Source organism: Salmo salar, chromosome 15 (genome assembly GCF_965601325.2).
Source record: "Salmo salar chromosome 15, fSalSal1, whole genome shotgun sequence".
Classification (NCBI taxonomy): Eukaryota; Metazoa; Chordata; class Actinopteri; order Salmoniformes; family Salmonidae; genus Salmo; species Salmo salar.
In genome coordinates, this window is record NC_138305.1 from 23606979 (window position 1) to 23679067 (window position 72089).

Here is a 72089-nt window from a genome sequence, read left to right on the forward strand (position 1 = left end):
GCACTATAACCCCAAAGGCGGGATAACCCCACAGGCAGGATAACCCCACAGGCAGGATAACCCCACAGGCAGGATAACCTCACAGGCACTATAACCCCACAGACACTATAACCCCACAGGCAGGATAACCCAACAGACACTATAACCCCACAGGCAGTATAACCCCACAGGCACAATAACCCCACTGGCGGGATAACCCCACAGGCACTATAACCCCACAGGCAGGATAACCCCACAGACGGGATAACCCCACAGGCGGGATAACCCCACAGGCACAATAACCCCACTGGCGGGATAACCCCACAGGCACTATAACGCCACAGGCAGGATAACCCCACAGGCGGGATAACCCCACAGGCGGGATAACCCCACAGGCACTATAACCCCACAGGCAGGATAACCCAACAGACACTATAACCCCACAGGCAGGATAACGCAACAGACACTATAACCCCAAAGGCAGTATAACCCCACAGGCAGTATAACCCCACAGACACTATAACACCACAGGCAGGATAACCCCACAGGCAGGATAACCCCACAGGCAGGATAACCCCACAGGCAGGATAACCTCACAGGCAGGATAACCCCACAGGCAGGATAACCCCACAGGCAGGATAACCCCACAGGCAGGATAACCTCACAGGCAGGATAACCCCACAGGCAGGATAACCCCACAGGCAGGATAACCTCACAGGCACGATAACCTTACAGACACTATAACCCCACAGGCAGGATAACCCCACAGACACTATAACCCCACAGACACTATAACCCCACAGGCAGGATAACCCCACAGACACTATAACCCCACAGGCAGGATAACCCCACAGGCAGGATAACCCCACAGACACTATAACCCCACAGGCAGGATAACCCCACAGGCAGGATAACCCCACAGACACTATAACCCCACAGACACTATATCCCCACAGACACTATAACCCCACAGGCAGGGTAACCCCACAGACACTATAACCCCACAGACACTATAACCCCACAGACACTATAACCCCACAGGCAGGATAACCCCACAGACACTATAACCCCACAGGCAGGATAACCCCACAGACACTATAACCCCACAGGCAGGATAACCCCACAGGCAGGATAACCCCACAGACACTATAACCCCAAAGGCAGTATAACCCCACAGGCAGTATAACCCCACAGACACTATAACCCCACAGGCAGGATAACCCCACAGGCACTATAACCCCACAGACACTATAAACCCACAGGCAGGATAACCCCACAGGCAGGATAACCCCACAGGCACTATAACCCCACAGGCACTATAACCCCACAGGCAGGATAACCCCACAGGCACTATAACCCCACAGGCACTATAACCCCACAGGCTTTATAACCCCACAGACAGGATAACCCCACAGGCAGGATAACCCCACAGGCAGGATAACCCAACAGACACTATAACCCCACAGACACTGTAACCCCACAGCCTCTGTAACCCCACAGGCAGAATAACCCCACAGGCAGAATAACCCCACAAGCAAGATAACCCCACAGGCACTATAACCCCACAGACACTATAACCCCACAGGCAGGATAACCCCACAGACACTTTAACCCCACAGGCAGGATAACCCCACAGGCAGGATAACCCCAAAAACAGGATAACCCCAAAAACAGGATAACCCCACAGGCAGGATAACCCCACAGGCAGGATAACCCCACAGGCAGGATAACCCCACAGGCAGGATAACCCCACAGACACTATAACCCCACAGGCAGGATAATCCCACAGGCAGGATAACCCAACAGACAGTATAACCCAACAGACAGTATAACCCCACAGACAGTATAACCCCACAGGCACTATAACCCCACAGGCACTATAACCCCACAGGCACGATAACCCCACAGGCACTATAACCCCACAGGCACTATAACCCCACAGGCACTATAACCCCACAGGCACTATAACCCCACAGGCACTATAACCCCACAGACACTATAACCCCACAGACACTATAACCCCACAGGCAGGATAACCCCACAGGCAGGATAACCCCACAGGCACTATCACCCCACAGGCGGGATAACCCCACGGGCGGGATAACCCCACAGGCGGGATAACCCCACAGGCACTATAACCCCACAGGCGGGATAACCCCACAGGCGGGATAACCCCACAGGCGGGATAACCCCACAGGCACTATAACCCCACAGGCACGATAACCCCACAGGCGGGATAACCCAACAGGCGGGATAACCCCACAGGCAGATAACCCCACGGCATATCCCCACAGGCACTATAACCCCACAGACACGGAACCCCACGGCAGGATAACCCCACAGCAATAACCCCGCAGGCACTATAACCCCACAGGCAGGATAACGCAACAGACACTATACCCCACAGGCAGTAAACCCCACAGGCAGTATAACCCCACAGACACTATAACACCACAGGCAGGATAACCCCACAGGCAGGATAACCCCACAGGCAGGATAACCCCACAGGCAGGATAACCTCACAGGCAGGATAACCCCACAGGCAGGATAACCCCACAGGCAGGATAACCCCACAGGCAGGATAACCTCACAGGCAGGATAACCCCACAGGCAGGATAACCCCACAGGCAGGATAACCTCACAGGCACGATAACCTCACAGACACTATAACCCCACAGGCAGGATAACCCCACAGACACTATAACCCCACAGACACTATAACCCCACAGGCAGGATAACCCCACAGGCAGGATAACCCCACAGACACTATAACCCCACAGGCAGGATAAGCCCACAGGCAGGATAACCCCACAGACACTATAACCCCACAGACACTATATCCCCACAGACACTATAACCCCACAGGCAGGGTAACCCCACAGACACTATAACCCCACAGACACTATAACCCCACAGACACTATAACCCCACAGGCAGGATAACCCCACAGACACTATAACCCCACAGGCAGGATAACCCCACAGACACTATAACCCCACAGGCAGGATAACCCCACAGGCAGGATAACCCCACAGACACTATAACCCCAAAGGCAGTATAACCCCACAGGCAGTATAACCCCACAGACACTATAACCCCACAGGCAGGATAACCCCACAGGCACTATAACCCCACAGACACTATAACCCCACAGGCAGGATAACCCCACAGGCAGGATAACCCCACAGGCACTATAACCCCACAGGCACTATAACCCCACAGGCAGGATAACCCCACAGGCACTATAACCCCACAGGCACTATAACCCCACAGGCATTATAACCCCACAGGCAGGATAACCCCACAGGCACTATAACCCCACAGGCACTATAACCCCACAGGCAGGATAACCCCACAGGCACTATAACCCCACAGGCACTATAACCCCACAGGCACTATAACCCCACAGGCAGGATAACCCCACAGACGGGATAACCCCACAGGCGGGATAACCCCACAGGCACAATAACCCCACTGGCGGGATAACCCCACAGGCACTATAACGCCACAGGCAGGATAACCCCACAGGCGGGATAACCCCACAGGCGGGATAACCCCACAGGCACTATAACCCCACAGGCAGGATAACCCAACAGACACTATAACCCCACAGGCAGGATAACGCAACAGACACTATAACCCCAAAGGCAGTATAACCCCACAGGCAGTATAACCCCACAGACACTATAACACCACAGGCAGGATAACCCCACAGGCAGGATAACCCCACAGGCAGGATAACCCCACAGGCAGGATAACCTCACAGGCAGGATAACCCCACAGGCAGGATAACCCCACAGGTAGGATAACCCCACAGGCAGGATAACCTCAAAGGCAGGATAACCCCACAGGCAGGATAACCCCACAGGCAGGATAACCTCACAGGCACGATAACCTTACAGACACTATAACCCCACAGGCAGGATAACCCCACAGACACTATAACCCCACAGACACTATAACCCCACAGGCAGGATAACCCCACAGACACTATAACCCCACAGGCAGGATAACCCCACAGGCAGGATAACCCCACAGACACTATAACCCCACAGGCAGGATAAGCCCACAGGCAGGATAACCCCACAGACACTATAACCCCACAGACACTATAACCCCACAGACACTATAACCCCACAGGCAGGGTAACCCCACAGACACTATAACCCCACAGACACTATAACCCCACAGACACTATAACCCCACAGGCAGGATAACCCCACAGACACTATAACCCCACAGGCAGGATAACCCCACAGACACTATAACCCCACAGGCAGGATAACCCCACAGGCAGGATAACCCCACAGACACTATAACCCCAAAGGCAGTATAACCCCACAGGCAGTATAACCCCACAGACACTATAACCCCACAGGCAGGATAACCCCACAGGCACTATAACCCCACAGACACTATAACCCCACAGGCAGGATAACCCCACAGGCAGAATAACCCCACAGGCACTATAACCCCACAGACACTATAACCCCACAGGCAGGATAACCCCACAGACACTTTAACCCCACAGGCAGAATAACCCCACAAGCAAGATAACCCCACAGGCACTATAACCCCACAGACACTATAACCCCACAGGCAGGATAACCCCACAGACACTTTAACCCCACAGGCAGGATAACCCCACAGGCAGGATAACCCCAAAAACAGGATAACCCCAAAAACAGGATAACCCCACAGGCAGGATAACCCCACAGGCAGGATAACCCCACAGACACTATAACCCCACAGGCAGGATAACCCCACAGACACTATAACCCCACAGGCAGGATAATCCCACAGGCAGGATAACCCAACAGACAGTATAACCCAACAGACAGTATAACCCCACAGACAGTATAACCCCACAGGCACTATAACCCCACAGGCACTATAACCCCACAGGCACGATAACCCCACAGGCACTATAACCCCACAGGCACGATAACCCCACAGGCACTATAACCCCACAGGCAGGATAACCCAACAGACACTATAACCCCACAGGCAGGATAACCCAACAGACACTATAACCCCACAGGCAGTATAACCCCACAGGCACAATAACCCCACTGGCAGGATAACCCCACAGGCACTATAACCCCACAGGCAGGATAACCCCACAGGCGGGATAACCCCATAGGCGGGATAACCCCACAGGCACTATAACCCCACAGGCGGGATAACCCCACAGGCAGGATAACCCCACAGGCACTATAACCCCACAGGCAGGATAACCCCACAGGCGGGATAACCCAACAGGCGGGATAACCCCACAGGCGGGATATCCCACAGGCACTATAACCAGCCACAGGCAGGATAACCCCACAGGCAGGATAACCCCACAGGCAGCTGGATAACCCCACAGGCAGGATAACGCAACAGACACTATAACCCCACAGGCAGTATAACCCCACAGGCAGTATAACCCCACAGACACTTTAACACCACAGGCAGGATAACCCCACAGGCAGGATAACCCCACAGGCAGGATAACCTCACAGGCAGGATAACCCCACAGGCAGGATAACCCCACAGGCAGGATAACCTCACAGGCAGGATAACCTCACAGACACTATAACCCCACAGGCAGGATAACCCCACAGACACTATAACCCCACAGACACTATAACCCCACAGGCAGGATAACCCCACAGACACTATAACCCCACAGGCAGGATAACCCCACAGGCAGGATAACCCCACAGACACTATAACCCCACAGGCAGGATAACCCCACAGGCAGGATAACCCCACAGACACTATAACCCCACAGACACTATAACCCCACAGACACTATAACCCCACAGGCAGGGTAACCCCACAGACACTATAACCCCACAGACACTATAACCCCACAGACACTATAACCCCACAGGCAGGATAACCCCACAGACACTATAACCCCACAGGCAGGATAACCCCACAGACACTATAACCCCACAGGCAGGATAACCCCACAGGCAGGATAACCCCACAGACACTATAACCCCAAAGGCAGTATAACCCCACAGGCAGTATAACCCCACAGACACTATAACCCCACAGGCAGGATAACCCCACAGGCACTATAACCCCACAGACACTATAACCCCACAGGCAGGATAACCCCACAGGCACTTTAACCCCACAGGCAGGATAACCCCACAGGCAGGATAACCCCACAGGCACTATAACCCCACAGGCACTATAACCCCACAGGCAGGATAACCCCACAGGCACTATAACCCCACAGGCACTATAACCCCACAGGCAGGATAACCCCACAGGCACTATAACCCCACAGGCACTATAACCCCACAGGCAGGATAACCCCACAGGCACTATAACCCCACAGGCACTATAACCCCACAGGCAGGATAACCCCACAGGCAGGATAACCCCACTTGCAGTATAACCCAACAGACACTATAACCCCACAGCCTCTGTAACCCCACAGGCAGAATAACCCCACAGGCAGAATAACCCCACAGGCAGAATAACCCCACAGGCAGTATAACCCACAGACACTATAACCCCACAGCCCGTAACCCCACAGGCAGATAACCCCACAGGCAGAATAACCCCACAGGCACTATAACCCCAAGACACTATAACCCCACAGGCAGGATAACCCCACAGACACTTTAACCCCACAGGCAGGATAACCCCACAGGCAGGATAACCCCACAGGCAGTATAACCCCACAGACACTATAACCCCACAGGCAGGATAACCCCACAGACACTTAACCCCACAGGCAGAATAACCCCACAGGCAGAATAACCCCACAGGCAGAATAACCCCACAGGCACTATAACCCCACAGACACTATAACCCCACAGACACTTTAACCCCACAGGCAGGATAACCCCACAGGCAGGATAACCCCAAAAACAGGATAACCCCAAAAACAGGATAACCCCACAGGCAGGATAACCCCAAAAACAGGATAACCCCACAGGCAGGATAACCCCCAAAACAGGATAACCCCAAAAACAGGATAACCCCACAGGCAGGATAACCCCACAGGCAGGATAATCCCACAGACACTATAACCCCACAGGCACTATAACCCCACAGGCACTATAACCCCACAGACACTATAACCCCACAGGCAGGATAACCCAACAGACACTATAACCCCACAGGCACTATAACCCCACAGGCAGGATAACGCAACAGACACTATAACCCCACAGGCAGTATAACCCCACAGGCAGTATAACCCCACAGACACTATAACACCACAGGCAGGATAACCCCACAGGCAGGATAACCCCACAGGCAGGATAACCTCACAGGCAGGATAACCCCACAGGCAGGATAAGCCCACAGGCAGGATAACCCCACAGGCACGATAACCCCACAGGCAGGATAACCCCACAGGCACTATAACCCCACAGGCACTATAACCCCACAGACACTATAACCCCACAGGCAGGATAACCCAACAGACACTATAACCCCACAGGCACTATAACCCCACAGGCAGGATAATGCAACAGACACTGTAACCCCACAGGCAGTATAACCCCACAGGCAGTATAACCACACAGACACTATAACACCACAGGCAGGATAACCCCACAGGCAGGATAACCCCACAGGCAGGATAACCCCAAAAACAGGATAACCCCAAAAACAGGATAACCCCACAGGCAGGATAACCCCAAAAACAGGATAACCCCACAGGCAGGATAACCCCCAAAACAGGATAACCCCAAAAACAGGATAACCCCACAGGCAGGATAACCCCACAGGCAGGATAACCCCACAGACACTATAACCCCACAGGCAGGATAACCCCACAGGCAGTATAACCCCACAGACACTATAACCCCACAGGCACGATAACCCCACAGGCAGGATAACCCCACAGTCACGATAACCCCACAGGCAGGATAACCCCACAGGCACTATAACCCCACAGGCACTATAACCCCACAGACACTATAACCCCACAGGCAGGATAACCCAACAGACACTATAACCCCACAGGCACTATAACCCCACAGGCAGGATAACGCAACAGACACTATAACCCCACAGGCAGTATAACCCCACAGGCAGTATAACCCCACAGACACTATAACACCACAGGCAGGATAACCCCACAGGCAGGATAACCCCACAGGCAGGATAACCCCACAGGCAGGATAACCCCACAGGCAGGATAACCCCACAGGCACGATAACCCCACAGGCAGGATAACCCCACAGGCACTATAACCCCACAGGCACTATAACCCCACAGACACTATAACCCCACAGGCAGGATAACCCAACAGACACTATAACCCCACAGGCACTATAACCCCACAGGCAGGATAATGCAACAGACACTGTAACCCCACAGGCAGTATAACCCCACAGGCAGTATAACCACACAGACACTATAACACCACAGGCAGGATAAGCCCACAGGCAGGATAACCCCACAGGCAGGATAACCCCACAGGCAGGATAACCTCACAGGCAGGATAACCCCACAGGCAGGATAACCTCACAGGCAGGATAACCCCACAGGCAGGATAACCCCACAGGCACGATAACCCCACAGGCAGGATAACCCCACAGGCACTATAACCCCACAGGCACTATAACCCCACAGACACTATAACCCCACAGGCAGGATAACCCAACAGACACTATAACCCCACAGGCACTATAACCCCACAGGCAGGATAACGCAACAGACACTATAACCCCACAGGCAGTATAACCCCACAGGCAGTATAACCCCACAGACACTTTAACACCACAGGCAGGATAACCCCACAGGCAGGATAACCCCACAGGCAGGATAACCCCACAGGCAGGATAACCTCCACAGGCAGGATAACCTCACAGGCAGGATAACCCCACAGGCAGGATAACCCCACAGGCAGGATAACCTCACAGGCAGGATAACCTCACAGACACTATAACCCCACAGGCAGGATAACCCCACAGACACTATAACCCCACAGACACTATAACCCCACAGGCAGGATATTCCCACAGACACTATAACCCCACAGACACGATAACCCCACAGGCAGGATAACCCCACAGGCACTATAACCCCACAGGCACTATAACCCCACAGACACTATAACCCCACAGGCACTATAACCACACAGGCAGGATAACCCCACAGGCAGGATAACCCCACAGACAGTATAACCCCACAGACAGTATAACCCCACAGGCACTATAACCCCACAGGCGGGATAACCCCACAGGCGGGATAACCCCACAGGGACTATAACCCCACATGCAGGATAACCCCACAGGCGGGATAACCCCACAGGCAGGATAACCCCACAGACACTGTAACCCCACAGCCTCTGTAACCCCACAGGCAGAATAACCCCACAGGCAGAATAACCCCACAAGCAAGATAACCCCACAGACACTATAACCCCACAGACACTATAACCCCACAGGCAGGATAACCCCACAGACACTATAACCCCACAGGCAGGATAACCCCACAGGCAGGATAACCCCACAGACACTATAACCCCACAGGCAGGATAACCCCACAGGCAGGATAACCCCACAGACACTATAACCCCACAGGCAGGATAACCCCACAGACACTATAACCCCACAGGCAGGATAACCCCACAGGCAGGATAACCCAACAGACAGTATAACCCAACAGACAGTATAACCCCACAGGCAGTATAACCCCACAGGCACTATAACCCCACAGGCACTATAACCCCACAGGCACTATAACCCCACAGGCACTATAACCCCACAGGCAGGATAACCCCACAGGCAGGATAACCCCACAGACACTATAACCCCACAGCCTCTGTAACCCCACAGGCAGAATAACCCCACAGGCAGAATAACCCCACAGGCAGAATAACCCCACAGGCACTATAACCCCACAGACACTATAACCCCACAGGCAGGATAACCCCACAGACACTTTAACCCCACAGGCAGGATAACCCCACAGGCAGGATAACCCCAAAAACAGGATAACCCCACAGGCAGGATAACCCCACAGGCAGGATAACCCCACAGACACTATAACCCCACAGGCAGGATAACCCCACAGGCAGTATAACCCCACAGGCAGTATAACCCCACAGGCACGATAACCCCACAGGCACTATAACCCCACAGGCACGATAACCCCACAGGCAGGATAACCCCACAGGCACTATAACCCCACAGGCACTATAACCCCACAGACACTATAACCCCACAGGCAGGATAACCCAACAGACACTATAACCCCACAGGCACTATAACCCCACAGGCAGGATAACGCAACAGACACTATAACCCCACAGGCAGTATAACCCCACAGGCAGTATAACCCCACAGACACTATAACACCACAGGCAGGATAACCCCACAGGCAGGATAACCCCACAGGCAGGATAACCCCACAGGCAGGATAACCCCACAGGCAGGATAACCCCACAGACACTATAACCCCACAGGCAGGATAACCCCACAGACACTATAACCCCACAGACACTATAACCCCACAGGCAGGATAACCCCACAGGCAGGATAACCCCACAGACACTATAACCCCACAGGCACGATAACCCCACAGGCAGGATAACCCCACAGGCACTATAACCCCACAGGCACTATAACCCCACAGACACTATAACCCCACAGGCAGGATAACCCACACAGACACTATAACCCCACAGGCACTATAACCCCACAGGCAGGATAACGCAACAGACACTATAACCCCACAGGCAGTATAACCCCACAGGCAGGATAACCCCACAGACACTTTAACCCACAGGCAGGATAACCCCACAGGCAGGATAACCCCACAGGCAGGATAACCCCACAGGCAGGATAACCCCACAGGCAGGATAACCCCACAGGCAGGATAACCTCACAGGCAGGATAACCCCACAGGCAGGATAACCCCACAGGCAGGATAACCTCACAGGCAGGATAACCTCACAGACACTATAACCCCACAGGCAGGATAACCCCACAGACACTATAACCCCACAGACACTATAACCCCACAGGCAGGATAACCCCACAGACACTATAACCCCACAGACACTATAACCCCACAGGCCCCACAGGCAGGATAACCCCACAGGACACTATAACCCCACAGACACTGGATAACCCCACAGACACTATAACCCCACAGGCAGGATAACCCCACAGACACTATAACCCCAGCAGAGCACTATAACCCCACAGGCAGGATAACCCGCAACAGACACTATAACCCCACAGGCAGTATAACCCCACAGGACACGTATAACCCCACAGGACACGGTATAACCCCACAGACACTATAACCCCACAGGCAGGATAACCCCACAGGCACTATAACCCCACAGGCAGGATAACCCCACAGGCAGGATAACCCCACAGGCACTATAACCCCACAGGCGTACAACGGATAACCCCACAGGGACTATAACCCCACATGCAGGATAACCCCACAGGCGGGATAACCCCACAGGCAGGATAACCCCACAGACACTGTAACCCCACAGCCTCTGTAACCCCACAGGCAGAATAACCCCACAGGCAGAATAACCCCACAAGCAAGATAACCCCACAGGCACTATAACCCCACAGACACTATAACCCCACAGGCAGGATAACCCCACAGACACTTTAACCCCACAGGCAGGATAACCCCACAGGCAGGATAACCCCAAAAACAGGATAACCCCACAGGCAGGATAACCCCACAGGCAGGATAACCCCACAGACACTATAACCCCACAGGCAGGATAACCCCACAGACACTATAACCCCACAGGCAGGATAATCCCACAGGCAGGATAACCCAACAGACAGTATAACCCAACAGACAGTATAACCCCACAGACAGTATAACCCCACAGGCACTATAACCCCACAGGCACTATAACCCCACAGGCACGATAACCCCACAGGCAGGATAACCCCACAGGCACTATAACCCCACAGGCACTATAACCCCACAGGCACTATAACCCCACAGGCACTATAACCCCACAGACACTATAACCCCACAGACACTATAACCCCACAGGCAGGATAACCCAACAGACAGTATAACCCCACAGGCACTATCACCCCACAGGCGGGATAACGCCACAGGCGGGATAACCACACAGGCGGGATAAGCCCACAGGCACTATAACCCCACAGGCGGGATAACCCCACAGGCGGGATAACCCCACAGGCGGGATAACCCCACAGGCAGGATAACCCCACAAGCACTATAACCCCACAGGCAGGATAACCCCACAGGCAGGATAACCCAACAGGCGGGATAACCCCACAGGCGGGATATCCCACAGGCACTATAACCCCACAGGCAGGATAACCCCACAGGCGGGATAACCCCAAAGGCAGGATAACCCCACAGGCAGGATAACCCCACAGGCAGGATAACCTCACAGGCACTATAACCCCACAGACACTATAACCCCACAGGCAGGATAACCCAACAGACACTATAACCCCACAGGCAGTATAACCCCACAGGCACAATAACCCCACTGGCGGGATAACCCCACAGGCACTATAACCCCACAGGCAGGATAACCCCACAGACGGGATAACCCCACAGGCAGGATAACCCCACAGGCACTATAACCCCACAGGCAGGATAACCCCACAGGCAGGATAACCCCACTTGCAGTATAACCCAACAGACAATATAACCCCACAGACTCTGTAACCCCACAGGCAGAATAACCCCACAGGCAGAATAACCCCACAGGCACTATAACCCCACAGACACTATAACCCCACAGGCAGGATAACCCCACAGACACTTTAACCCCACAGGCAGGATAACCCCACAGGCAGGATAACCCCAAAAACAGGATAACCCCACAGGCAGGATAACCCCAAAAACAGGATAACCCCACAGGCAGGATAACCCCACAGGCAGGATAACCCCAAAAACAGGATAACCCCACAGGCAGGATAACCCCACAGGCAGGATAACCCCACAGACACTATAACCCCACAGGCAGGATAACCCCACAGGCACTATAACCCCACAGGCACTATAACCCCACAGGCACGATAACCCCACACGCAGGATAACCCCACAGGCACGATAACCCCACAGGCAGGATAACCCCATAGGCACTATAACCCCACAGGCACTATAACCCCACAGACACTATAACCCCACAGGCAGGATAACCCAACAGACACTATAACCCCACAGGCACTATAACCCCACAGGCAGGATAACGCAACAGACACTATAACCCCACAGGCAGTATAACCCCACAGACACTATAACCCCACAGCCTCTGTAACCCCACAGGCAGAATAACCCCACAGGCAGAATAACCCCACAGGCAGAATAACCCCACAGGCACTATAACCCCACAGACACTATAACCCCACAGGCAGGATAACCCCACAGACACTTTAACCCCACAGGCAGGATAACCCCACAGGCAGGATAACCCCAAAAACAGGATAAACCCAAAAACAGGATAACCCCACAGGCAGGATAACCCCAAAAACAGGATAACCCCACAGGCAGGATAACCCCCAAAACAGGATAACCCCAAAAACAGGATAACCCCACAGGCAGGATAACCCCACAGGCAGGATAACCCCACAGACACTATAACCCCACAGGCAGGATAACCCCACAGGCAGTATAACCCCACAGGCACTATAACCCCACAGGCACGATAACCCCACAGGCAGGATAACCCCACAGGCACGATAACCCCACAGGCAGGATAACCCCACAGGCACTATAACCCCACAGGCACTATAACCCCACAGACACTATAACCCCACAGGCAGGATAACCCAACAGACACTATAACCCCACAGGCACTATAACCCCACAGGCAGGATAACGCAACAGACACTATAACCCCACAGGCAGTATAACCCCACAGGCAGTATAACCCCAAAGACACTATAACACCACAGGCAGGATAACCCCACAGGCAGGGTAACCCCACATGCAGGATAACCCCACAGGCAGGATAACCCCACAGGCACTATAACCCCACAGGCACGATAACCCCACAGGCAGGATAACCCAACAGACAGTATAACCCCACAGGCACTATCACCCCACAGGCGAGATAACCCCACAGGCGGGATAACCCCACAGGCGGGATAACCCCACAGGGACTATAACCCCACATGCAGGATAACCCCACAGGCGGGATAACCCCACAGGCAGGATAACCCCACAGGCAGGATAACACAACAGGCGGGATAACCCCACAGGCGGGATATCCCACAGGCACTATAACCCCAAAGGCGGGATAACCCCACAGGCAGGATAACCCCACAGGCAGGATAACCTCACAGGCACTATAACCCCACAGACACTATAGCCCCACAGGCAGGATAACCCAACAGACACTATAACCCCACAGGCAGTATAACCCCACAGGCACAATAACCCCACAGGCACTATAACCCCACAGGCAGGATAACCCCAGAGGCAGGATAACCCCACAGGCGGGATAACCCAACAGGCGGGATAACCCCACAGGCAGGATAACGCCACAGGCAGGATAACCCCACAGGCAGGATAACCTCACAGGCAGGATAACCCCACAGGCAGGATAACCCCACAGGCAGGATAACCTCACAGGCAGGATAACCTCACAGACACTATAACCCCACAGGCAGGATAACCCCACAGACACTCCCCCGGCAGGATAACCCCACAGACACTATAACCCCACAGACACTATAACCCCACAGACACTATAACCCCACAGGCAGGATAACCCCACAGACAGGATAACCCCACAGGCGCCCCACAGGCCTATAACCCCACAGACACTATAATCCCACAGGCAGGATAACCCCACAGGCACTTAACCCCACAGGCAGGATAACCCCACAGGCAGGATAACCCCACAGGCACTATAACCCCACAGGCACTATAACCCCACAGGCAGGATAACCCCACAGGCACTATAACCCCACAGGCACTATAACCCCACAGGCACTATAACCCCACAGGCAGGGATAACCCCACAGGCACTATAACCCCACAGACACTATAACCCCACAGACACTATAACCCCACAGGCAGGATAACCCCACAGGACACTATAACCCCACAGGCAGGATAACCCCACAGGCAGCTGATAACCCCACAGGCAGGATAACCCCACAGGCAGGATAACCCCACAGACACTATAACCCCACAGGCAGTATAACCCCACAGGCAGGATAACCCCACAGACACGATAACCCCACAGGCAGGATAACCCCACAGGCACTATAACCCCACAGACACTATAACCCCACAGGCAGGATAACCCCACAGGCACTTTAACCCCACAGGCAGGATAACCCCACAGGCAGGATAACCCCACAGGCACTATAACCCCACAGGCAGGATACCCCACAAGCACTATAACCCCACAGGCACTATAACCCCACAGGCAGGATAACCCCACAGGCAGGATAACCCCACAGGCAGTATAACCCAACAGACACTATAACCCCACAGCCTCTGTAACCCCACAGGCAGAATAACCCCACAGGCAGAATAACCCCACAGGCAAGATAACCCCACAGGCACTATAACCCCACAGACACTATAACCCCACAGGCAGGATAACCCCACAGACACTTTAACCCCACAGGCAGGATAACCCCACAGACACTTTAACCCCACAGGCAGGATAACCCCCAAAACAGGATAACCCCACAGGCAGGATAACCCCACAGGCAGGATAACCCCCAAAACAGGATAACCCCACAGGCAGGATAACCCCACAGGCAGGATAACCCCACAGACACTATAACCCCACAGGCAGGATAACCCCACAGGCGGGATAACCCCACAGGCAGGATAACCCCACAGGCACTATAACCCCACAGACACTATAACCCCACAGGCAGGATAACCCAACAGACACTATAACCCCACAGGCACTATAACCCCACAGGCAGGATAACGCAACAGACACTATAACCCCACAGGCAGTATAACCCCACAGGCAGTATAACCCCACAGACACTATAACACCACAGGCAGGATAACCCCACAGGCAGGATAACCCCACAGGCAGGATAACCCCACATGCAGGATAACCTCACAGGCAGGATAACCCCACAGGCAGGATAACCCCACAGGCAGGATAACCTCACAGGCAGGATAACCCCACAGGCAGGATAACCCCACAGGCAGGATAACCTCACAGGCAGGATAACCTCACAGACACTATAACCCCACAGGCAGGATAACCCCACAGACACTATAACCCCACAGACACTATAACCCCACAGGCAGGATAACCCCACAGACACTATAACCCCACAGACACTATAACCCCACAGGCAGGATAACCCCACAGGCAGGATAACCCCACAGACACTATAACCCCACAGGCAGGATAACCCCACAGGCAGGATAACCCCACAGACACTATAACCCCACAGACACTATAACCCCACAGACACTATAACCCCACAGGCAGGGTAACCCCACAGACACTATAACCCCACAGACACTATAACCCACAGGCAGGATAACCCCACAGACACTATAACCCCACAGGCAGGATAACCCCACAGACACTATAACCCCACAGGCAGGATAACCCCACAGACACTATAACCCCACAGACACTATAACCCCACAGGCACTATAACCCCACAGGCAGGATAACCCCACAGACAGGATAACCCCACAGGCAGGATAACCCCACAGGCACTATAACCCCACAGACACTATAACCCCACAGGCAGGATAACCCCACAGGCACTTTAACCCCACAGGCAGGATAACCCCACAGGCAGGATAACCCCACAGGCACTATAACCCCACAGGCACTATAACCCCACAGGCAGGATAACCCCACAGGCACTATAACCCCACAGGCACTATAACCCCACAGGCAGGATACCCCACAAGCACTATAACCCCACAGGCACTATAACCCCACAGGCAGGATAACCCCACAGGCAGGATAACCCCACAGGCAGTATAACCCAACAGACACTATAACCCCACAGCCTCTGTAACCCCACAGGCAGAATAACCCCACAGGCAGAATAACCCCACAGGCAAGATAACCCCACAGGCACTATAACCCCACAGACACTATAACCCCACAGGCAGGATAACCCCACAGACACTTTAACCCCACAGGCAGGATAACCCCACAGACACTTTAACCCCACAGGCAGGATAACCCCACAGGCAGGATAACCCCCAAAACAGGATAACCCCACAGGCAGGATAACCCCACAGGCAAGATAACCCCCAAAACAGGATAACCCCACAGGCAGGATAACCCCACAGGCAGGATAACCCCAAAGACACTATAACCCCACAGTCAGGATAACCCCACAGGCGGGATAACCCAACAGGCGGGATAACCCCACAGGCACTATAACCCCACAGGCAGGATAACCCCACAGACACTATAACCCCACAGACACTATAACCCCACAGACACTATAACCCCACAGGCAGGATAACCCCACAGACAGGATAACCCCACAGGCAGGATAACCCCACAGGCACTATAACCCCACAGACACTATAACCCCACAGGCAGGATAACCCCACAGGCACTTTAACCCCACAGGCAGGATAACCCCACAGGCAGGATAACCCCACAGGCACTATAACCCCACAGGCACTATAACCCCAAAGGCAGGATAACCCCACAGGCACTATAACCCCACAGGCACTATAACCCCACAGGCAGGATACCCCACAAGCACTATAACCCCACAGGCACTATAACCCCACAGGCAGGATAACCCCACAGGCAGGATAACCCCACAGGCAGTATAACCCAACAGACACTATAACCCCACAGCCTCTGTAACCCCACAGGCAGAATAACCCCACAGGCAGAATAACCCCACAGGCAAGATAACCCCACAGGCACTATAACCCCACAGACACTATAACCCCACAGGCAGGATAACCCCACAGACGCTTTAACCCCACAGGCAGGATAACCCCACAGACACTTTAACCCCACAGGCAGGATAACCCCACAGGCAGGATAACCCCCAAAACAGGATAACCCCACAGGCAGGATAACCCCACAGGCAAGATAACCCCCAAAACAGGATAACCCCACAGGCAGGATAACCCCACAGGCAGGATAACCCCAAAGACACTATAACCCCACAGGCAGGATAACCCCACAGGCGGGATAACCCAACAAGCGGGATAACCCCACAGGCACTATAACCCCACAGGCAGGATAACCCAACAGACACTATAACCCCACAGGCACTATAACCCCACAGACACTATAACCCCACAGGCAGGATAACCCAACAGATACTATAACCCCACAGGCAGTATAACCCCACAGGCACAATAACCTCACAGGCAGGATAACCCCACAGGCAGGAAAACCCTACAGGCAGGATAACCTCACAGGCAGTATAACCTCACAGACACTATAACCCCACAGGCAGGATAACCCCACAGACACTATAACCCCACAGGCAGGATAACCCCACAGACACTATAACCCCACAGACACTATAACCCCACAGACACTATAACCCCACAGGCAGGATAACCCCACAGACAGGATAACCCCACAGGCAGGATAACCCCACAGGCACTATAACCCCACAGACACTATAATCCCACAGGCAGGATAACCCCACAGGCACTTTAACCCCACAGGCAGGATAACCCCACAGGCAGGATAACCCCACAGGCACTATAACCCCACAGGCACTATAACCCCAAAGGCAGGATAACCCCACAGGCACTATAACCCCACAGGCACTATAACCCCACAGGCAGGATACCCCACAAGCACTATAACCCCACAGGCACTATAACCCCACAGGCAGGATAACCCCACAGGCAGGATAACCCCACAGGCAGTATAACCCAACAGACACTATAACCCCACAGCCTCTGTAACCCCACAGGCAGAATAACCCCACAGGCAGAATAACCCCACAGGCAAGATAACCCCACAGGCACTATAACCCCACAGACACTATAACCCCACAGGCAGGATAACCCCACAGACACTTTAACCCCACAGGCAGGATAACCCCACAGACACTTTAACCCCACAGGCAGGATAACCCCACAGGCAGGATAACCCCAAAAACAGGATAACCCCACAGGCAGGATAACCCCACAGGCAGGATAACCCCCAAAACAGGATAACCCCACAGGCAGGATAACCCCACAGGCAGGATAACCCCAAAGACACTATAACCCCACAGGCAGGATAACCCCACAGGCAGGATAACCCCACAGACAGTATAACCCCACAGACAGTATAACCCCACAGGCACTATAACCCCACAGGCACTATAACCCCACAGGCACGATAACCCCACAGGCAGGATAACCCCACAGGCACTATAACCCCACAGGCACTATAACCCCACAGACACTATAACCCCACAGGCACTATAACCCCACAGACACTATAACCCCACAGGCAGGATAACCCAACAGACAGTATAACCCCACAGGCACTATCACCCCACAGGCGAGATAACCCCACAGGCGGGATAACCCCACAGGCGGGATAACCCCACAGGCGGGATAACCCCACAGGCAGGATAACCCCACAGGTGGGATATCCCACAGGCACTATAACCCCAAAGGCGGGATAACCCCACAGGCAGGATAACCCCACAGGCAGGATAACCTCACAGGCACTATAACCCCACAGACACTATAACCCCACAGGCAGGATAACCCAACAGACACTATAACCCCACAGGCAGTATAACCCCACAGGCACAATAACCCCACAGGCACTATAACCCTACTGGCGGGATTACACCACAGGCACTATAACCCCACAGGCAGGATAACCCCACAGGCAGGATAACCCCACAGGCGGGATAACCCCACAGGCACTATAACCCCACAGGCAGGATAACCCAACAGACACTATAACCCCACAGGCAGGATAACCCAACAGACACTATAACCCCACAGACACTATAACCCCACAGGCAGGATAACCCAACAGACACTATAACCCAACAGGCAGTATAACCCCACAGGCACAATAACCCGACAGGCACTATAACCCCACTGGCTGGATAACCCCACAGGCACTATAACCCCACAGGCAGGATAACCCCACAGGCAGGATAACCCCACAGGCGGGATAACCCCACAGGCGGGATAACCCCACAGGCACTATAACGCCACAGGCAGGATAACCCAACAGACACTATAACCCCACAGGCACTATAACCCCACAGGCAGGAAAACGCAACAGACACTATAACCCCACAGGCAGTATAACCCCACAGACACTATAACACCACAGGCAGGATAACCACACAGGCAGGATAACCCCACAGGCAGGATAACCCCACAGGCAGGATAACCTCACAGGCAGGATAACCCCACAGGCAGGATAACCCCACAGGCAGGATAACCTCACAGGCAGGATAACCTCACAGACACTATAACCCCACAGGCAGGATAACCCCACAGACACTATAACCCCACAGGCAGGATAACCCCACAGGCAGGATAACCCCACAGACACTATAACCCCACAGGCAGGATAACCCCACAGGCAGGATAACCCCAGAGACACTATAACCCCACAGACACTATAACCCCACAGGCAGGGTAACCCCACAGACACTATAACCCCACAGACACTATAACCCCACAGACACTATAACCCCACAGGCAGGATAACCCCACAGACACTATAACCCCACAGGCAGGATAACCCCACAGGCAGGATAACCCCACAGACACTATAACCCCAAAGGCAGTATAACCCCACAGACACTATAACCCCACAGGCAGGATAACCCCACAGGCACTATAACCCCACAGGCACTATAACCCCACAGGCAGGATAACCCCACAGGCAGGATAACCCCACAGGCACTTTAACCCCACAGGCAGGATACCCCACAGGCACTATAACCCCACAGGCACTATAACCCCACAGGCAGGATAACCCCACAGGCAGGATAACCCCACAGGCAGTATAACCCAACAGACACTATAACCCCACAGCCTCTGTAACCCCACAGGCAGAATAACCCCACAGGCAGAATAACGCCACAGGCAAGATAACCCCACAGGCACTATAACCCCACAGACACTATAACCCCACAGGCAGGATAACCCCACAGACACTTTAACCCCACAGGCAGGATAACCCCACAGGCAGGATAACCCCAAAAACAGGATAACCCCAAAAACAGGATAACCCCACAGGCAGGATAACCCCCAAAACAGGATAACCCCACAGGCAGGATAACCCCACAGGCAGGATAACCCCACAGACACTATAACCCCACAGGCAGGATAACCCCACAGGCAGGATAACCCCACAGGCAGGATAACCCCACAGACAGTATAACCCCACAGGCACTATAACCCCACAGGCACGATAACCCCACAGGCAGGATAACCCCACAGGCAGGATAACCCCACAGGCACTATAACCCCACAGGCACTATAACCCCACAGACACTATAACCCCACAGGCACTATAACCCCACAGACACTATAACCCCACAGGCAGGATAACCCAACAGACAGTATAACCCCACAGGCACTATCACCCCACAGGCGAGATAACCCCACAGGCGGGATAACCCCACAGGGACTATAACCCCACAGGCACTATAACCCCACAGGCACTATAACCCCACAGGCGGGATAACCCCACAGGCGTGATAACCCCACAGGCGGGATAACCCCACAGGCGGGATAACCCCACAGACACTATAACCCCACAGGCAGGATAACCCCACAGGCACTATAACCCCACTGACACTATAACCCCACAGGCAGGATAACCCAACAGACAGTATAACCCCACAGGCACTATAACCCCACAGGCGGGATAACCCCACAGGCACTATAACCCCACAGGCGGGATAACCCCACAGGCAGGATAACCCCACAGGCACTATAACCCCACAGGCAGGATAACCCCACAGACACTATAACCCCACAGGCACTATAACCCCACAGGCAGGATAACCCAACAGACACTATAACCCCACAGACACTATAACCCCACAGGCAGGATAACCCCACAGACAGGATAACCCCACAGACAGGACAACCCCACAGGCAGGATGACCCCACAGGCACAATAACCCCACAGGCAGGATAACCCAACAGACACTATAACCCCACAGACACTATAACCCCACAGGCAGGATAACCCCACAGACTGGATAAACCCACAGACAGGATAACCCCACAGGCAGGATAACCCCACAGGCACTATAACCCCACAGGCACTATAACCCCACAGGCAGGATAACCCCACAGGCAGGATAACCCAACAGACACTATAACCCCACAGGCAGGATAACCCCACAGGCACTATAACCCCACAGACACTATAACCCCACAGGCAGTATAACCCCACAGGCAGTATAACCCCACAGGCAGGATAACCCCACAGGCAGGATAACCCCACAGGCAGGATAACCCCACAGACACTATAACCCCACAGGCAGGATAACCCCACAGACACTATAACCCCACAGACACTATAACCCCACAGGCAGGATAACCCCACAGACACTATATAACCCCACTGGCAGGATAACCCCACAGACACTATATAACCCCACAGGCAGGATAACCCCACAGACACTATAACCCCACAGGCAGGATAACCCCACAGGCACTATAACCCCACAGGCACTATAACCCCACAGGCAGGATAACCCCACAGGCAGGATAACCCCACAGGCACTTTAACCCCACAGGCAGGATAACCCCACAGGCACTATAACCCCACAGGCAGGATAACCCCACAGGCAGGATAACCCCACAGGCACTTTAACCCCACAGGCAGGATAACCCCACAGGCACTATAACCCCACAGGCACTATAACCCCACAGGCAGGATAACCCCACAGGCAGGATAACCCCACAGGCAGTATAACCCAACAGACACTATAACCCCACAGCCTCTGTAACCCCACAGGCAGAATAACCCCACAGGCAGAATAACGCCACAGGCAAGATAACCCCACAGGCACTATAACCCCACAGACACTATAACCCCACAGGCAGGATAACCCCACAGACACTTTAACCCCACAGGCAGGATAACCCCACAGGCAGGATAACCCCAAAAACAGGATAACCCCAAAAACAGGATAACCCCACAGGCAGGATAACCCCCAAAACAGGATAACCCCACAGGCAGGATAACCCCACAGGCAGGATAACCCCACAGGCAGGATAACCCCACAGACACTATAACCCCACAGGCAGGATAACCCCACAGGCAGGATAACCCCCAGACAGTATAACCCCACAGACAGTATAACCCCACAGACAGTATAACCCCACAGGCACTATAACCCCATAGGCACGATAACCCCACAGGCAGGATAACCCCACAGGCACTATAACCCCACAGGCACTATAACCCCACAGACACTATAACCCCACAGGCAGGATAACCCAACAGACAGTATAACCCCACAGGCACTATCACCCCACAGGCGAGATAACCCCACAGGCGGGATAACCCCACAGGGACTATAACCCCACAGGCACTATAACCCCACAGGCACTATAACCCCACAGGCGGGATAACCCCACAGGCGGGATAACCCCACAGACACTATAACCCCACAGGCAGGATAACCCCACAGGCACTATAACCCCACTGACACTATAACCCCACAGGCAGGATAACCCAACAGACAGTATAACCCCACAGGCACTATAACCCCACAGGCGGGATAACCCCACAGGCACTATAACCCCACAGGCGGGATAACCCCACAGGCAGGATAACCCCACAGGCACTATAACCCCACAGGCAGGATAACCCCACAGACACTATAACCCCACAGGCACTATAACCCCACAGGCAGGATAACCCAACAGACACTATAACCCAACAGACACTATAACCCCACAGGCAGGATAACCCCACAGGCACTATAACCCCACAGACACTATAACCCCACAGGCAGTATAACCCCACAGGCAGTATAACCCCACAGGCAGGATAACCCCACAGGCAGGATAACCCCACAGGCAGGATAACCCCACAGACACTATAACCCCACAGGCAGGATAACCCCACAGACACTATAACCCCACAGACACTATAACCCCACAGGCAGGATAACCCCACAGACACTATATAACCCCACAGGCAGGATAACCCCACAGACACTATATAACCCCACAGGCAGGATAACCCCACAGACACTATAACCCCACAGGCAGGATAACCCCACAGACACTATAACCCCACAGACACTATAACCCCACAGACACTATAACCCCACAGGCAGGATAACCCCACAGGCAGGATAACCCCACAGACACTATAACCCCACAGGCAGTATAACCCCACAGGCACTATAACCCCACAGGCAGGATGACCCAACAGGCAGGATAACCCCACAGACAGGATAACCCCACAGACAGGATAACCCCACAGGCAGTATAGCCCCACAGACACTATAACCCCACAGGCAGGATAACCCCACAGACACTATAACCCCACAGACACTATAACCCCACAGACAGGCACATCTGTATTTGGGGAGTTTCTCCCATTCTTTTCTGCAGATCCTCTCAAGCTCTGTCAGGTTGGATGGGGAGCATCACTGCTAAGCCATTTTCGGGTCTCTCCAGAGATGTTCGATCAGGGTTCAAGTCCGGGCTCTGGCTGGGCCACTCAAGGACATTCAGAGACTTGTTCCGAAGCAACTCCTGCATTGTCTTGGCTGTGTTCAATGCTGCAGACATTTTTTGGTATCGTTCCCCGGATCTGTGCCTCGACACAATCCTGTCTCGGAGCTCTATGAACAATTCCTTCGACCTCATTGTTTGATTTTTGCTCTGACGTGCCCTGTCAACTGTGGGACCTTATATAGACAGGTGAGTTCCTTTCCAAATCATGTCCAATCAATTGAATTTGCCACAGGTGGACTCCAATCAAGTTGTAGAAACATCTCAAGGATGATCAATGGAAACAGGATGCACCTGAGCTCAATTTCAAGTCTCGTGGCAAAAGGTCTGAATACTTAAGTAAATAAGGTATTTCTTTTTTTAATACATTTTATCGCATTACATCACATAACATTACATAACATAACATAACATTACATTACATAAATTACATTACATAAAATAACATTATATAACATAACATTACATCACATAACGTCACATGGTATCACATGACTTAACATCACATAGTATCACATAACATTACATAACATAACATAACATTACATAACATTACATAACATAGTATAACATAACATTACATAACATCACATCACATCACATAACATTCCTGACATCGCGACATCACACAGCATCACATAACATCACATAACAACACATAGTATCACATCACATACCATCACATACCATCACATAACATCACATCACATAACATCACATAGTATCACATAACATCACATAGTATCACATAACATCACATCACATTACATCACATCACATAACATCACATAACATCACATAACATAACATAACATAACATTCCTGACATCACACAGCATCACATAACATCACATAACATTACATAACATAACATTACATAACATTACATAACATAACATCACATAGTATCACATAACATAACATTACATCACATAGTATCACATAACATCACATAACATAACATTAGATAACATTACATAGCATCACATAGTATCACATCACATAAGATAACATTACATAACATCACATAGTATCACATCACATAACATCACATTACATAACATCACATAGTATCACATAACATAACATAAGATAACATTACATAACATCACATAGTATCACATCACATAACATCACATTACATAACATCACATAGTATCACATAACATAACATCACATAACATCACATAACATCACATAACATAATATCACATAACATAACATAACATAATATCACATAACATCACATAACATAATATCACATAACATCACATAGTATCACATAACATAACATTACATAACATCACATAGTATCACATAACATAAGATAACATGACGTAACATCACATAACATCACATTACATAACATCACATAGTATCACATAACATAACATAACATCACATAACATGACATTACATAACATCACATAGTATCACTTAACATAACATCACATAACATCACATAGTATCACATAACATCACATAGTATCACATGTTTGTGATGTTATGTTAAAAAAATTAAGTTTATGAAACTTGTTGATGCGGTTACAAAAACAACGGTATCGTTTGATCCGTAGCAGATATGATTGTTCCATGACCGTATTTGAATAGCGGAGAAGTAGACGAAGATGTCATATTGCTCAAACTTTGTTGTCGTAAGTTGTCGCCAAGTGGTCAGAGTTCCCTGATTTGTGTTACATGTTGCATTATTGCATTTACAGTGAATGGAATGTTGGAAGTGACAATGGGGAGCTTTAGAATGTCTAGGAAATGCAAAATCAAAATGTATAACTTGAAAAGTATAAAAGATATCAACAAATTTTAAACATTTCAGCCTAAACAATATAGGAGTTGAGTGCTAAAGAATAATAATAATAATAAGTATGTTGAAGATGTAAGTGGGAGATTTTGCTTTGCAAGCCCCACAATAATCTGTGTTCTGCCCCTGAACAAGGCAGTGGGTTACACTGTTCCTAGGCCATCATTGAAAATAAGAATTTGTTCTTAACTGACTTGCCTAGTTAAATAAAGGTTAAATAAATAAATAATAATAATAATAATATGAGTATGTAAGAAAGCTAGAGTTGTGCTTTGTCTTCAACACGCACACCTAATAAATCACGAAATAGTGTTTTTATTGGCATGGGTTTTGCGTGATGGCAAGGCAGACCAACAAATTGATGGACTGTGACTTTAAGAGAATTTATTTCCATATTTTATTCGCCTTGTCTGGGCGGACCGATTTGTCACTGGTACTTGAGAGCGAGAGAGAAAAAAACACTTGTACAGAAACTGCAAACGTTCATCTGAGAGACTGTAATGCAAGAGGTTGAAGGATACAGAGCTCTATTCAATTCTGGAGAATCAGTAACGGCAAGTTGACAAGATACCACCAATCACAACGGAAGTAACTTACTTAACTGGCGGTGAGTCCTACATATGATTCAGTTGGTAGGGTTGTTTATAAAATTACATTTATAGATTTTGGTTGAAGTTGTCAGTGCGCCGCCGGGTCGCCCAGTTTGTAAACAAATACGGTGAACATGCCCGGTCATCGGGTTGTGTGTGGTGTGTGTGTGTGTGTGTGTGTGTGTGTGTGTGTGTGTGTGTGTGTGTGTGTGATTGTTTGTCAACCGCTTTCTGTTTACAGTAAAATAGCCTCCAGGCAGCGGAGACTACGATTTAATTCATGCATTTTTGAATCAATGAAAATGTGCCTATTTAGCGGATAATTAATTCATTGATTGAGTGTGAATAGAATGAAAGTGCGGCTCAGTTGTTCTGCTCCTTGCCTTGTTTCCACACACCACTGTTGTTTAGAAAAATCCGATTTTAGATTACATTTTGTGCTGTGGTTCACATTTTAGTAAGAATGTTTTGGTTTTATGTCTGCAATTGATAGGCCAAATAAAACCCGACAACAAGGGAGTTGAGCGTCCCAACTCGCGCGACTGATATCAAATTGAGATGGGAATGATTTCGCGGAACGGGACGAATTAATGACGTTTTCCTCATAATTAACCATTGCTGTGTGTGTGTGTGTGTGTGTGTGTGTGTGTGTGTACTTTCAAGAGTCTGCCCCAAGTCATTCACTGTCATTCATTGTTTTCACTACAATGTTCAAAGCTAAATCAATAGGTAATTTACACCACACTATGTTTATCGTACGTCAGTATCACGTTATAACATATTTTCAGTTTGCTTCGCACACGGAACCATAAACGGTTTGTTTACTTGGAGAGTGATGGCACATGGCAGCCTGCTTGGCACGCGAACCTCAACCAGCCTGGTCTCATAGACTAGACATGTTGGGCGGCAGGACGCGTCGCGGTTAAGAGCTTGGTTCGAGAATCTGTGGACGTGCCCTTGAGCAAGTCACTTAACCTAAATTGCTCCTGTAAGTCACTATGGATAAGAGCGTCAACTAAAATACGTAACATGGTAAACATAAATCCGGGACACTCAAATTAGTACGATAAATTGCGCTGAAAATACTGGACCCATAGCACATCACGAAACGAGTACAATGTACTAAGCTTTGAACACTTCATCAGATTTGCAAACGTGAAGTCCCTTACCAGAAGCTGCAAAGGACTGGAATGTCCACCAGGGGAAACGGCAGGGTCCCTCTATATAAAAACCGCTATAGGCCAGTCCTTTACCTTCAGAGGAGTACATGCATGGAACATTCTATCAGAAGAACACAAACTATTGGAATATTTTAGTACATTCAAAAGAAACGCCCCAAAACTTGTTACTACAGCTCCAACAGTACAGTCATGTATGAACTAATGATGTGTTCTTTTTATTATAATTGTTTGATTATGTATTTTATTTTATTTTTCCTGTTTTCATTTAAAGTCCATTTTAAGGACGGGAGCTAGAAACACTATAGTGCAATGCATCAGACGATTGTTTGTTCAATGTGTCAATGTGGTTGTACTTGTCCCTATCCAATAAGTAGTGTAGTTCGTTGGGATGGATGGTTAGGCATGTAACGCTACTGTCTAGCAAGCCAGAGTTTGCATTTTCTAATCTTATCACGGTCAACGTTAGCATTTTTTATATATATATATAATTAGCAACTTTGAAACTACTTACTACTTTTTTTAGCTACTTTGCAACTATTTAGCATGTTAGCTAATGTTAGCTTTAGCCACCTAGCTAACATTAGCCACAACAAATTGGAATTCGTAGCATATCGTTCGTTTCCAAATTCATAACATATTGTACGATTTGCCATTAGTAATATATCATACGAATTGTAATTCGTAACATATAATACTTAATGGATAATGGACATCCACAAATGAATACATATCATACGAAACGTAACATATCATACTAATTTCAGCTTCCCGGATATAAATTTACTATGTTACGTCTACCCCTGAGTCCAGGTTGCCTCAACAGATGAATGTAGGCTAATGGGGTTCCCCAGACTAGCACCACATGCCCCCAAATTCACCCTGATTTCGAGGATGACTTTGAATTATGAAGAAAAAACGTTTTTAAAAGCCATTTTGTTTAGATTGTAACCTACTTAATATCCAATAATTATACATGATTAGGAATTATTTAAAAAAATTCAAACCAATTTCATGGTAATTAGAAAATACACACATTTAGACAGGCTGTGCCAATGATGCCTAGTACCGCATTCTCCCATAGCCTGTCACAATAGCAGGTGCCTGGGAAAACAGCCCACCTTGCACCTTTACCTTCTGGCAATAAAGAGGTGGGAGAGGGAGGTGGGAGAGAGAGAGAGAGAGGAAGACAGACAGACAGACAGGGGGGGGGGGTGGAAGACAGACAGACAGAGGGGGGGAGGTGGAAGACAGACAGAAAGACAGACAGGGGGGGGGGAGGTGGAAGACAGACAGACAGAAAGACAGACAGACAGAGGGGGGGAGGTGGAAGACAGACAGACAGACAGACAGAGGGGGGGAGGTGGAAGACAGACAGACAGACAGACAGACAGACAGAGAGGGGGGGGAGGAGGTGGAAGACAGACAGACAGACAGAGAGGGGGGGGGGAGGTGGAAGACAGACAGACAGACAGTCAGACAGACAGAGAGGGGGGGGGGAGGTGGAAGACAGACAGACAGACAGACAGACAGACAGACAGACAGACAGACAGACAGACAGACAGACAGACAGACAGACAGAGGGGGGGAGGTGGAAGACAGACAGACAGACAGAGAGAGGGAGGTGAAAGACAGACAGACAGACAGACAGACAGAGAGGGGGGGGGAGGTGGAAGACAGACAGACAGAGGGGGGGAGGTGGAAGACAGACAGACAGACAGACACAGACAGACAGACAGACAGACAGACAGACAGACAGAGAGAGGGAGGTGACAGACAGACAGACAGACAGAGGGAGGTGGAAGACAGACAGACAGACAGAGGGGGGGAGGTGACAGACAGACAGACAGACAGACAGACAGACAGAGAGAGGGAGGTGGAAGACAGAGAGAGGGAGGTGGAAGTCAGACAGACAGACAGACAGACAGAGAGAGGGAGGTGAAAGACAGACAGACAGACAGACAGAGGGAGGTTGAAGACAGACAGACAGACAGACAGACACAGACAGACAGACAGAGAGAGGGAGGTGACAGACAGACAGACAGACAGAGGGAGGTGGAAGACAGACAGACAGACAGACAGACAGACAGACAGACAGGGAGGTGGAAGACAGACAGACAGACAGACAGACAGACAGACAGACAGACAGACAGACAGACAGAGGGAGGTGGAAGACAGACAGACAGACAGACAGACAGACAGACAGACACAGACAGACAGACAGACAGACAGACAGACAGACAGACAGACAGACAGACAGACAGACAGACAGACAGACAGACAGACAGACAGAGAGAGGGAGGTGACAGACAGACAGACAGACAGAGGGAGGTGGAAGACAGACAGACAGACAGAGGGGGGGAGGTGGAAGACAGACAGACAGAGGGGGGGAGGTGGAAGACAGACAGACAGACACAGACAGACAGACAGACAGACAGACAGACAGACAGAGAGAGGGAGGTGACAGACAGACAGACAGACAGAGGGAGGTGGAAGACAGACAGACAGACAGAGGGGGGGAGGTGACAGACAGACAGACAGACAGAGAGAGGGAGGTGGAAGACAGAGAGAGGGAGGTGGAAGTCAGACAGACAGACAGACAGACAGAGAGAGGGAGGTGAAAGACAGACAGACAGACAGACAGAGGGAGGTTGAAGACAGACAGACAGACAGACAGACACAGACAGACAGACAGAGAGAGGGAGGTGACAGACAGACAGACAGACAGACAGAGGGAGGTGGAAGACAGACAGACAGACAGACAGACAGACAGACAGGGAGGTGGAAGACAGACAGACAGACAGACAGACAGACAGACAGACAGACAGACAGACAGACAGACAGAGGGAGGTGGAAGACAGACAGACAGACACAGACAGACAGACAGACAGACAGACAGACAGACAGACAGACAGACAGACAGACAGAGAGAGGGAGGTGACAGACAGACAGACAGACAGAGGGAGGTGGAAGACAGACAGACAGACAGAGGGGGGGAGGTGACAGACAGACAGACAGACAGACAGAGAGAGGGAGGTGGAAGACAGAGAGAGGGAGGTGGAAGTCAGACAGACAGACAGACAGACAGACAGAGAGAGGGAGGTGAAAGACAGACAGACAGACAGAGGGAGGTTGAAGACAGACAGACAGACAGACAGACACAGACAGACAGACAGAGAGAGGGAGGTGACAGACAGACAGACAGAGAGAGGGAGGTGGAAGACAGACAGACAGACAGACAGACAGACAGACAGACAGAGAGAGGGAGGTGGAAGACAGACAGACAGACAGACAGACAGACAGACAGAGAGAGGGAGGTGAAAGACAGACAGACAGACAGACAGACAGACAGACAGACAGACAGACAGACAGACAGACAGAGGGAGGTGGAAGACAGACAGAGAGAGGGAGGTGGAAGACAGACACAGACAGACAGAGAGAGAGAGGGAGGTGGAAGACAGACACAGACAGACAGAGAGAGAGAGGGAGGTGGAAGACAGACACAGACAGACAGAGAGAGAGAGGGAGGTGGAAGACAGACACAGACAGACAGAGAGAGGGAGGTGGAAGACAGAGAGAGAGATGTGGAAGAGAGCCCGGTGCACAGATTGAACAGCAGAGGGAACTACTCTCCTCTGCAGTCTCAGCCCCTGTGACCGTGCAGTAGAAGTTGGCATGCCTGTCGCATGGGCAGCGTGTGTGTGTGTGTGTGAAACCCTGTGCCAGCCTTCTGCTCACTGTCAGCGTGGTTTACTTACTAGTTGTATCATGTTCATAGTATCTGAAGTTACACTTGCTGTAGCATACCATAGTAAAGTGCCTAGTAGTGCTTCATCGGGTATCATTTGCCTACGTACGCATTATGGTAACTCTGCGCCACCACCCTGCCAAAGAAAGATATCCAGGTGAAACACTGCACAGTGTGACCGCTCATCATCATAATGTATTTGGAAATGTCTTGTAAAATATATTCCGACATGCATTAAAAAAAAAAATATGTATATATATATATATTTAAATGTATGGCAAACAATAATAATTGGCCAAATCATATTGTAATTTTTTTTTTTAATTCATTACAATATGATTTGGGCAATTATTTTTGTTTGCCATACATTTCAATTTCAACATTTTTATTTTTATTTTTTTGTATTCATGTTGGAATATATTTTACAAGATGGGGGGAAAAAAAACAATTGTTTTATGAAGTTGAACATTATGTTGAACACAACTCTTTATGACAGAATCAAAAAAAAATTGGTGAAATATATATTTTAAATGTTATTCACTGACACAATTGAAATGATATCACTGTCTAAGTGTTGTCGTTGGTGACCAGAACATGATGTCCATGTATCCATATGTAAAGAGTCATTTTAAGAAGCCGGTTTAGGAACCACCTTGGTCACCCTGAAGACTAAATGTCATGGCCATGCATTTCTGGAATAGTGTCAGGTATTACATGCATTTGAGCAAAAATGTATCTACACTACATTTCATGGGAATTTCTATCGTATAGGGGGGTGGGGGTGGGGGGGAGAGGGAAAGAGCGAGGGCGTGTGCAGTGAAACTTGTTTTGTTTTTTTCTTTCCGCTCCATGAAGCTCGTGGCTTTCGTGTGGCGGACGCTTGGGAGTTTCAGCAGGAACTGTGGTTTCACCCTGGGAAGGTAGCGTTAGGTTGCGTTAAGTGGGCCAGATCTGTTGGCACTCCATTGTTGGCTGACACTTTTATCAGGAACAGCTCTGCTCAATTCACACAGGGTGTGTGTGTGTGTGTGTGTGTGTGTGTGTGTGTGTGTGTGTGTGTGTGTGTGTGTGTGTGTGTGTGTGTGTGTGTGTGTGTGTGTGTGTGTGTGTGTGTGTGTGTGTGTGTGTGTGATGAGCGGTGGCATATTGAGAGCAGCCTTTCCAGGCTTATGCTAGGTCCCCATACACTGGGAATACTTGCCTCCTGACGCTGATGTAACGGTAACTCACAAACTCCAGGAATCAGGCTCATTTTTAAACCGGCTTTGAGAAATAGTGTGTGTTTTGAAGTGATTGTGGTGTGGTATTACCACCTGTTATGAATGTCTAATGATGAATAATTCCGTCCACTTCCTGAAGTTCAGCCGCTCTTTTATAACTAATGCTTTGATTGCTAATGAGACTTAAAAAAAAAAAAATAATGTTAATCAAGAATTGCTGGTCGCCAAAGTTATGTTCCACGTGATTTACAGTAACGCCATCTAAAGTTCCCCCCCCCCCATGTCTCTCTCTAATGTTTTACTGAGGCTCCTGATTGATGAGGAGAAGGACCTTTTATCTCACTCGGCACACACACACACATCCTGTCCTAAAGTGTTCCTCTTTCCTGTAGGGCGACTACCGCTGAGGCTCCTAATGGATGATGAGGAAGAGGACATGTCTCTTCAGCATCCTGCCTCACAGTGCTGGGGCACCCACTTCAGGGACATCAAGTACCACACCAGGGACAGCAGAGGGTCCAGAGACACCAGGGACAGAGGGGACACCCAGGACATGTCTACACAGATGTCGACTGGACCCGTTGTCCCACGGTCAGAGGGACACAACATCATGGTTCCACAAGGGCACAACAACAACACTTTGCCCTGTGGGGTGCAGGACAATCACCAGGCCAGAATGCTGCTCCACGGTAAAACAAAAAAAAGCATGAAGAGGAAACCACTACCTCACACATGTATCATCAAACCTACACTGAGTGTATAAAAACATTAAGAACACCTGCTCTTTCCATGACATAGACTGACCAGGTGAATCCAGGTGAAGGATATGATCTCTTATTGATGTCACCTGTTAAAATTCAATCAGTGTAGATGAAGGGGAGGAGACAGGTTAAAGAAGGATTTTTCAGCCTTGAAACAATTGAGACATGGATTATGTATGTATGGGCAAGACAAAAGTTTTATGTGCCTTTGAACGGGGTATGGTAGTAGGTGCCAGGTGTACTAGTTTGTGTCAAGAACTGCAACGTTGCTGGGTTTTTAACACTCAACAGTTTTCCTGTGTGTATCAAGAATGGTCCACCATCCTAAAGGACATCCAGCCAACTTGACACAACTGTGGGAAGCAGTGGAGTCAACATGGGCCAGCATCCCTGTGGAACACTTTCGACACCTTGTAGAGTCCATTCCCTGACTAATTGAGGCTGTTCTGAGGACAAAAAGTGGTGGGGGAGGAGGGAGGTCCAACTCAAAGTTAGGAAGGTGTTCCTAATGTTTGGTATACTCAGTGTATTTCAAATGCATGAATCAAACAAGGTGTTTGCGGTGTATTTGACTCAGGTCTGACCAGAGGACAGTTATAGTGTTTGTTTAGTGTGGTTAGGTCTGACCAGAGGACAGTTGTAGTGTTGGTTTAGTGTGGTTAGGTCTGACCAGAGAACAGTTATAGTGTTGATTTAGTGTAGTTAGGTCTGACCAGAGAACAGTTATAGTGTTGGTTTAGTGTAGTGTAGTTAGGTCTGACTAGAGGACAGTTGTAGTGTTGGTTTAGTGTGGTTAGGTCTGACTAGAGGACAGTTATAGTGTTGGTTAAGTGTAGTTAGGTCTGACTAGAGGACAGTTATAGTGTTGGTTTAGTGTAGTGTAGTTAGGTCTGACTAGAGGACAGTTATAGTGTTGGTTTAGTGTGGTTAGATCTGACCAGAGGACAGTTGTAGTGTTGGTTTAGTGTAGTTAGGTCTGACCAGAGGACAGTTGTAGTGTTGGTTTAGTGGTTAGATCTGACCAGAGGACAGTTGTAGTGTTGGTTTAGTGTAGTTAGGTCTGACCAGAGGACAGTTGTAGTGTTGGTTTAGTGTGGTTAGGTCTGACCAGAGGACAGTTGTAGTGTTGGTTTAGTGTGGTTAGGTCTCACCAGAGGACAGTTGTAGTGTTGGTTTAGTGTGGTTAGGTCTGACCAGAGGACAGTTGTAGTGTTGGTTTAGTGTAGTTAGGTCTGACCAGAGGACAGTTGTAGTGTTGGTTTAGTGTGGTTAGGTCTGACCAGAGGACAGTTGTAGTGTTGGTTTAGTGTGGTTAGGTCTGACCAGAGGACAGTTGTAGTGTTGGTTTAGTGTAGTTAGATCTGACCAGAGGACCGTTGTAGTGTTGGTTTAGTGTGGTTAGATCTGACCAGAGGACCGTTGTAGTGTTGGTTTAGTGTGGTTAGATCTGACCAGAGGACAGTTGTAGTGTTGGTTTAGTGTAGTTAGGTCTGACCAGAGGACAGTTGTAGTGTTGGTTTAGTGTATTGTGACTCGGGGGTTTTCCACTAGACCAAGGCATCAGGACAGTTTTCAACGTAACATCCAGCTGTTCAACACTGTCACAGTAGAGGTTGTCGTCCCATGGCTTTTTACATGTTTCATACACATTCTTACAGTATATCATTCAGGAGAAAAAACAGACGGAGGCTGGAAAATACACACACACACACACACACACACACACACACACACACACACGCACATTTGAATAGAAGGTTGTGTGCTGTGATGTCATGTTGTCAGGGTGACATCACTCTAACAGCGTAAAACCGTTGAGTAACACGGTCGTGACTTCCGCCAGTTTATCAGACCAATGAGAGGTGACTATTTGTTCTCAACGTCTGGGTCAAAGTTCAGACACGTAAACACAGCCTACTGTTCTAACCAGCAGGCTGCAATTATTATCACCCCTGACTTGTCGTTAGATGCTTTATTTTTTTGTCTTTTTGTCTTTTTTTTTGTGTGTGACCTTTACCCCTTCTCACCGACATCCAGTGTAGTGCTTTGACAACTATCTCCTGCCTTATCCATCTCTTTATGTTCCTGTCCATCCCTATCTGTGCACTAAGGAACATACAGATCTATTTTTATTACACAAAGATAATTGTTTCCTTAATGACTTTGCCGTTGATGATGGCAGGTAGAGCGTGCCGTAGTCGGTGACTAAACCAACCTCGGCTGGGGGCGTCATTAAGCTTGTTGTTGGTTTAACTTTTTAATATGTTTGAGTTGCTACCGACACGCTCGTATCGAGGGAGTTTCTAATGTTTTACGACTCCTATAATTTGACTGTAAGAAACTAGAACCAGTTTAGTGTTACTGGCAGCGGTACAGCGACGCAGCGGCAGCATGCTACAGTAAACACCGTGAGTCACCTAGCCCGCCAGCCGGTCTTTGGTGACAGACAAAAGAAGCATTGTGTTTTCTGTTTCTGGCACATAAACACAACCGCCAGTAAATCTAGAAAGTTTAGCTGCTTGTCATGAGACCAGAGTCAAGGGCCAGTTCTAAATCAAGGCCCATACTAATTTATCCACTTCAAAAAGTCAAAGTGGGAGAGATCTGTTGTCTCCTTAAACCCTTCTCCCAAAATCATTAATATACCCAATTGCAAAACGCTTTGGTTTATTATCCTTGGGTCAACCGAATATCTCACTAACCAAAGGTGAATCAGAGGCTAAATCCAGCCCATGCCATTATAAAACAACTGAACAATATACATTTTTCTTCCCACAGGCAATGCTGGATTCTGTTTGCACTTCCCAGCTCAGTTTGAGCCTATGGACGATCAGGGAGCGAGGCAGAACGATGAGGGGGAGGGTAGGAGAGAGGACGATGAGGAGGAGAGGAGGAGAATGGAGGAGAGACTAGATGAAGAGCGGGTGGAGGATAGCATGGCGGATAGCACGGAGGTCAGGATCGGACGTAAGCTCCGGGAGATCGGAGACCAGTTCCACCAGGACCATGTTCAACTGGTAAGGGTCAAAGGTTAACTGTGTGTGTGTGTGTGTGTGTGTGTGTGTGTGTGTGTGTGTGTGTGTGTGTGTGTGTGTGTGTGTGTGTGTGTGTGTGTGTGTGTGTGTGTGTGTGTGTGTGTGTGTGTGTGTGTGTGTGTGTGTGTGTGTGTGTGTGTGTGTGTGTGTGTGTGTGTCTGCGTCTGCGTGTTTGGTTGGGTATGGTGCTGGGGCCACCCACTGCCAGACTGCTCTGGCTTGTGGATTTTTCTAGGCCGTCATTGTAAATAAGAATTTGTTCTTAACTTATTTGCCTAATTTAAATAAAGGTTAAATAAAATAAAACAATTCACAGTGAAAAGAAAAGTCCCAACATTTTACCAACTGGGGTGGCCACAAATATGCCTGCTAAAAATAGAGCTTTGTCACTGATTCAACCACATTCTGGGCTAGAACCATTCAGTGGAACCATTCCCCCCCCCCACAACCCAACACCACAAATTACCAAGCAGATATGCTAGAGGATGGAGCCTGCTCACAGAATTCATAAAGTATTATTATTTACATTGAAAAAGGCGATTTTATTTACACTTCTGAAGTACAATGAACATTAGGAACGGCTACTCTTTCCAAGACGTAGACTGACCAGGTAAAAGCTACGATCCCTTATTGATGACACCTGTTCAATCAGTATAAATGAACGGGGAGTAGACAGGTTAAACATCCTTAAGAGTCTATTGAAGCACCGGTGCGTCAATCTAAGTAAAATAATTTTACAACCCCCCCCCCCCCCCCCCCGCCATCAATTTAAGATAGACATATATCTGCTTTTTTGCAGTGGCTGCATCTCAATCCACTACATTGGCTGCATCTCAATCCACTACATTGGCTGCATCTCAATCCACTACATTGGCTGCATCTCAATCCACTTTTTGGCTGCATCTCAATCCACTTTTTGGCTGCATCTCAATCCACTACATTGGCTGCATCTCAATCCACTACATTGGCTGCATCTCAATACATTGGCTGCATCTCAATCCACTACATTGGCTGCATCTTTGTCAGACCATGAGACATCCTGAAAATCAGTCTTCTTACGAAAACGTGTGTGTGTCATCCAAACTATTATGGGAAGGGGAATCTCTCACAAACAACGATGGTGTTCTCTGTTTTGCTCTACGACCCCCCCCCCCCCCCCCCCCCCCCCCCCACAAATGTCACGGGACTCCTCTGAAGGTAACCGGGACTCCGCTGAAGGTAACCGGGACCGGTTTAAAAAGTTAATGGAAGTATAGAGGTAGTTTTGCACCTACCCCAAAAAAGGGGTGTCCCCCCCCCCAAAAAAAATAATATCTCCTAGATTTAGGACAGACACTTCAAAACCTTATTCCTTATGATTAATTTTTTGACTGTCTTTTGCTATTTATGAATGTGTTATTCAGTGTGTTTCTATGGGCTGGTGGCCCATAGAATATTTTATCAAATACATATATTTTTATACCTAAAAGGGTCGTGAAATTCAAAATCAAATAGCTAAATTATCCATTGTATGACCATCTCAAAACAACCCAGCCCCCCCCCCCCCCCCCCCCCAACACCGCCGTAGATTGTTAACAATTTCAACAACTAGGGATGGGCGTCTTCCCCTATCAAGACGATTCAATACGTATCTAGATACATGGGATACGATACAGGAACTATATGTTTTAGTTTGAAACGATTAGGTTCGATTTGATTAGACGATGAATCGATTCAGTTTGATGCGATATGATTTGATGCATAAACACATTAATGTTCCATTCTACATTAACATCTCTCTGAGCTGGGCCATCGCTGAGCTGGGCCATCGCTGAGCTGACTGTTGTGTAAAGAAATAAATAATAATAATAATAAACACTTGTTCTCAGTTGAAGCTGACGTTTATCTCAAAAATACAACGGAAATAGAACTACCATATCACCTAGTCATTTACCATTAAAAAAAAAAAACACATAGAAAACATATAAACAAAATACACTGTCCAATCGATGATATGAATCATGGAGGCTATACTAGACAATCATTGATGAACACAACACTGACGTGTGTTTGTGTGTTTGTTGAAGGATGTATGTCTATGGTGTATGTACTAGGTAGGCACCTGATCTGAGCCCATAAGGGAGACTAGAATTCAACCACTGAAGTAGTGGACGCACCAGTTGTCACAAAATATGAGACGTTTTCAGAAGGTAGAACGAATGTAATACAAGCAAAACATTTTGAGTAAATCTGATTTTGAACCGATGCATGCCACATGCTACACCGAACCCAAAAAATATAAACGCAACATGTGAAGTGAGTTGAAATAAAATATTCCTGTCAGGTGTGGCATATCAAGAAGGTGATTAAACGGCATGATCATTACACAAGTGAACCTTGTGCTGGGGACAATATAAGGCCAACCCTATAATGTACAGTTTTGTCACACAACACAATGCCACAGATATCTAAAGTTTTGAGGGAGTGTGCAATTGGCATTCTGACTGCAGGAATGTCCACCAGACCTTTTGCCAGAAAAATGAATGGTCATTTTTCTACCATAAGCCACCTCCAACATCGTTTTAGAGAATTTGGCAGCACGTCCAACCGGCTTCACAACCTCAGATCACGTGTAACCACGCCAGAACAGGGCCTCCACATCCTGCTTCTTCCCCTGCGGGATCGTCTGAGACCAGCCATCCGGACAGCTGATGAAACTGTGGGTTTGCACAACCGAAGAATTTCTGTACAAACTGTCAGAAACCGTCTCAGGGAAGCTCCTCTGCGTGCTCGTCGTCCTCACCAGGGTCTTGGCCACTGGAACGCTGGCAGAAGTGTGCTCTTCATTAATGAATCCCAGTTTCAACTGTACCGGGCAGAAAGTCTGTCGTGTGGGCGAGCGGTTTGCTGATGTCAAAGTTGTGGGGTTATGGTATGGGCAGGCATAAGCTCATTTATTTCAATTGACTGACTTCCTTATATGAACTGTAACTCAGTATATTCTTTGAAATTGTTGCATGTTGCGTTTTTATATTGTTGTTCAGTGTACATTTGGATCGGTTTGGGGTTCATGGACCGATGCGGTCATATCTTCAACATTTGAATTGTGTTTTTTGTCGGACAGGGAGAAGCTTTTGTCATGTAGCCTGAATTAGCCTAGCTAGTTAGCTATCTTATCTAGCTTTCTTCTCTCTGCAGTCAAGACAGGTACTTTTTTAAATTTAGATAGGATGATAAATAACTGGTAAGTCTCTACTTGGGTGAGTTAACATGCAGTGGTTGTTTTCTCTCTCTCTCCCAGTCTGTGCCCGTCTCCAGCACTCCCACTCCCACACATTTACACAGTCGGCCGCTCCCCACTCGCTCTATGCCTCTCTCTCTCTCTCTCTCTCTCTCTCTCTCTCTCTCTCTCTCTCTGTGTCTCTCTGTCTCTCTCTCTGTCTCTCTGTCTCTCTCTCTCTGTCTCTGTCTGTAGCTCCGGGTAATAAAATAGCAAAACAATTGGCTTTTCTGCTGCGTCCTCACTCATGAAGTGTTTGATGTGAATTTTCGATTTCATTTGCATTGATGTCGGAGTGACTCGAGGGACAATATATATTATATTGGTCCTTTTTCAATGGATTAAATACTGATACAAATACATCGGTAAAAGACTAATATCGGCTGATTTTTAATATCGGTCAACTGATAAATCCGTCGGGCTTTAGTTACAGGCTGTTGTGAAATAGTAGAACCTGCTGTAACTGACTAGTACTTTTTTTCTCTAAGTGACCAAAACATGGTGACGTTCTAATTTTTAGCTGATATGGGAATGAATACACAACTAGCATATCCAACTGGGATAATGTTTTAGGTTACACCGGCAAGTGTGTACCGGACGTGATTGGGAGTCCCGTAGGGCGGCTTACAATTTGCCCAGAGTCATCTGGGTTTCGCCGGTGTAGGCCGTCATTGTAAATAAGGATTTGTTCTTAACTGACTTGCCTTGTTAAATAAATAAAATGGAGATGTGGTAAACTAACAAGGCTAGCTAACTTGCTATGTTTTTAGCCAGGCTGCCAGCTAGCTACTACTAGCAAGGGAAGGTGACTCTTCCTTGTTTTCACAAAATTAAAATACAAAAAATAAAAAACTTTGCTCGCGCCACCTTGTGAATGGGGACCGGCGAGGATATCATGTTACCACAAGATGTCCGCTATTGTAAGGTTTACTACAAGCTTCACTCCGTTGATCTATATGCACATTTTTATTTAACTTAACCTCTCTGCTAACACACTACACTGTCTCTGCTAACACACTACACTGTCTCTGCTAACACACTACACTGTCTCTGCTAACACACTACACTGTCTCTGCTAACACACTACACTGTCTCTGCTAACACACTATACTGTCTCTGCTAACACACTACACTCATTACAGCGTAGTCACCTCTATGGGGGGGGAGCGAGGGAATCATTTGCATAGTTTCATAGAAGCAAATTTACACAATGGGGCGGTGGGTAGGTACTAGTGTCCACTTGAAAAATAACTCAGTTCAATTCTTTTTAAAACATTCCTCTGTTAATGAGTAAAACCCTGGGAGGGGGACCCCTTATCTGTGGTGTAAGTATTAGGCTGTGCATGGGTCTGTTTGCTAAGGTGAGGTGTGGCTGACTGAGTATCAGTCGTGGCTGGTAGTTTGGGAGAGCGAGAGTTCGACTAGACAAAGAGTTACGGAGGATGTGTAGTGTTCAGTGTGTGAGAGCTACTCTGAGTCTGGGTAGATCTGTGCCGGCTGTTTTATAAGCGGAACTAAAAATAGAGCTGTGACTCACTAGCTACAGATACTGCCAGTAACGTGACGATTACCCTCACTTACTACCCCCACTGACTGGATTTGTGTCTGTGTGTCTGTGTGTGTGTGTGTGTGTGTGTGTGTGTGACAGAGAGAGATAAGAGGGTCTTTTATCTAGAAGAGACAGCAGAGACAGTTGTTTTTATTTGGAATGATCTGATAATATTGTCAACACAAAGCCTGTCGTAGTAGTGTTGAAACACAGAGGATCTGCTGCTCAGGACACATGACATCCACAATGTTTCTGTGTCAGATTTCTCACTGTGGCCTCTGTCACACACTTCCACATGACATGAGGCTGTGTGAGCTAATGTTTAGCTCAATTAGCTGTCAAGTCTGTCTCTGTCTGTCGTGCATATCATATCTAACTTGGCAGGTAGCCTAGTGGTTAGAGCGTTGGGCTAGTAACCAAAAAGTTGCTGGGTTGAATCCCCGAGCTGACGAGATGAAAAAAAATCTGTCGTTCTTCCCCTGAACAAGGCAGTTAACCCACTTTTCCCCGGTAGGACTGTCATTGTAAATAACAATTTGCCTAGTTAAATAAAGGTATTAAAACAAAAAAAAACTCATTTTTGATGAGGTGACCAGGGGAGGTACAGAGGTAGGGCCAGGGAGTTTGAGGTTTAGGTGTTACCCATCTGTTTTTAGGAGAGCCGTAACCAAGTCCTTATTGTATTTGGTTACCAAGTGTGACCGATTTTTAATGAAGCACTTCACTATTGTTCCTGTCAAGAAAGCACTGTCCAAAACCCCCATTATACAACAAATACAGTACCTTCAGAAAGTATTGGACTTTTATTTTATTTTACTCTTGACTTTTTCCACATTTTTGTTTGTGTTACAGCCTGAATTTAAAATGGATTACAAATCAATTCAAAATTGAAAACTGAATTTCTTGAGTCAATAAGTATTCAACGCCTTTGTTATGTCAAACCTAAATAAGTTCAGGAGTAAAAATGTGCTTAATAAGTTGCATGGACTCACTCTGTGCAATAATAGTGTTTAACATTATTTTTTTTAATGACTGCCTCATCTCTGTACCCCAACACATACAATTTATCTGTAAGGTCCCTCAGTCGAGCAGTGAATTTGAAACATAGGTTCAACCACAAAGACCAGGGAGGTTTTCCAATGCCTCGCAAAGAAGGGCACCTATTGGCAGATGGGTAAAGATACAAAAAAAAAAGCAGACATTGAATATCCCTTGGAGCATGGTAAAGTTATTCATTACACTTTGGATGGTGTATCAATACACCCAGTCACTACAAAGATACAGGTGTCCTTCCTAACTCAGTTGCCAGAGAGGAAGGAAACCGCTCAGGGATTTCAGCATGATGCCAATGGTTACTTTAAAACAGTTCCAGAGTTGAATGGCTGTGATAGGAGAAAACTGAGGATGGATCAACAACATTGTAGTTACTCCACACTAACCTAAATGACAGAGTGAAAAGAAGGAAACTTGTACAAAATAAAAAATATATTTCAAAACATACATCCTGTTTGCAACAAGGCACTAAAGTAAAACTGCAAAAAAATGTGGCAAAGAAATTAACTTCATGTCCTGAATACAAAGTGTCATGTTTGGGGCAAATCCAACACAAAACTGAGAACCACTCTCCATATTTTCAAGCATGGTGGTGGCTGCATCATGTTATGGGTATTTCATTCATTTTCTTAAATAAAAAGAAACAGAATGGAGCTAAGCACAGGTAAAATCCTAGAGGAAAACCTGGTTCATTCTGTTTTCCAACAGACACTGGGAGGCAAATTCACCTTTCAGCAGGACAATAACCTAGAACACAAGGCCAAATCTACACTGCAGTTGCTTACCAAGACGACATTGAATGTTCCTGAGTGGCCAAGTTACAGTTTTGACTTGAATTGGCATGAAAATCTATGGCAAGACTTGAAAATGGCTGTCTAGCAATGATCAACAACCAACTTAAAATAGCTTGAAGAATTTTTTTTGTAAGTGTGCAAATATTGTACGATCCAGATGTGCAAAGCTCTTAGAAACTTACCCAGAAAGACTCACAGCTGTAATCGATGCCACAGATGATTCTAACATGTATTGACAGGGGTGTGAATACTTATGTAAATTAGATAATTCTGTATTTCATTTTCTGAAAATGTTCCCAAAAATTCTTAAAACATGTTTTCACTTCGTCATTATGGGGTGTTTTTGGTAGATGGGTATGAATACTTTCTGTATCTGAGGGACAAATGCCTGCTCTGAAATCCATCCCTTTTCTTGCATTCTGGGAAAAATGTACACCCTTTGTTACATAACATTTTTAAATGGCATCAAAAATTTGGTTATTGTAATCAGTGGTCTAAATAATAAAGCCTTCTCCACTGGCCTAGTGGAAGTAAAATAGGCACTGCAACATAACATTAAGACGCTCAATTAGGGTTGTGTTTAGTTGCGCTGGTTCAACTCATTTCAGTCTGCCTACTACTCTGTGGAGAGATACGGTCTGCTTACTACTCTGGGGACAGACAGACACACAGACAGACACACAGACAGACACACAGACAGACACACACAGACAGACAGAAACACAGACAGACAGACAGGCACTGCCTACTACTCTGTGGACAGACAGACAGACAGACAGACAGACAGACAGACAGACACTGCCTACTACTCTGTAGACAGACAGACACACACAGACAGACAGACAGGCACTGCCTACTACTCTGTAGACAGACAGACACACACACAGACAGAGTGTGACTGACTGATGCTTATGCAACCTGCTGAAATACCCAGCTTGGCTTTTCAGTTAGAAAGCCAACAGGAGATGCGCTTGAACAGAGATGAGAGGGAAAGAAGTGGAGGAAGAGAGGCTTTAGTGGCAGGATAGATGCAGCTCCTGGAGGGGGAGGGAGGAGGGGGATGGGGAACAGTAACCTGTTCACTCCGTGCAGGCTCTAAGACAGTTCTTAGTGACGGAGCCCAGTTATGTTGCACTCCAAGCGTAACTGAGACAGAACTGCTGTTGTGGAAATATCCGACGTGCTCCGGTGTTGTGTCTGGTCTAGACGGCTGGTTTACCACCGGTTATAGTGTTTCACCTCAGCCGTGATGTCATATTCAACTCAGGAAGCACCACAGACGGTGTCATTTGTGGTTTTCAATAACTTGTTGCTGATGGTAACGTCTGTGATGATGGTTATGGTGGTGGACGGGTTTATGTAAGGCACTTTGTGAAAACTGTTGCTGTAAAAAATATATAAAATAAAAAAAAGCTATAGAACTAATTCTGATTGATTGATTGATATTAATCTCCCTCCTGCTCTCTTGTCTTCCTCACAGTTCCTGCAGCATCAGAGGGATGTCCTGCCAGTCTGGATGCGTCTCACAATGGCCCTCTATGGCTTCCTGTTTAACAGAGGGCCCCCCGCCATACCCCGTCCGAGAGGACAGGAGAGATGAGGGAGTACCTCGCAAAACCCCTCCACCCATCTCAGAGGGCCTCCCCCGACCAAAACGAGCGACCAGACTTTTAGATGGCACTGTATGATGGAACACGGGTTTGGATTCCTTTTTTAAATTTTTTTTTAATCAAAGATGAAGAACTGGTCACTGCTGGATGGAGACTAGAAGCATCTCTCCGTCTCTCTCTCTCTCTCTCTCTCTCTCTCTCTCTCTCTCTCTCTCTCTCTCTCTCTCTCTCTCTCTCTCTCATGCTGTTAGAACACAGAGATATTTTCTAAAATAATTGTGAAATATACCTTTTTTTTTTTTTTATATATATATATATGAGAGGTCCCTTCAAGAGAAGACTTTATGGTCTTCTGTGTGAACTTCTACTCCTACCACGAACTTGACAAACTTCCAATGTATTTTCTGAACTAGCAAAACTCCATGTAACTCGATGTTTCACACTGGTCTATATTTTAAAAATGGTTGTGATTTTTAATGACTCTGTGGTGGGGTTGTCGAGTGGTGAGCGCTGTCTGCATTCGTGACATGTTGATCTCTGGTGTAGATTGAGCTCCGTTGTCTTATCCTATGTCTTTCAATGGTGTCATCCACCAGCAATTCAGTCTGAATGAGAGGAAGATTCAGTCTGAATGATGGGTCTGTTTTTTTGTTTTTTTTTAATCAACAGGATGAATGCATGTATAATTTAATTTGTGTTCTTAAAGATCCTTAGATATATGTGTATATGTATGTATGTATGTATGTATGTATGTATGTATGTATGTATGTATGTATGTATGTATGTATGTATGTATGTATGTATATATGTGTATGTGTCTCAAAGTTGAGGACAACTTTTTGATAAACTCTGACAGAGAAAAGATTGGATTTTTCAGGATTTCTTTATCTGGCAGGATAGACAATCACAAACAACAGACCCTGTGACGATAGAAAGGGTAACAAGAGACTACCACATGGGTCTGCTGGGGGGGGTGGGGGTGAGGCAAAGACAAATGTTGTACAATCAACGATTGGAGCAATACTGTATAGATGAACCAGTTTGGAAGGCACTAAAGAAACCTTAGGAATCTAATTGCAGTTACAATCCAATTTGCATGCATGGGACAACGTACTGTATATCTAATAACTCAATCAATCAATGATGTTCAATGACGGCCATCTTTTGATTTGATGACGTCACTCAGTTCGATTGAACTAGCCGTGACCTCTTACTCTATATAACTCTTTATCTTCGCCTGAATCTGTTTTGGCATCAACACAGGTACAATTGAAATGGTTTCATGAAATAGACAATGAAAATGTATTCCTGTGTTGGTATGGCTAAATATGTTCAACAGGAATGAATGTACACAACGCTGTCGACCAGCTGTCTAGGTACTGAAGGGTTGAGTCCTATGAAACTGTCCCATTTTTTTTTTGTGTGTGTTTTTGCAGAAAGGTTTTGTACAAAGTCATTTTTTAAATTGTATTTATCAATGCACACTGACACCGTGCTACCATTGGTTTTTACTGAGGGGTGGGGCTCAGTTCTAGTGAGTTCTCACCTCCACCATGTCTACTCCTAAAGACTAGTTCTGAGGATTTCAGAAAGTCCCATAGAATCCAATTTGTGTCAGCATTTTGATTTAGTGCAGCATTTCAATATGAAACCAACGACCACTGAGTGAACTGGTTCTTATTTGAGTAAATTTTTTAAAAGTGGTTTTAAAAATGATAATATCAACAGAAGACAGGATTTCGAATCTAATGTAAAAAAAAATAAAAAAAATAAAAAGACTAAATTATAATATGAATGTAATTAATGACGACATTGATGGGTTAAACCTTTTTTTTTCAGGGAGTAGTTGCCGAGTCATTCAAGGCCTTCCTTAATGAGTGTTTCTATTCTACTTTAACATCATGCGCATATGCAAATTCCTAATGAGAATAACAAGGTTTGCATGTGTTGTACTGTTGATTTTATAGAACATCCTCTTCCCACATGACGTCACCTGATCAACAGACTATTGTTTCTGTTCCTATAAGTCCCAAATGGCACCTTGTTCCCTACGTATATAGTGCTCTACTTTTTAACCAGAGCCCATAGAGAATAGTGTGTAATTTGGGATGCATCCATGTTCTTTGATGGTTATCTGTGATGTCATTGACAGAAGGTTATAATGTCAGATTTCACCACAGACGCTGTTCTGTTTTGACATTCCACAATACATTTGAATATTTAAAACATCTCGAAACAAGGAAGATGACAAGACCAGGGAAAGAGAAAGTTGTACCCTTTGGCTCAGAAAGAGAGACCGGTCTCTTTGAAAGCACGTAATGCCAAAAAGTTTTCTGCAAACCACCGAACACTGAGCCAGTCGAAGTAGTCTCTATATCAGCCATCTCTCTCTCTCTCTCTCTCTCTCTCTCTCTCTCTCTCTCTCTCTCTCTCTCGCTCTCTCTGCCATCTCTCTCGCTCTCTCTCTCTCTGCCATCTCTCTCGCTCTCTCTCTCTCTCTCTCTCTCTGCCATTACAACTCCTCCCTCGTTCAATCATCAACTACTCCCTGGCCTTTTCCACAATAGTTTTCTTTTGACACTTTTTTTACGTTCCTTTTCAAAAGTAATTTATTTTAATTTATTTTAGTCTATTTTCGCTCAGTGCTACTGTATAGCTATGCGGATGTGTACAGTTTCTTCTCCTCCTAGTAGATGGAACAGTTGAGCCAGGACAGTCAGTAACAGTACTGTGTGTGTTAGAATCCCAAATGGCACCCTATTCCCTATATAGTGCATAGGGTTCTGATCAAAAGTAATACACTATGTAGGGAATAGGGTGCCATTTGTGTGTTAGCTGGGCCTGTGGGTCGAGAGGACAGACGGACTAATAGCCATGTGTCTCCTCTCACTAAGCTGTGTGTGTGTGTAACACCAAATGAACAGACAATCAAATGTGCTAAATGTGCCTTCCGTGAATTAGACCAGCCATCATCCATCACAAAAGTCTGGTCGTGGTTATCTACAGATGGTGTTCACAGCTCTCCTAGTTCAGTCTGGTTGTCTATAGATGGTGTTCACAGCTCTCCTAGTTCAGTCTGGTTGTCTATAGATGGTGTTCACAGCTCTCCTAGTTCAGTCTGGTTGTCTATAGATGGTGTTCACAGCTCTCCTAGTTCAGTCTGGTTGTCTATAGATGGTGTTCACAGCTCTCCTAGTTCAGTCTGGTTATCTATAGATGGTGTTCACAGATCTCCTAGTTCAGTCTGGTTGTCTATAGATGGTGTTCACAGCTCTCCTAGTTCAGTCTGGTTGTCTATAGATGGTGTTCACAGCTCTCCTAGTTCAGTCTGGTTGTCTATAGATGGTGTTCACAGCTCTCCTAGTTCAGTCTGGTTGTCTATAGATGGTGTTCACAGCTCTCCTAGTTCAGTCTGGTTATCTATAGATGGTGTTCACAGATCTCCTAGTTCAGTCTGGTTGTCTATAGATGGTGTTCACAGCTCTCCTAGTTCAGTCTGGTTATCTATACCACACTAGTTGCTTGGTTGACCATGTGAGCTTCAAATGGAACCCTATTCCCTATGTATGTGTACTACATTTGACCAGGACTTATCGAGAACAGGGTTCCATTTGACCTGGAAGCTATAGAGAACAGGGTTCCATTTGACCTGGAACCTATAGAGAACAGGGTTCCATTTGGGACACAGCCATATCCACCCTCTAGGTCACATGCCTTATCAATGACCTTTAACCCAGACCCCTCTCAACCCTGACCCCTTTCAACACACACAGTCCCGGCCCATCACCTCAAAACTCAAATATCCAAACGACTGTTGGCAATCAACGTGCACTAGAAGTAATGTTGTTTTATGTTTTTTTTTATATGCGTCTCTTTTTATACTCCTCTACTGAACCTTAACCTCTCCAGATTCATGTGTCTTTAAAGATCTGTTATATATTCTGGATTGGCCTAGCTCGATCTATTTATATTCTGCATTGGCCTAGCTCAACAGGACTATCCATATGTCTTTAAGATCTGTTATATATTCTGGATTGGCCTAGCTCGACAGGACTATGTTTCTGTGCTGTGTTTGAAACATATTCACTACTTTTGACCAGGGCCCATTGGGCTCAAAAGTAGTTTACAATAAGGAATAGGGTGCGATTTAGGGATCCTAGTAGGGATATAGGCTGAGGGTACAAGGAGGAGTGAGGCACGACGGTGCCAGTATTATTTGCATGGAGGAGGGGTTGTGTGGTCATCCTATAGGTTGGTGTTGACGACAAACCCATAGGAACCAACCGTTGGTGTTGACGACAAACCCATAGGAACCAACCGTTGCCTCAATCCCCTTCCAGGTTAAAATGTATATGCTATGTTCAACCTTCAGTGTCTTGAATATCAAGTCCAATTTTTTTCATTTATTTTTTATTTTTAAATTTCCTAAGAAAGTGTGAATCTTAACAATTAAGTGCTGTGATTATTTGTGTTTTATATAAACAAAAGTTTGTTGCAGCTGATTCTTAACTTTTTAAAACTTTCTAAGCAAAAAAAAAAAAAAAGTTTTCATACTTTCTTTTGTAAAAAACAAATGTAAGAATGAAATCTGAAAACATAATTTCTTGCTTTTTAAATGTTGTGACATGATTCTTGTTTTTTACCAATTAAGTCCGCTGTGTCGTTCTCAGTTCAAGGGCTGTTTTGATATTTGATCATTCTGTATATGGAGTAAAAATGCATGTCCCAGCATTCCTGAAATCTGGATCTTAAGGGGTTTGAATGTAAATTCATTGAGTGGAAAAACCACAGTGTCTCTTTTTGAAATACTATATGAACTGAAACAGCGAAGCCTTCCGTCTAACTTCTGCTCTGTTGAATTGGGACTCTTTATTTACCATTGTCTTCTAATCACACATCATTAGAGCTCTCAGAACCATCTTCAAATCACATATCACTCTAGAACACATCATTAGAGCTCTCAGAACCATCTTCAAATCACATATCACTCTAGAACACATCATTAGAGCTCTCAGAACTGTCTCAAGGATTCCACGTCGGTGTGTTCTACGATGTCTGGCCCCGTCTGTCTATATGTAGCAGAACTATGCGTTCGTAATGGCACCCTATTCCCTATATAGTTGCACTACTTTTGACCAGAGCTTTATGGTCCTTGGTTAAAAGTAGGGCACTATATAAAGGGAATAGGGTGCCATTTTAGATGCAACCTGTGTTATCTCTGAGATGCTCCTGAAAGCCCTGCACGATTTTTAAACCATGTGGAACACGGCGGGAAAGAGGGAGGGAAGAAGGGTGGAAAATATTTGTTTTTCTAGTGCAATATGCTGTACATAAAGAGCTTGGCTCTACAAAGTCTACAAATCTTTCCTCACTAAACATTTTCTCACTGAAATTTCCTTTTTGTTGTATAATGGGTACACTGTCTTTTTTTTTCCTTCATTTTTTTTAATTAAAATGTTATGAACGTTTCAAATGGCTTGTGTTTTGGCTTTGTTTCTGTCCCCTCTTACTACAAGTGTTACGTAAGGCTTTGTTCACGTAGTCAGACACACGATAATGAGAATGTCCTTCTATGAACACATCACACACTGAACACATCACAGATGTGTCCCTATGGACTCTGGTCAAAAGTAGTGCACTATATAGGGAAGAGGGGGACATTTGGGATGTGTATAGTGTGTTATGTTTCCATTTGGGACGCACTATACACATCATCTTCTTCACCCACACAGAGATGGTAAGATACTATTGATGATATTATTAATTATTATGAAATAGGATTATGAATGTCATTCTCATGTTTCACAAGTTTGGACAGCGCAGCACAGAAGAGCTCAGTACAGTAGAATACAGTACAATGTACTACTGTATTGGACTATGTTCTACTCACTGTAGAGGACGGCGTTCTACTCACTGTATTGGACTGTGTTCTACTCACTGCACTGGACTGTGTTCTACTCACTATAGAGGACTGTGTTCTACTCACTGTAGTGGACTGTGTTCTACTCACTGTAGTGGACTGTGTTCTACTCACTGTAGAGGACTGTGTTCTACTCACTATAGAGGACTGTGTTCTACTCACTGCACTGGACTGTGTTCTACTCACTGTAGAGGACTGTGTTCTACTCACTGCACTGGACTGTGTTCTACTCACTGCACTGGACTGTATTCTACTCACTGTAGAGGACAGAGTTCAACTCACTGTAGTGCACTGTGTTCTACTCACTGTAGTGGACTGTGTTCTACTCACTGTAGAGGACTGTGTTCTACTCAATGTAGTGGACTGTGTTCTACTCACTGTAGAGGACTGTGTTCTACTCAATGTAGTGGACTGTGTTCTACTCACTGTAGAGGTCTGTGTTCTACTCACTGTAGTGGACTGTGTTCTACTCACTGTAGTGGACTGTGTTCTACTCACTGTAGTGGACTGTGTTCTACTCACTGTAGTGGACTGTGTTCTACTCACTGTAGTGGACTGTGTTCTACTCACTGTAGTGGTCTGTGTTCTACTCACTGCACTGGACTGTGTTGTACTCACTGTAGAGGACTGTGTTCTACTCACTGGACTGTGTTCTACTCACTGCACTGGACTGTGTTCTACTCACGTTAGAGGTCTGTGTTCTACTCACTGCACTGGACTGTGTTCTACTCACTGAAGAGGACTGTGTTCTACTCACTCAAGAGGACTGTGTTCTACTCACTGTAGAGGACTGTGTTCTACTCACTGTAGAGGACTGTGTTCTACTCACTGTAGAGGACTGTGTTCTACTCACTGTAGAGGACTGTGTTCTACTCACTGTAGAGGACTGTGTTCTACTCACTGTAGAGGACTGTGTTCTACTCACTGTAGAGGACTGTGTTCTACTCACTGCACTGGACTGTGTTCTACTCACTGTAGAGGACTGTGTTCTACTCACTGTAGAGGACTGTGTTCTACTCACTGCACTGGACTGTCTTCTACTCACTGCACTGGACTGTGTTCTACTCACTGCACTGGACTGTGTTCTACTCACTGTAGTGGACTGTGTTCTACTCACTGCACTGGACTGTGTTCTACTCACTGCACTGGACTGTGTTCTACTCACTGCACTGGACTGTGTTCTACTCACTGCACTGGACTGTGTTCCACTCACTGTAGTGGACTGTGTTCTACTCACTGTGCTGGACTGTGTTCTACTCACTGTAGAAGACTGTGTTCTACTCACTGTAGAGGACTGTGTTCTACTCACTGTAGAGGACTGTGTTCTACTCACTGCACTGGACTGTGTTCTACTCACTGCACTGGACTGTGTTCTACTCACTGCACTGGACTGTGTTCTACTCACTGCACTGGACTGTGTTCTACTCACTGTAGTGGTCTGTGTTCTACTCACTGTAGAGGACTGTGTTCTACTCACTGTAGAGGACTGTGTTCTACTCACTGTAGTGGACTGTGTTCTACTCACTGTAGTGGACTGTGTTCTACTCACTGTAGTGGACTGTGTTCTACTCACTGTAGTGGACTGTGTTCTACTCACTGCACTGGACTGTGTTCTACTCACTGTAGTGGTCTGTGTTCTACTCACTGTAGAGGACTGTGTTCTACTCACTGTAGAGGACTGTGTTCTACTCACTGTAGTGGACTGTGTTCTACTCACTGTAGTGGACTGTGTTCTACTCACTGTAGTGGACTGTGTTCTACTCACTGTAGTAGACTGTGTTCTACTCACTGTAGTGGTCTGTGTTCTACTCACTGTAGAGGTCTGTGTTTTACTCAGTGTGTGTCTTGTTACCAGTTACAGGTTTTAATCACTTAATATTTCACAAAATATACAGTTCCAGTAAAACGTTTGGGCACACGTTCTTATTAAAGTTTTTATTTTTATTTTAACAATTTTCTACATTGTTGAATAATAGTGAAGACATCAAAACTATGAAATAATACATATGTTATCTGTCATCAAGGCAAAGGGTGGATACTTTAAATAATGTAAAATATAACATATATTTTGTTTCGTTTATCACATTTTTGGTTACTACATGATTCGATATGTGTTATTTCATAGTTTTGATGTTTTCACTATTATTCTACAAAGAAAGAAAATCCCTGGGCACAAGGCACAGGGCAAAATAAACTTACAGAAGGTCAAACATTTCTCCAAAACTAAATATGTGTTGATATTAGTTGGCAGAGGTCTGTTTCAGATGCCTTTTTCTAGGACCCCTTCCTGTTTATCCACAAATCACAAAGCCTTTACAGGAGATTTATTTGTATTATTTTTTACCTTTATTTAACTTGGCAAGTCAGTTAAGAACAAATTATTATTTATAATGACGGCCTACCGGGGAACAGTGGGTTAACTGCCTTGTTCAGGGGGCAGAACGACAGACCTTGTCAGCTCAGGGATTCGATCTAGAAACCTTTCGGTGACTAGTCCAATGCTCTAACCACCAGGCTAACTGCCACCCCAGATACAAGCCTTGACAACCCTGTAAAAATACAATGGCACTTCTGGCAAAGAAAGTGCAGATCAGTCAAAATACTGAAGCTTAACATTCTTCAAACAATGGAGGTATATCATAAACCTGTTGGGCTTCTGCGAAGAAGAGAGGTATGTAAAACGTTACAGGCGCTCTGCTTTAGCCTGGTCCCTAATCTATATGTGCTGTTTTGCCAACTCCAATGCATGGCAATGATCATAGACAGCACAACGAACAGATCTGGCTGGTGCCAGGCTAGAGGTGCTCCGCGTTATAGTAAGACCTTATATAAACTGTGATTCACACATCTGAGACCCACACTCTTCCTTCCGGCTTCTGCTCCTGTTCTGAACACACTGGTTGGTGTGTTGTGATCAGTAGAGGAGGTAGAGGGTTATTCTAGTGAAGGTGTAGACGAGACAGTTAGTCTCTACAGCTACTAGCTAGGAGAGAAATGTAGAACAGTCGGGGCGGCAGGTAGCCTAGTGGTTAGAGCGTTGGGCTAGTAACCGAAAGGTCCCTAGCTAGCAGAGTACAGTCGGGGCGGCAGGTAGCCTAGTGGTTAGAGCGTTGGGCTAGTAACCGAAAGGAGAGTACAGTAGTACAGTCGGGGTGGCAGGTAGCCTAGTGGTTAGAGCGTTGGGCTAGTAACCGAAAGGTCCCTAGCTAGCAGAGTACAGTCGGGGCGGCAGGTAGCCTAGTGGTTAGAGCGTTGGGCTAGTAACCGAAAGGTCCCTAGCTAGGAGAGTACAGTCGGGGCGGCAGGTAGCCTAGTGGTTAGAGCGTTGGGCTAGTAACCGAAAGGTCGCTAGCTAGTGGTTTTAGAGACTAACATCTAACTACTGTACTCTCCTAGCTAGTATCTGTGTGGTTACACATTTGCATATTTTGTTCTCACTCTGTTCTGTCCTCGCTCTCTGTTCTGTCCTCGCTCTCTGTTCTGTCCTCGCTCTCTGTTCTGTCCTCTCTCTCTGTTCTGTCCTCGCTCTCTGTTCTGTCCTCTCTCTCTGTTCTGTCCTCTCTTTCGGATGTTTCCTGACAGAGCTGCGATTTTCTCTACTGTGGGCAGCAACTAGAGACACTGGCTGAGTTATGGCAGGACTGGTGCTATACCTCCTAAACACTACCATATAATACATTACCCACAGCCCCTCTACCTCCTAAACACTACCATATAATACATTACCCACAACCCCTCTACCTCCTAAACACTACCATATAATACATTACCTACAGCCCCTCTACCTCCTAAACACTACCATATAATACATTAACCACAGCCCCTCTACCTCCTGAACACTACCATATAATACATTACCCACAGCCCCTCTACCTCCTAAACACTACCATATAATACATTACCTACAGCCCCTCTACCTCCTAAACACTGCTATAGAATACATTACCCACAGCCCCTCTACCTCCTAAACACTACCATATAATACATTACCCACAGCCCCTCCACCTCCTAAACACTACCATATAATACATTACCCACAACCCCTCTACCTCCTAAACACTACCATATAATACATTACCCACAGCCCCTCTACCTCCTAAACACTGCTATATAATCCACAGCCCCTCTACCTCCTAAACACTGCCATATAATACATTACCCACAGCCCCTCTACCTCCTAAACACTACCATATAATACATTACCCACAGCCCCTCCACCTCCTAAACACTGCCATATAATACATTACCCACAGCCCCTCCACCTCCTAAACACTACCATATAATACATTACCCACAACCCCTCTACCTCCTAAACACTACCATATAATACATTACCCACAGCCCCTCTACCTCCTAAACACTGCTATATAATCCACAGCCTCTCTACCTCCTAAACACTGCCATATAATACATTACCCACAGCCCCTCTACCTCCTAAACACTACCATATAATACATTACCCACAGCCCCTCCACCTCCTAAACACTGCCATATAATACATTACCCACAGCCCCTCCACCTCCTAAACACTACCATATAATAGATTACCTACAGCCCCTCTACCTCCTAAACACTACCATATAATACATTACCCACAACTCCTCCACCTCCTAAACACTACCATATAATACATTACCCACAACCCCTCCACCTCCTAAACACTACCATATAATACATTACCCACAACCCCTCTACCTCCTAAATTGAAACTAATTTCAGGTTTTGAAAATCACCGTTTTTTTACTGATGTCACAGAGAAGCGTTTTTTTAGGCCCTGTTTTCACACACCTTCACTTTTTCCAAAGTGGAACTAAAAGTGATTCAATTGTCATTTTTTGTTAATGATCTAGTCAAAATAATGTCAAAGTGGAAGAATTTATACAGTAAGTGTCAAAAGTTTGGACACACCAACTCATTCCAGGGTTTTTCTTTATTTTTACTTTTTTCTACATAGTAGAATAATAGTGAAAAAATCACAACTATGAAATAACACATACGGAATCATGTAGTTACCAAAAAAGTGTTAAACAAATCTAAATATATTTTATGTTTGACATTCTTCAAAGTAGCCATCCTTTGCCTTGATGACAGCTTTGCACACTCTTTGGCATTCTCTCAACCAGTTTTACCTGGAATGATTTTCCAACAGTCTTGAAGGAGTTCCCACATATGCTGAGCACTTGTTGGATGCTTTTTCTTCACTCTGCATTCCAACTCATCCCAAACCATCTCAATTGGGTTGAGGTCGGGTGATTGTGGAGGCCAGGTCATCTGATGCAGCACTCCATCACTCTCCGTCTTGGTCAAATAGTCCTTACACAGCCTGGAGGTGGCTAAAAGACTAACAGACTGAACTCTCTGATCCAAAATCACAGAAAGGTCAAGAGGTCATTGATGTCAGTTATCATCATAACTTCTGCTTCACTCATTGAACTCCCCGCCCAGGCCAGGCTGTGTTGGCTGGCTTGTTGTGAACCTCTGAACTCACCGCCCGGGCCAGGCTGTGTTGGCTGGCTTGTTGTGAACCTCTGAACTCACCGCCCGGGCCAGGCTGTGTTGGCTGGCTTGTTGTGAACCTCTGAACTCACCGCCCGGGCCAGGCTGTGTTGGCTGGCTTGTTGTGAACCTCTGAACTCATCGCCCGGGCCAGGCTGTGTTGGCTGGCTTGTTGTGAACCTCTGAACTCACCGCCCAGGCCAGGCTGTGTTGGCTGGCTTGTTTTGGATGATCTCATTCATCAGCAGTTGTTTCCCCAGCTGGAGCTGGAGAAAGCACAGAGGGATATATAGGCATTGTTTCGCATGTTAACACTGTCTGTCTATCCCTCGATGGTAAAAATAGCCAGCTCCATTTTCTCTCTCTTTGCAGCAGAGCTAGACAGAGCCAGGGAGCGGAGAGCCAAAAACAATATTTGGCCTAGGCAGCAGATGTCCCCTAACTAACAAACCCACCAGGGCTGGGAGGGGGAACTCTTGGCATCGCTACACCTAAGATACAGAATAATAATAAGATGTGGGTTTATCAGGAAACTCCAGAAATGTGTGTACCCTTTACCCTTCATCGTTGATTCAAGAGTAGAAAGTGCGAGCTCTTGTCTCGCTTTCAGATTCTCTGATTTTCAAGGTGATGAAAAACTTGCCATTCTCTTTTATTTAAGTAAATACTTTATAAGTTCAGGGAGTTGTCCTGTTTCTGGCAGCCATGTTAGAGACAAGTTAAAGGATTTCAGCTTTAATTTCACTGCAGAAAACCAGGTCTCTCTCTCTCTCCTCATCTCTCTCTTTCTTTCTCGCTTTCTCTCTCACCCTCTCTGACTGGTGTTTGGCTGTCTTGGCTGACAGCCAGCTCAGAGCAAACAGTGGCACTGGTCGTCAGGGTGACAGATACCAATTTTGAGGGCAATAAAGTAAGTAATAGAAACTGTGAGAGGTTAACCCCTGAGGTACCAGTGGTTGTGTGGTCAGGTTCTGGCCCTCTAAGCTCATCTACAACAGCTACAACAACAACCCACTGGGCACACACTGGTTGAATCAACGTGTGTGTGGGGGGGAAATCATCAACCAGTACTGTTTTCATCTCATTTTAATCAGCATTATAAACGTTTAAATAAGGGTAAAAAAAAAGACTTAAACTCTAATATAATGACTTAACCTTGACTTATAGGTTGTTAGGATATAACAAAATATAAAATATCCAAACGTAAAAGTTTATTATTAATGTCATGAATTTGGCATCCTATTTATAGGGCTAATGGTAACTACTTGTAAACTTCTAAAGACCAGTCATGAATGAATGACAGTAAACCTAGCTACACGTTGAAAAGATGGTGCCCATTGGGTAAATCACATGTCAATGAAGCCAACATAAACCCAACCTCACTCCTAATTTACTTTCACATACAGCTTGTTTAAATAAGAAAAGTAGGAGGAGTTACTTTCAACTTGTGAATTTTATTCAGGTCTACGCAAATTATTGGTCTACGCAAAGGAGTATGGAAGCTGATCAGTATCCATAGGTGTTGACATGGCAGCTCAGCAGAAACAAACACAGCTTATTTTCAAAGCTAAGCAGGGTACATAGAGGTAGGTATCTCGATGGTACAGTAGACTAGTTCTCACTGAAATACATTAGTCTTCATACACCAGTAGGAGTCAATGTTCAGGCAGAAATCGTTGGACTGTGGATTCACATTTTATTTCAATATTCCTCTTTATTTAGGTTGATGGGCATGACATTGAAAACAAAGACCTTGATTCAAACATGCCATTTTTCTATCAACATTGAAACAAGGTCGAATAACAAATAATCAAATTTGAAATTCGACAAATTTTCAACCACCCAAAAATACTGTATATTGAATATAGGATGACATTTTTTTTTTTTTTAATCATTTCCACGTGGAATTTTGAACGCAATTTCAATGTATACATAGTTGGAATGATAATGTTCGTATTTAAGTTGAAGCCATTTGCACACACTGTATATCGACTTTTTCAGCTGTATTATTGACTGTATGTTTGTTTATTCCATGTGTAACTCTGTTGTTGTTTGTGTCGCACTGCTTTGCTTTATCTTGTCCAGGTCGCAGTTGTAAATGAGAACTTGCTCTCAACTAGCTTACCTGGTTAAATAAAGGTGAAATATATATTTTTTTAATTAAGTCTTACCCCAATTTCAATATTTACAACGTTGGTTGAAATGAGATGAAAACAGTACTGGTTTATGACTCTTTTTTTTTCGAATCAAATGTATATTCCGCACTGATTCCACGTCACAATACGTTGACAATTGACGTTGAAACAACGTTCATTAACGTTCATTCAACCAGTGTGTGCCCAGTGGGAAGCTTGCCTATCACAGCATCAGATAGGTTTGTATGACAGGTCTCTTGTGTGCGCCAGAAGCTACTGCCCTAAACTTTACACTCTTTGGAAAAAACGGGTTCCAAAAGGGCTCTCCGGCTGTCCACACAGGAGAACCCATTTTTTGTGGGGTTCCAGGTGGAATTCTCTGGTAAAGAGAAGTGCAGAGGTGTCACACTATACCATCTTCCCCCACCATCGATCTGCTGTCTGACATAAATTAGATGGGGCTTACATCTGATCACCTTGGCCTGTGAAATAAAGAACAAACTTCTCTTTCTGAGTACCAATTACTAGTAAACCTGACCTGTAACTGTAGGAAAATAGCAAGCCTCCGACAACAACAACAGAGACCATCCTCGTGAATAATTTTTCCAAATGAAGATTACTACTGTACATCTCCCTCATCTATGTGTAACTGGGAGAACTGCCACTATCCGTCACTCCAGTCCACCACACCTGGGTTCAAATAGTGTTTGTTTCTTTCAAATGTCTCACGCTGTGCTTGAATGAGTTGGCATGGCTCAGTGGAGTCCCAAAGTGCAAGCCTTGCCCTTCTGGTCGCCACACAGTCTCAAGCCTTGCCCTTCTGGTCGCCACACAGTCGAGACACTGACTTGGCCAGGTGGAATCAACACACTGACTTGGCCAGGTGGGGGCGAGACGCTGACTTGGCCAGGTGGAGACGACACGCTGACTTGGCCAGGTGGAGACGGCACGCTGACTTGGCCAGGTGGAGACGACACGCTGACTTGGCCAGGTGGAGACGACACGCTGACTTGGCCCGGTGGAGACGACACGCTGACTTGGCCAGGTGGAGACGACACGCTGACTTGGCCAGGTGGGGACGACACGCTGACTTGGCCAGGTGGAGACGACACGCTGACTTGGCCAGGTGGAGACGACACTCTGACTTGGCCAGGTGGAGACGACACGCTGACTTGGCCAGGTGGAGACGACACACAGACTTGGCCAGGTGGAGACGACACACTGACTTGGCCAGGTGAAGACGAGACATTGACTTGGCCAGGTAGAGACGAGACACTGACTTGGCCAGGTGGAGACGAGACACTGACTTGGCCAGGTAAAGACGAGACACTGACTTGGCCAGGTGGAGACGAGACATTGACTTGGCCAGGTGAAGACGAGACATTGACTTGGCCAGGTAGAGACAAGACACTGACTTGGCCAGGTGGAGACAAGACACTGACTTGGCCAGGTAGAGACAAGACACTGACTTGGCCAGGTGGAGACAAGACACTGACTTGGCCAGGTGGAGACAAGACACTGACTTGGCCAGGTGGAGACAAGACACTGACTTGGCCAGGTGGAGACGAGACATTGACTTGGCCAGGTGGAGATGACACACTGACTTGGCCAGGTGGAGACGAGACATTGACTTGGCCAGGTGGTGTCGACACATTGACTTGGCCAGGTGGAGTCGACTTGGTTCAGCTGTAAAATATAATGGACCAGCAAAGCTCTCCTCTCCGGCCTCCTGACCTGGCATTGGTCACCCTGCACAAAGCAATAAGCACAGTATCAGTCTGTTGGAGGTATTAAGTCAGTAAATCATAGAATTATCTGGCTATGGAAGTCAGGCAGGTCAGTCAAGCAGAGAGTAAAGCACCAGCCAACCTGTAAGGAGAGAGGAGAGCTGGGTTAGAGTTTCTCTCTCCTCTCTCCTTCTCTTCCACTCTCAGTTTCTTTATCAGTTTGAATCTCCCCTGAACAATACATAGCCCGTTTCACTAGTTGCACAACCCGTGGGTAGTGAAAGTAAAAGTCTGTCTGGCATACTGTTATGAGAGCGTAGTACACTACACAGACGTGGTACACTACACAGATGTGGTACACTACACAGACATAGTACACTACACAGACATAGTACACTACACAGACATAGTACACTAGGCTACTGGACAACTAGTCATGGTCAAGCAGTAAATTTTAGCTTATTTTTTCATTTGACACCAATGTAAACACTGGTTTAGGATCCCATTCTGTTTTTTCATTTGTAACATGCATTTCAGGAATGAAGGCTTTCACAGAGTTTACTGCTGTGTTGATGCTAGAAAATATTGAATTGGCTACTTCTGACTCCAACGTTGAACAGTTCATCCCCAAGGGAAACAATGCGCCAGACGAAAAACGAAGGTGGGTGAAGCTCAGGACACAGCTTTTATATTTGGAGCTTTTATATGTTCCTCAGGATGAATAGGAGATCCTCTCTCCTAGGACATCACTTATATTTCAGGGGAGTTATTCCTGTTCAGCGGAGGGTGGCGGGGTGTGAGATGTTGGACAACGGCGAACCGGCCCTGATTAGGACGTTGGACGCTTTCAATGGAATGTTGGCAGATCGAATGTATTACAATATGGCTCAGGATACCTCAGCACCTCAGGATACCTCAGGATACCTCAGCACCTCAGGATACCTCAGCACCTCAGGATACCTCAGGATACCTCAGCACCTCAGGATACCTCAGGATACTTCAGCACTTCAGGACACAAAACAAGAGGCTTTTTTTGTGAACGCTTAACTTCCGTTTGCATACACTTTTTGAGGAAATTCTTGGCTGTCCAATGGAGACTTGGGCGTACCATCTGAGGAAGAGGTCTGGAGGTCAGAGAGAAACACCCCTACACCTGCACCACCTCCCACCTCAGTCTGGAACAACAAGCTGGCTGTCAGATGGGTTCCAGATGTGGGCCGGGACAGGGGAGCGTCTCTAGTCATTCTCGCAGTTCCACTGGACATGGTGACGATAGTTACACTATGTGTTGTTTCCATGTGTCAGGAAGAGACGAGCTAAAGCTGACTCCCAGAGTTGATGCCCAAATGGCCGAACCAATTCAACTGTGTTCAAATTCTAAGAACGAACAGCTCGCTCAATTTTGTTACGGATGCAGCTCAAGGGACAGAAAAAAACCTTACCCCTTAAACTGTAGTACCCAACTCTGGTTAACATAACCTTCCTTGATCGCTGCATGACTTGATACTGAAACAAAAAGCTGTGTTGTTGACGTGGATTTGCTTGACCACATATTAAATGTAGCGTTGATTAGCATTTCCTTGGATCACATTGGTGTCCCTGGTAACATCTTTCTCAAATACCCCTAAAAGGTATACATGAAGTTGTATTGACCTCTTAGTGTAGCCCAATTGTGCTTTTGTAGTCGTTTGAGACAAACATGGATCGTCCATTGCCGGTGAAGATTCATGGAGGGGTTTGTTCAGGGTTAGACTCCGCCACCCAGGAAGAGTGAGCTGACCCAGACAGAAGTGTGTTGTGAGCGTTTTACTGTCTGATGAGCCAGTCCTGATAAATTAAGATCACAGACAGAAACCAGAGATAGGATCAATAAATTCCTGTAAAAATCTCACCTGGTTATTGGCAGAAGGTTTCTATTTGAGACATTATGTTTTTGGATTAACCAATTGAGTAATCCAACCTCTACGGTGCTTTATGCCCATCTCAGGCAATATTCCTGTTCTTCACCGATCTTGCAACTTCAATACCCAACACATTAACCCACTAGGCTCATCAATTCTCCATCTCCCACACCCTGCCTCCACACAGACCCAGACAATGGCACTCACATGGCCCCTGCTGGCCTAGTACAGACACATTAACAAAGTGAAAACAGTACAGCATTAATACAGTGCTACTGACCCAGTCCAGCTTTAATACAGTGTTACTGGCCCAGTTCAGCATTAATACAGTGTTATAGACCTAGTTCAGCATTAATACAGTGTTATAGACCTAGTCCAGCATTAATACAGTGTTATAGACCTAGTCCAGCATTAATACAGTGTTATAGACCTAGTCCAGCATTAATACAGTGTTACTGGCCCAGTTCAGCATTAATACAGTGTTATAGACCTAGTTCAGCATTAATACAGTGTTATAGACCTAGTCCAGCATTAATACAGTGTTATAGACCTAGTCCAGCATTAATACAGTGTTACAGACCCAGCCCAGCATTAATACAGTGTTACTGGCCCAGTGCAGCATTAATACAGTGTTACAGACCTAGTCCAGCATTTATACAGTGTTATAGACCTAGTCCAACATTAATACTTTCAGGCACATTAGCAAAATATGACCCCAGCTTGGATGCCCACTCTAGCACGGCACTTACGGGGGCTGGTATTACTCGCACCGGACTGTGCGTGCGCATGGGCGAGATCGTGCGCACTTCCGCATATACTGGCGTTCTCACCGCCAAACGCTCCCCATAATAAGCACAGGGAGTTGGCTCAGGTCTAATGCCTGACCTAGCCAATCTTCCCGTGTGCCCCCCCCCCAAACATTTTTGGGGGGCTGCCTCTCAGGCTTCCTTGCCAGCCGTGTTCCCGCATAGCGTTCCCGGTCCTCTCCAGTCTTCCTCCATGGTCCTTCTCCAGCTAATATCTCCTCCCAAGTCCATGACTCCTTATACTCCTCTTGCTGCTCCTTCCTCCGCTGCTTGGTCCGTTGTTGGTGGGTAGTTCTGTAACGTTTGTCGTATTGAGTGGACCAAAATGCAGCAGGAATGTGTATACTCATCTTCTTCTACTAGAAGGAGAAACACAAACAAAATACTTTTACAAAATAAACAACAAAGACAGTCCTGTAAGGCTAAACGCCATACACGGAACAGGAAACAACTACCCACCAACACAGTGACAAAAACCCCTTACTTATATATAGCCTCCAATTAGAAGCAACAAAGAACAGCTGCTTCTAATTGAAGGCCAACCCCAAAAACCCTGAACATAGAAATAGACTAAATAGACACAGACATAGAAATATACTAACATAGAACATTGCCCCAAAAAAAACGAAACACACCAAACAAACACCCCCTGCCACGCGCTGACCAAACTACAATAACAAACAACCCCTTTTACTGGTCAGGACGTGACACCTAAAAATAAGGAAGCCTGTACAGAATACAAATATTCCAAAACATGCATCAAATTTTCAACAAGGCACTTGTCACGACTTCTACCGAAGGCGGCGCCCCCTCCTGCTCGGGTGGTGCTCGGCGGTCGTCGTCACCGGCGTACTAGCTGCCACTGATTCCTTTTTGTTTTCCCCCCTTTTCGTTATTAGGTGCATCTGTTCTTAGTTGGGCTAATTAGCTGGCTTTATTAGCCAGCAGGCCCGCCTGCTCTGTGTGCGGGATTATTTTTCCATTGTATGCTGTGCGTGATTACACGCGGTTTGTTGCACATTTTTCAGTGGTGCGTATGTTTGCGCAAGCTGTGTTTTGTCCCGTGTGTTTGGGGCACTTTGGTTTGTAGTGCGCTCTGTGCGCCGTTTGAGTTGGCTGTCGTTTGGTTTGGAAGCCTATTAAAGCCAATACACCGAATCGCTGTTTTCCTGCATTTGATTTCTCATCTACCAACACCCACGCCTTACAGCACTTATGTAATACTGTTTAAAAAATGTGTACTTAACGTAAGGACTTAACGGAGGGTCTAACACATTTCTCTTACTGGTCTGCCTCTTTAGTCCAGGATGCATTGCATGTTGCCATTGCCAGAGATAGTATAGAAAGGAGATAGGAAACCAATGAATGAAGGAACGTATAACGCCACACCAAGCAGACTGTCAATCAATCGCGTTCACGTTGTCACGCTGTGTTACGCAATCCCTTCTCAAAATCAGTTTATATATCGAGAAACGTGCCTATTTCCCTCGAAAGTTTCCAATGTTTCGATTCCAAAGCTATACGATACTACAGATAGCAAGTTAATTATCTCACATCTCAGAAAAGATTTGTAATGTTGTAATCCTTGATGGGGAAATTTGTGCTAATGTTGAGTGATTTGGTCCGACATGTTTTATGCTAGAAACAAGGTGTAAAATACCTGGGAAAGTCTTGACTCCGATGCATATGGGGGTGTCATTGTTTCATTGCTTTGACATTCAGAGGCTGAGCTACAACCTTCTATAGCCAAGAAGACAAAACATTGACTTTGCTTGGGAAGTAATCTAATTCTGTCACTATCAACTGATTAAGCTAATCACTTTCTGTGCAATAGAAGATGTTTAAACTCAGACAGCTTTAAGGGAAACACTTGTGAGCTTCTCTCGTTGGGTTAAGCCATGGAAGAAGAGTAGCCAGCAGGGGTGGAGGGGTAGGTATACTCTGTCTGGAGTGGAAAGGTAGGTCTACTCTGTCTGGGGTGGAAAGGTAGGCCTACTCTGTCTGGGGTGGAAAGGTAGGCCCACTATGTCTGGGGTGGAAAGGTAGGCCCTACTCTGTCTGGGGTGCAAAGGTAGGCCCTACTCTGTCTGGGGTGGAAAGGTAGGTCTACTCTGTCTGGGGTGGAAAGGTAGGTCTACTCTGTCTGGGGTGGAAAGGTAGGCCTACTCTGTCTGGGGTGAGAAGGTAGACCTAACTTTTGAATGTACATATGTTAAGATTCCTATTGATGTCTCAGATTTAATTATTTGCAAACAGGGACAGTTTCGTTGCAATCAAGACACACTGATTTGGCATTGGATAAATATGAAGATGTGAACACATAGGCCTATCGCTATGTCCATTCTTAGCTTGTCATGTCAGTAATACTGAATGTGTAGTAGTAAAAAATATTATTTTAATATTACGTAGTATTGCATGAGGTGTTTATAAAAGGCTATTTGTTCTCGGACCTGCAAATACGATGATAGATTAATTATTTTAGATTCATTCAATGCTTTTACTATGAAAGGAGATCTTTCCACCCCATGCTCTTGTCCACGGTGATCTGTGAACCCACAACCTTCTGGCCCGCAGCCCTGTGCGCTATCAAAATTCCTGTGTTACCATGTAATGCTGACAGGACGAAGAACAGTTTCTAAAACTGCATATCTAAGGTACTGGTCTGTCAAAGAGGTGAGGGTAAAGGGTAGACATGTTCTCTGCTATCCATTTTGTTTTTATTATTATTTTGGCTATAGGGGAGAGTCACTTTTTTTCTTTTTTTTTAAGCGTTCAGGGAGGGTTTAGGTCAAATATATTTTGCTGAAGGGAGGGCCATCCATTTTCATTTCAGAGCGGTCCGATTTTCTCCATGTAACCCTTATTATAAATCATGTTCACTCCCTAAGTGGTTTTATTATCTGTCCTGGGTCATAGGTAGAGAATTATGGGAGAGGGAGAGAGAGGGGAGAGCAGGGAGACAGAGAGGAGAGAGCAGGGAGAGAGCAGGGAGACAGAGAGGGGAGAGAGCAGGGAGACAGAGAGGGGAGAGAGCAGGGAGACAGAGGGGGGAGAGAGCAGGGAGACAGAGAGGGGAGAGAGCAGGGAGACAGAGAGGGGAGAGAGCAGGGAGACAGAGAGGGGAGAGAGCAGGGAGACAGAGAGGGGAGAGAGCAGGGAGACAGAGAGGGGAGAGAGCAGGGAGACAGAGAGGGGAGAGAGCAGGGAGACAGAGAGGGGAGAGAGCAGGGAGACAGAGAGGGGAGAGAGAAGGGAGACAGAGAGGGGAGAGAGAAGGGAGACAGAGAGGGGAGAGAGCAGGAAGACAGAGAGGGGAGAGAGCAGGGAGACAGAGAGGGGAGAGAGCAGGGAGACAGAGAGGGGAGAGAGCAGGGAGACAGAGGGGAGAGAGCAGGAAGACAGAGAGGGGAGAGAGCAGGGAGACAGAGAGGGGAGAGAGCAGGGAGACAGAGAGGGGAGAGAGCAGGGAGACAGAGAGGGGAGAGAGCAGGGAGACAGAGGGGAGAGAGCAGGAAGACAGAGAGGGGAGAGAGCAGGGAGACAGAGAGGGGAGAGAGCAGGGAGACAGAGAGGGGAGAGAGCAGGGAGACAGAGAGGGGAGAGAGCAGGGAGACAGAGAGGGGAGAGAGCAGGGAGACAGAGAGGGGAGAGAGCAGGGAGACAGAGAGGGGAGAGAGAAGGGAGACAGAGAGGGGAGAGAGCAGGGAGACAGAGAGGGGAGAGAGCAGGGAGACAGAGAGGGGAGAGAGCAGGGAGACAGAGAGGGGAGAGAGCAGGGAGACAGAGAGGGGAGAGAGCAGGGAGACAGAGAGGGGAGAGAGCAGGGAGACAGAGAGGGGAGAGAGCAGGGAGACAGAGAGGGGAGAGAGCAGGGAGACAGAGAGGGGAGAGAGAAGGGAGAGAGCAGGAAGACCGAGAGGGGAGAGCAGGAAGACAGAGAGGGGACTCATCTTTTCATTGTCATGTGCCACTTTTATTACTCAGACTCTACGTCATGCTTGTGCCCCCCTGGGCTTGGACATTCCCCACAATGAATCAAAGACAGAGATAGAGTAAATAAGCTTGAATCGCTTAGATATCTAACACCATGTTGGTTCATTGTTGACTCTTGAATCGTTTAGATATCTAACACCATGTTGGTTCCTTGTTGACTCTTGAATCGTTTAGATCTCTAACACCATGTTGGTTCCTTGTTGACTCTTGAATCGTTTAGATCTCTAACACCATGTTGGTTCCTTGTTGACTCTTGAATCGTTTAGATCTCTGACACCGTGTTGGTTCCCTGTTTTTTTTATTTCACCTTTATTTAACCAGGTAGGCTAGTTGAGAACAAGTTCTCATTTGCAACTGCGACCTGGCCAAGATAAAGCAAAGCAGTTCGACACAAACAAGAACACAGAGTTACACATGGAATAAACAAACATAAAATCAATAATACAGTAGAAAAAGTCTATATGCAGTGTGAGCAAATGAGGTAGGATAAGAGAGGTAAGGCAATAAATAGGCCATACTGGCGAAATAATTACAATATAGCAATTAAACACTGGAATGGTAGGATGTGCCGAAGATGAACGTGCAAGTAGAGATACTGGGATGCAAAGGAGCAAAATAAATAAATAAATACAGTATGGGGATGAGGTAGATTGGATGGGCTATTTACAGATGAGCTATGTACAGGTGCAGTGATCTGTGAGCTGCTCTGACAGCTGGTGCTTAAAGTTAGTGAGGGAGATATGAGTCTCCAGCTTCAGAGATTTTTGCAGTTCGTTCTAGTCATTGGCAGCAGAGAACTGGAAGGAGAGGCGGCCAAAGGAAGAATTGGCTTTGGGGGAGACCAGAAAGATATACCTGCTGGAGCGCGTGCTACGGGTGGTTGCTGCTATGGTGACCAGTGAGCTGAGATAAGGCGGGGCTTTACCTAGCAGAGACTTGTAGATGACCTGGAGCCAGTGGGTTTGGCGACGAGTATGAAGCAAGGGCCAGCCAACGAGAGCATACAGGTCGCAGTGGTGGGTAGTATATGGGGCTTTGGTGACAAAACGGATGGCACTGTGATAGACTGCATCCAATTTGTTGAGTAGAGTGTTGGAGTATTTTGTAAATGACATTGCCGAAGCCGAGGATCGGTAGGATGGTCAGTTTTACGAGGGTATGTTTGGCAGCATGAGTGAAGGATGCTTTGTTGCGAAATAGGAAGCCGATTCTAGATTTCATTTTGAATTGGAGATGTTTAATGTGAGTCTGGAAGGAGAGTTTACAGTCTAACCAGACACCCAGGTATTTATAGTTGTCCACATATTCTAAGTCAGAACCGTCCAGAGTAGTGATGCTGGATGGGCGGGCAGGTGCGGGCAGCGATCGGTTGAAGATTGACTTGTTGATGACCCAAAGGCCACTAGTCTGGAGGGAATGACTGTCACGAAACACTTGGATAGCAGGAGGGGTGAAGTCAGGTGCAGGAGACTGAGGTCCGTGAAACAAACGTTTAATAATTATTGAAAAAAAATGCCGCAACAAGACAGGGTGCACAATAATACAGGAGGAGAACAGCTCCAAAAATACTAAAGGACGGGACGCAGCCCGGCAACCCTAATGCTTAAAACACGCAGCGTAAATAGGAAAATGCAATATAAACCCCTACGTGCCCAAAAGGAATGACACATAAACAATCCCGCACAAATCCACAAACGAAACAGACAAACTAAATACCCCACTATTTGACTAACACAAAACAGGTGTGGACCTAAACAGACATAACTAACAGACACTGAAACATAGATCGGTGGCAGCTAGTAGGCCGGCGACGACGACCGCCGAGCACCGCCCGACCGGGGAGTGGCGCCCCCTTCTGTGGACGTTGTGACAATGACAGAGGGCGGTATGACCATGGACATCAATTTGTAACTGTAACACAACATGAAAAGCTTCATCCTGCTGTACATGATGTTGGTAAATAAATATTACAAACCTGACAAATTCATATGTTGTCAAAGACAACTAACAGATTTTATTAAGCTCTTGTGTCTTCACCTCCAATAAAAAATGATCTAACACGCAAAATATAACCTAACCAGACCGTTACTGAAAACGGCAGTAACTAAAACTCTGAGTTGTAGTCAGTCACACCAAAAACCAGTATTGGTTACCTTTGGTGCATAGTGCTGATTGATTAACTTGGGCAGTGAACTGAAAACCCCTCTATGTCAGTGTTGAAATTCACATTGCAGTTTTTTTTGTCCTAGGCTCTGTTATCTGTCAGGGCTAGACACAGTGGACTGGCCCGTCTTTAGGGGTGAGAACAAAACAGAACAGCATCTGGACTTTAGATCTATATATTGGCTCAATGGAATAACACATCACAGAGTGTGATGAGTGGATGTCCCGGACGTACAGGGAGGGAGGGAGGGAGGGAGGGAGGAAGGGAGCAGTGGGGGGGGGGGGGGGGAGGGAGGGGGGAGGGAGGGAGGGAGGGAGGGAGGGGGGAGGGAGGGAGGGAGGGAGGGGGGAGGGAGGGAGCAGGGAGGGAGGGAGCAGGGAGGGAGAGAGGGAGGCCGTGGCTCCGGAGACGATTACAGTAGGCCAAAAGGGAAGCAGTACACACACAGGGACCACACAGGGAATACACAGGGAGAAATTACACACAGGGAGTAGGAAACACACAGGGAGTAGGAAACACACAGGGAGTAGGAAACTCACAGGGAGTAGGAAACACAGGAAACACACAGGAAACACACAGGGAACACACAGGGAACACACAGGGAATAGGAAACACACAGGGAACACACAGGGAACACGAAGGGAATAGGAAACACACAGGGAACACATAGGGAATAGGAAACACACAGGGAACACACAGGAAACACGAAGGGAATAGGAAACACACAGGGAACACATAGGGAATAGGAAACACACAGGGAACACACAGGGAATAGGAAACACACAGGAAACACACAGGGAACACACAGGGAATAGGAAACACACAGGGAACACACAGGGAATAGGAAACACACAGGAAACACACAGGGAACACACAGGGAATAGGAAACACACGGAACACACAGGGAACACGAAGGGAATAGAAAACACACAGGGAACACACAGGGAATAGGAAACACACAGGGAACACACAGGGAATATGAAACACACAGGGAACACACAGGGACCACACAGGGAATAGGGAACACACAGGGAATAGGAAACACACAGGGAACACACAGGGAACACACAGGGAATAGGAAACACACAGGGAACACACAGGGAACACACAATGAATAGGAAACACACAGGGAACACACAGGGAACACACAGGGAACACACAGGGACCACACAGGGAATAGGGAACACACAGGGAATAGGAAACACACAGGGAACACACAGGGAACACACAGGGAATAGGGAACACACAGGGAACACACAGGGAACACACAGGGACCACACAGGGAATAGGGAACACACAGGGAATAGGGAACACACAGGGAACACACAGGGAATAGGAAACACACAGGGAACACACAGGGAACACACAGGGAACCTACAGGGAACACACAGGGAACACACAGGGAACACATAGGGAATAGGAAACACACAGGGAACACACAGGGAACACACAGGGAACACACAGGGAATAGGAAACACACAGGGAACACACAGGGAACACACAGGGAACACACAGGGAATAGGAAACACACAGGAAACACACAGGGAACACACAGGGAACACACAGGGAACACACAGGGAACACACAGGGAATAGGAAACACACAGGGAACACACAGGGAACACACAGGGAACACACAGGGGAGTTTTCATTTCACTCTTATCAAACACTAAAAGCTATGACGTCACTGTCCACAGAGGAAATCTTGGTGTCCATCCCAAATGATATCCTATACTAGTATAGTGCATTACCTTCAACCAGGGCTCATAGTTCTATTACCTTACTGCTGGGTAACAACCAGGGCTTGCTGTGGTTGCTATAGGTTACAATGATACTATGGTTGCTATAGGTTACATTGATACTATTGATTGTTATACTGTAGGTACAGTGATACTATGGTTGTTATAGGTTACAGTGATACTATGGTTGCTATACAGTACATTACAGTGATACTATGGTTGCTATAGGTTACATTGATACTATGGTTGCTATAGGTTACAGTGATACTATGGTTGCTATAGGTTACAGTGATACTATGGTTGCTATAGGATACAGTGATACTACGGTTGCTATAGGTTACAGTGATACTACGGTTGCTATAGGTTACAGTGATACTATTGATTGTTATACTGTAGTTACAGTGATACTATGGTTGCTATAGGTTACAGTGATACTATGGTTGCTATAGGTTACAATGATACTATGGTTGCTATAGGTTACAGTGATACTATGGTTGCTATAGGTTACAGTGATACTATGGTTGCTATAGGTTACAGTGATACTACGGTTGCTATAGGTTACAGTGATACTATGGTTGCTATACAGTACATTACAGTGATACTATGGTTGCTATAGGTTACATTGATACTATGGTTGCTATAGGTTACAGTGATACTATGGTTGCTATAGGTTACAGTGATACTATGGTTGCTATAGGATACAGTGATACTAAGGTTGCTATAGGTTACAGTGATACTATGGTTGCTATAGGTTACAGTGATACTATTGATTGTTATACTGTAGGTACAGTGATACTATGGTTGCTATAGGTTACATTGATACTACGGTTGCTATAGGTTACAGTGATACTACGGTTGCTATAGGTTACATTGATACTACGGTTGCTATAGGTTACAGTGATACTACGGTTGCTATAGGTTACAGTGATACTGCGGTTGCTATAGGTTACAGTGATACTGCGGTTGCTATAGGTTACAGTGATACTACGGTTG

General features: G+C 47.0%; 2 protein-coding genes across 2 annotated transcripts in view; one reads left to right on the forward strand and one right to left on the reverse strand.

The window, feature by feature from the left end:
* The first annotated feature begins 26876 nt into the window (after nt 1-26876).
* On the forward strand, nt 26877-50689 carry LOC106571026 (uncharacterized). The gene is made up of 4 exons (XM_014143654.3): nt 26877-27026; nt 33548-33844; nt 36695-36933; nt 45087-50689. The coding sequence occupies exons 2-4, from the start codon at nt 33571-33573 to the stop codon at nt 45204-45206; spliced, it is 633 nt and encodes a 210-aa protein (XP_013999129.1). The 5' UTR covers nt 26877-27026; nt 33548-33570; the 3' UTR covers nt 45207-50689.
* Nucleotides 50690-62346: 11657 nt separating this feature from the next.
* Nucleotides 62347-72089, reverse strand: part of LOC106571027 (uncharacterized) — a 20737-nt gene continuing 10994 nt past the window's right edge. The window contains exon 3 of the mRNA XM_082961989.1: nt 62347-63560. The gene's annotated coding sequence lies outside the window, so the exon portion shown is untranslated. The remainder of the gene's footprint in view (nt 63561-72089) is intronic.

Excerpts from the sequence above, each read along its gene's own strand:
- LOC106571026 (XM_014143654.3), top strand. The coding sequence starts at position 33,571 with ATGGATGATGAGGAAGAGGACATGTCTCTTCAGCATCCTGCCTCACAG. Across the intron at positions 33,845-36,694 it reads GGCCAGAATGCTGCTCCACG|GCAATGCTGGATTCTGTTTG; the intron begins GTAAAACAAAAA and ends TTCTTCCCACAG. Across the intron at positions 36,934-45,086 it reads ACCAGGACCATGTTCAACTG|TTCCTGCAGCATCAGAGGGA; the intron begins GTAAGGGTCAAA and ends TCTTCCTCACAG.